General features: G+C 37.5%; 1 protein-coding gene across 9 annotated transcripts; it reads left to right on the forward strand.

Moving 5' to 3' along the window:
• The first annotated feature begins 6,582 nt into the window (after nucleotides 1-6,582).
• On the forward strand, nucleotides 6,583-56,168 carry U2SURP (U2 snRNP associated SURP domain containing). 9 transcript variants are annotated; one of them, XM_086384402.1, is made up of 28 exons: nucleotides 6,583-8,206; nucleotides 16,036-16,080; nucleotides 17,419-17,550; nucleotides 19,526-19,624; nucleotides 21,929-22,043; nucleotides 22,604-22,737; nucleotides 25,040-25,107; nucleotides 25,658-25,752; nucleotides 25,836-25,871; nucleotides 25,959-26,041; nucleotides 27,040-27,205; nucleotides 27,372-27,583; nucleotides 28,531-28,574; nucleotides 31,626-31,730; nucleotides 32,662-32,732; nucleotides 32,813-32,972; nucleotides 34,503-34,665; nucleotides 34,942-35,021; nucleotides 35,419-35,506; nucleotides 36,518-36,640; nucleotides 39,078-39,234; nucleotides 40,841-40,936; nucleotides 41,640-41,706; nucleotides 45,538-45,697; nucleotides 50,371-50,481; nucleotides 52,996-53,114; nucleotides 54,345-54,521; nucleotides 55,626-56,168. In XM_086384402.1, exons 3-28 carry the CDS (start codon nucleotides 17,419-17,421, stop codon nucleotides 55,762-55,764), a joined length of 3,000 nt encoding a protein of 999 aa, XP_086240528.1. In that variant the 5' UTR covers nucleotides 6,583-8,206; nucleotides 16,036-16,080; the 3' UTR covers nucleotides 55,765-56,168. The 9 variants fall into 9 exon arrangements, with proteins under 9 accessions (XP_086240528.1, XP_086240613.1, XP_086240358.1 ...); XM_086384487.1 differs by having other exon boundaries at nucleotides 25,836-25,868; XM_086384232.1 differs by having other exon boundaries at nucleotides 6,583-6,654.
• The last annotated feature ends 15,921 nt before the right edge of the window (nucleotides 56,169-72,089 follow it).

The raw sequence follows: 72,089 nt of genomic DNA on the forward strand, positions 1-72,089 counted from the left end.
CCCTAGGCACTGAGCCTTCTGTGTCTAATGGGTAAGCCAGTTCACCTCGGTGCTGGGGGACTGACTGTTTTTTTTTTTCCCTCTTCCTGAGGGTTAACCACAGAATATTATCTTTCTTTCCTCCTCTTTTCTGTATGTCCATTTTCTTTGAGTTGTTTTGTGTGTTTTAGCTGATTTTATTTAATTTTTAAAAACATTTATTTATTTTTGACTGTGCTGGGTCTTCACTGATGCTTGGGCTTTTCTCTAGTTGTCACGTGCGGGCTTCTCATTTCAGGGGCTTCTCTTGTTGCAGAGTACAGGTTCTAGGGCATGCAGGCTTCAGTAGTTGCGGCTCCTGGGTTCCAGAGCACAGGCTATGTAGTTGTGGCTCACATGGCATGTGAGATCTTTCTGGATCACAGATGGAACCCATGTCTCCTGTATTGGCAGGCAGATTTTTTTACCACTGAGCCCAGGAGAGCTCTGCTAAATGTTTTGATTATCACCTCTGCTGAGACTTGACACTGTATATGAGAAGTTAGAAAACACACAAGCCTACAAGCAGGCCTGTGTGGGGCATTTGTCCACCGAGTGTGGTGAAGGCCTGGTGACCCCAGAGTCCCATGTGGCTCCCTCCCACTGGATTGTTCCCAGACCTGCCTGATTTTCAAGAAAAACTGGGAATCTTGAGTAGAAAAAAGTCAAGTCTCCTAATTCAAAGAAAAAACCCTTCCTGCTTGTGCCAAACAAAACACCTCTGTGAACTGCATCTGGCACTACTTTGTAATCTCTGTCAAATGTAGCTGCAGGGAGAATCCTTAAAAACAGGTCTAAGAGTAGAGAACCAACACATCAGCAAGAATAGCATGGTTTTAGTATGACTGGGAAAATACTAATTGCAGCAAATTGTATAATTTTCTTACTATTTATGTGTAGTCACTTGGTAATAACTGTGAATCTAATTAACAATTTCAGGTTCTATAAACATGTTTGTATTTATATGCATGCTATCTCATCCTCCTTCATTTGTGATTTGAGTAAAGGGGCCATAAAGTGAAGACTTATATGTATGAAGGAAAACTCTGTTGTTAATCATGCTCTTGTGTTTTTAAGAGTGTACTTAATTAGGATTTAATGAAGGCTTATGTTTAATTTCTAGTCAGGTCACACGTTTGACTTCCTTTGGAGCTTTACTGTATGAGAAAGAGACAGAAGTCTCTGTTCCTTTATTTTTAAGTCTTTCAGTTCAGTTCAGTCACTCAGTCGTGTCCGACTCTTTGCGACCCCATGAATCGCAGCACGCCAGGCCTCCCTGTCCATCACCAACTCCCAGAGTTCAACCAGACTCACGTCCATCAAGTCAGTGATGCCATCCAGCCATCTCATCCTCTGGCGTCCCCTTCTCCTCCTGCCCCCAATCCCTCTCAGCATCAGAGTCTTTTCCAATGAGTCAACTCTTCGCATGAGGTGGCCAAAGGACTGGAGTTTCAGCTTTAGCATCATTCCTTCCAAAGAAATCCCAGGGTTGATCTCCTTCAGAATGGACTGGTTGGATCTCCTTGCAGTCCAAGGGACTCTCAAGAGTCTTCTCCAACACCACAGTTCAAAAGCATCAATTCTTCCACACTCAGCTTTCTTCACAGTCCAACTCTCACATCCATACATGACCACTGGAAAAACCATAGCCTTGACTAGATGGACCTTTGTTGGCAAAGTAATGCCTCTGCTTTTCAATATGCTATCTAGGTTGGTCATAACTTTCCTTCCAAGGAGTAAGCGTCTTTTAATTTCATGGCTGCAGTCACCATCTGCAGTGATTTTGGAGCCCAAAAAATAAAGTCTGACACTGTTTCCACTGTTTCCCCATCTATGTCCCATGAAGTGATGGGACCAGATGCCATGATCTTCATTTTCTGAATGTTGAGCTTTAAGCCAACTTTTTCACTCTCCTCTTTCACTTTCATCAAGAGGCTTTTTAGTTCCTCTTCACTTTCTGCCATAAGGGTGGTGTCATCTACATATCTGAGGTTATTGATATTTCTCCTGGCAATCTTGATTCCAGCTTGTGTTTCTTCCAGTCCAGCGTTTCTCATGATGTACTCTGCATGTAAGTTAAATAAGCAGGGTGACAATATAGAGCCTTGATGAACTCCTTTTCTTATTTGGAACCAGTCTGTTGTTCCATGTCCAGTTCTAACTGTTGCTTCCTGACCTGCATACAAATTTCTCAAGAGGCAGGTCAGGTGTTCTGGTATTCCCATCTCTTTCAGAATTTTCCACAGTTTATTATGATCCACACAGTCAAAGGCTTTGGCATAGTCAATAAAGCAGAAGTAGATGTTTTTTCTGGAACTCTTTTCCTTTTTCCATGATCCAGCAGATGTTGGCAGTTTGATCTCTGGTTCCTCTGCCTTTTCTAAAACCAGCTTGAACATCTGGAAGTTCACGGTTCACGTATTGCTGAAGCCTGGCTTGGAGAATTTTGAGCATTACTTTACTAGCGTATGAGATGAGTGCAATTGTGCGGTAGTTTGAGCATTCTTTGGCATTGCCTTTCTTTGGGATTGGAATGAAAACTGACCTTTTCCAGTTCTGTGGCCACTGCTGAGTTTTCCAAATGTGCTGGCATATTGAGTGCAGCACTTTCACAGCATCATCTTTCAGGATTTGAAATAGCTCCACTGGAATTCCATCACCTCCACTAGCTTTGTTCGTAGTGATGCTTTCTAAGGCCCTCTTGACTTCACATTCCAGGATGTCTGGCTCTAGGTGAGTGATCACATCATCATGATTATCTGGGTCATGAAGATCTTTTTTGTACAGTTCTTCTGTGTATTCTTGCCACCTCTTCTTAATATCTTCTGCTTCTGTTAGGTCCATACCATTTCTGTCCTTTATCGAGCCCATCTTTGCATGCAATGTTCCCTTGGAATCTCTAATTTTCTTGAAGAGATCTCTAGTCTTCCCCATTCTGTTGTTTTCCTCTCTTTCTTTGCACTGATCGCTGAAGAAGGCTTTCTTATCTCTTCTTGCTATTCTTTGGATCTCTGCATTCAGATGCTTATATCTTTCCTTTTCTCCTTTGCTTTTCACTTCTGTTCTTTTCACAGCTATTTGTAAGGCCTCCCCAGACAGCCATTTTGTTTTTTTGCATTTCTCTTCCATGGAGATGGTCTTGATCCCTGTCTCCTGTACCACGTCACGAACCTCATTCCATAGGCACTCTATCTATCAGATCTAGGCCCTTAAATCTATTTCTCACTTCCACTGTATAATCATAAGTCTTTAGGAGTAAACATTTAATAATGTAAGTGAAGTGAAAGTCACTCAGTTGTTCCCGACTCTTTGTGACGCTATGAACTATATAGTCCATGGAATTCTCCAGGCCAGAATATTGCAGTGGGTAGCTGTTTCCTTCTTCAGGGGATCTTTCCAACCCAGGGATCGAACCCAGGTCTCCTGCATTGCAGGTGAATTCTTTACCAGCTGAGCCACCAGGGAAGCCCCAACATTTAATAAGGGTGATTTTAATGTGAAATAGGACTTCAGGGATTTAAATAAAAAGCATTTATATATTTACTTCATAGCGACAAAGTTGGCCTTAAGTATCACCAGAACATGACTAGGCAGGGACAAGCCCACACTTCTCCCTTCATCTCAGCTGATGATTTCACTTTCTAATCCTAGATTGTAAACAGACAATTAAGGTCTAATGTGATAAGTATCTTGAGTGGGAAACAGGTTCCCATGGAAACAGAAGCAGAGTCACTTACTTAGGCTTGGTGGGGGAGGGAAGTCTGTTAAGTCTTCCTGGAGAAAGTATATCTCCCATAAGAGTATTAAAAAACTGATTAACCTTCAATTAGAGGACAGGATGAGGGTGGGGTAAGGGTGAGAAGTCTAGAATTAAAAATATCTGGGCTTGAAATTAAATTCAGTAGGACTGGAGGTTGCAAACCACCGTTCTACTTCAGTATTTTGCAGTGGAGCTTCCCCGGTGGCTCAGTGATGAAGTGTGCCTGCTGATGGAGGAGACAGCATCTGGCTCCCTGATCTGGGAAGATCTCACGTGCTACAACTACTGAGCCTGTGCTTGAGAACGCAGGAGCCGAAACTACTCAGCCCAGGTACCACAGCTACTGAAGCCTGATTGCCCTAGAGCCTGTGTTTTGCAACAGAAGCCACTGCAATGAGGAACCTGAGCACTGGAACTAGAGAAAGGCCCCTGCAGCAAGGAAGACCCAGCACAGCCAAAAAAAAAAAAAGATAAAGAAATAAAAACTATATATATATAGTCCATGATGGCCAAACTTAGAAAAAAGATATTTCACACTTGTTACTTTCTGACCATTTCTTTTTTTTTTTGCTTATTTATTTACTGTTCGTTCTACCCCCACCCGCTCACACAGAACAGGAGCCCTATCTAGCTTGCTGATTCCTCAGTGCCGGGCACAGGACTGTTAGCCTTTCCATGTATCAGATCACCACCAATCCAATCTCTCCTCTCTCTCCCCCAATACCATCCAACAAACAAAATTCTCCTTCTTCAGAGTTGACTTAAATGCTTCCTTCTCTCTGAAACCTCTGTCTCTTTACCCCATCCCCACCTTCAGAATTAATTCTTTCAGAGTTCCCACAGCTAGTGATCCTTCCTTGCAGTATCTGTTGAATTCTACAGTGTCAGTCAGCTCTTCCCTTCTCCCCTCTCAGTTCAGTTCAGTTCAGTTGCTCAGTCGTGTCCGACTCTCTGCGACCCCATGAATTGCAGCACACCAGGCCTCCCTGTCCATCACCATCTCCCAGAGTTCACTCAGACTCATGCCCATTGAGTTGGTGATGCCATCCAGCAATCTCACCCTCTGTCGTCCCCTTCTCCTCCTGCCCCCAATCCCTCCCAGCATCAGAGACTTTTCCAATGAGTCAACTCTTCGTATGAGGTGCCCAAAGTACTGGAGTTTCAGCTTTAGCATCATTCCTTCCAAAGAACACCCAGGGCTGACCTCCTTTAGAATGGACTGGTTGGATCTCCTTGCAGTCCAAGGGACTCTCAAGAGTCTTCTCCAATACCACAGGTCAAAAGCATCAATTCTTCAGCGCTCAGCTTCCTCATTAAATCTTAAATTATATGAAGATAATATTTTAGTCATCTGTGTAAGCCTCTGAACACTTTGTGCAGGCTTTACACACAATAAGTAGGTAAGTGTGTGTGAGTTGCTCAGTTGTGTTCGACATTTTGCGACCCCATGGACTGTAGCCTGCCAGGATCCTCTGTCCATGCAATTCTCCAGGCAAGAATACTGGAGTGGGTTGCCATTCCCTTCTCCAGGGGATCTTCCTGACCCAGGGATCCAACCTGGGTCGCCTACATTGCAGGCAGGTTCTTTACCATCTGAGCCACAACGGAATCTCTTTACACACAATACGGGGCTCAAAAATATTTTGAATAAATGAATTCAGGAAGTCATGAACCCTTCTTCCTCCCTTCCCCAAGTGCTCAGAACAATACTTTATAACTTAAAAAAAATCTGACCACATCACAGCCTTACTTAACTCTGCTGAAGGATGCTCTTCGTCCTTGGAATAGAATTCTAACTCCCTAAGCACGCTAGTTACTTCAGGGCTCACTAGCTCCCATCCACTTCTCCAACCGTGTCCATTCCCTAAACCAGGTCTAGTAAAACGTGACTGCACAACAGGGCTGTCCTGATTCATGCCACCAGACTTTTATTTCCACGACTCCCTCTGCCTGGACTGTCCCTCCGGTTTCCCTTGCCTGGTTTGGGTCAGGAATTACCTTCTCAAGCAAGCTTTCCTTCTTGGTCTATATATCCTATTGAGAACTTAAGTGCTCCCCTCCATTTGTGATTAGAAACGAAAACAAGATTAAACCGTAAAATGTAACTTTTAAAACGACAACTTACATGATGTTAGATTTAGAACACCGTCTATTTATAATTTTCCTTTCATTCATCCTCTCTCTGCAAGTCCGGTTTTGACCTGAATAGTCTATCCGAAAACTCCACTACCGGAGTCTCAGGTTGGGTCAAAAGCTCCCTTCCTCTGCTTCCGGACACCACTTTCTTTAAAAGTAACTTGAACAGACTGCAAGTTTGCCTTCCCCCAGCAGGGCGTGAACGCCAGAGGTAGCACGGATACCATCTTCATCCCAGGAGAGCATGACAAACCGCCGCCCCGCCCCGCCCCGCCCCCTCCACCTCCCAGTCGGCTCCAGATTTATTTTCTGAGTTGAAGTAAAAGCTCCTCCCCAGCTGATCATTCATTTCTTCTTTAAGAATTCTTTCCTTCCCCGCCCAGCACCTATCTAGGGTTGGGGCTGGAAAAACAGTGAAGTAACAACCGGCCCCGAAAGACAGTACAAAAAGATTCACTAAATTCTCCGGCCCAATAACAAAACCCGCCACAGAGACGCCCCCAAGTATTTTGTGGGCGGGCCCAGGAAATGCTCAACACCGGAAGTCACGTGGCGCCGCTCTCTTTGAATTCCTCAAGTCGGCAGTTGACTATTCAGCCTTGCAGGCGCCTCTGGCGGGCTCTGCTGTGATCCAGCCTTTCGGTGCTCGACTCGCCCGTGCTGCTGCCGCCGCCGAAGGAGGGGCAAAGCTCAAGATGGCGGACAAAACGCCAGGCGGCTCTCAGAAGGCCAGTTCAAAGGTAATTTCTTAGAGGACTTCTTAAGTCAGTGGCTCTATCACTGTTGTCTGGGGACTATAGACGCTTCTGGCCAGCGGGAGGAGATTGGGGTCGGGGTCCGTGTTCTGGTCGCGACGGTAGGCCGGGGCGCAGACGGACCGTGGTGCGCAGGTTGAGAGGCCTGGTGTCTCCCCTTAGTCCCAGCCTGGATTCGGCTCGAGACTGGGGGGCCCAGAGCGGGTGGCGTGAGTATTTTGGCCCGAGCTTAGCACTGGAGTGAAATCAGGGATTTAGATCGAGGTCTTAAATCCCGGAAAACGCGGCTGGGTATTTCAGCTTGTTGCGCTCTTCAGGCCGCCGGGCAGAGCCTAGGAGAGGCGGGAATCGCTTCCCTGAGCTTAAGTGTCTGCCTCCTTTTCCTTTGGTTTTGGATCTCACACGCTTCCGGCCTCCCCCCGTTTCCCTCACGTCCTCCGGGGGATAAATAATCTTTAGGGCCCTCGGTTGTGAGGGGAGGACCAATAGTGAAGGGACGCGGGGTGGGAAGTGCAGTTCCCCTTTGCGGCGATGCATCGCCAAGGTTAACGCTACGCTCTACACGTGTTTTACCTCACGTAAGAGGAAGTATATTTGGAGGGCTCATTTCCCAGGACTCCGGATCTTCCGCATCTTCTGGAAAGAGAACTTCCATAGATTCGGAAGCCACCTAAGATTACTAAATTGCTTTTGAGTTTACAGGGAACCGTGTGCATGTATTGTGGAAACTACTGGGCTGTGGAAGTAGTTTAGCGTTAGTTAGGTTGTGATTAGCATCAGGTTCTAAGTTGCCATCTTGGACGGGTCCTTTAATCGACTTTTTGCTTTGAATTTCTCATCTCCAACACGATATTAAAAGTAATAGGTCCTGCCTGAAGTAGTTGTTAAACGCTTTTTGATGCTGATCTGAGAAGTTGTGTAATACTTAAAGGTTCTAAGGACTGTTACATCTTACAGAGTGTGTATGATTGTTAGTAGGTTTTTAGGAAGTTAGGTTTACGGTAGACGGAGCATGTCTGGTATGTGCAGTTTGTTCTAGGAAACGCAACCTGTTGTATACTTGCTTCCTCAGTTTCTGTTAAATTGTAATCTTTATGCCGTTTGGTGAATGGTGTTTATAATTAGTTCGTTACCGGTAGTGGATTTTCCAGAAATACTTCAGTTGTGTAGAAACTATGGTAGAGGGCTAGTTTTGGCTACTTTACATGCGGGGTTTATTTCTTGTTTGTTTCTTCCTTCCCCAGTACCTTTTCCCTTGGTAAGGAGGGGAATAGTTGAGTACATGATTTCCCACTTCCTCAGCCGACTCTGACAAAACCAGCCCAGGCCTCCTTACTGTTAGGGAACTGTTAGGAAAGCTGTTTGCGTGCTGAGTCGCCTCAGACTCACTGCGATCCTATGGACCGTAGCCCTCCAGGCTCCTCTGTCCGTGGGATTCTCCAGGAAATAATACTGGAGTGGGTTGCCATTTTCTCCTCCAGGGGATCTTACCAACCCAGGGATCGAACCCGCCTCCCTTGTGTCTCCTACATTGCAGGTGGGTTCTTTACCACTAGCGCCACCTGGGCAGGAAAGCTAGTGTATCCATAAAATTCACTGCATAAGCTTCATTATTTTTGTTTACTTTGTTTTAAAATATTACTTTGTTTCAAAGTAATATTTTAAGTATTTCTATCTGAGGTTTTGGATATATTGAAAACATTTTAATGTGTATGTGCAGGCTTCCTTCTCTAATGGTACTTCTCATGGTTGTGTGTGGCTATTCCCTATAAGTAAATTGTTAGATTTTCCAGTAATAAACCTTTTCAGTTTATATTGCTTTTTAAAATTTTTTTTCTTTTTTTTTTTTAATGTGGACCATGTTAAAAGTCTTTATTGAATTGTTTACAATATTGTTTTTATTTTATATTTTGGTTTTTTGACTGCCAGGCATGTGGGATCTTAACTCCCTGACCAGGGATGGAACCCTCACCCCCTGCATTGTTGGAAGTGAAGTCTTAACCACTGGACTGCCAGGGAAGTCCCCTGTATTGCTTTAGATTATCATCAGTTGATGCTGTTAAGAGGTTTTCTACCGATGTCATTAAAATATCTCAGGACTTGACGTGATTTGCTCCATTAATATGGAGGGTGCACGTTGTAGTAGAGAGATTATAAATTTTGCTAACAAGATAATTGGATTCAAATCCTGACTTGATAATAAATCATTTGTGCTATCAAGGCAAATTGCTTAACTTTTTCAGCCTTAAATTTCCTTGTTTGTAATATGAATGTAATCTCATTTCTACAGGATGGATGTAAGAATTAAATAAGTGAATATCTATAACGTACATTAAAAACCTTAGTTCCTTTCCTCTCCCCTTTTGTTCTTAGAGGAAACAAAACGTACTTTTCAAAATGTCAGGATAAACTCTAAACCTGAGATTTAGAATCTGTCATCAGTTATCATGACAGCTCAGATTGTTGCTTTTTATTTCTAACCCAAGTCCAGAATTTATTGGAGAGAATATAAGATGATTTTGGTTTAATGCTGCAGTATTTGGGATTTCTAGTCTTTGATCTCTGGTTTGATTTCCCTTCCTCTGGGGAGTGCAGATGAGTGACCTGTTCTACCATACAGATGGAGTGAACAGATTTTTCAGTTTCATGTTCATTCTTTGGTCATAAATTCCTGTTGATACGGGCTTGTCAATCATATTCCTAGACTCTGAGAAAAACAGTAATTTAAAAATACATAAGAGGATGTAATGTACAGCATGGCGATTGTAGTTAACAATGTGTGTGAGCTCTCAGTTCTGTCTCACTCTTTTGAGACTCCATCGGCTGTAGCCCACCAGGCTCCTCTGTCTATGGGATTCTCCAGGCAAGAATACTGCAGAGGGTTGCCATGCCCTCCTCCGGGGGATCGTCCCCACCCGGGGATTGAATGAACCCTGATCTTTTGCATCTCCTGTATTGGCAGGCAGATTTTTACCACTGAACCACCGGGGTAGCCCATAGTTAACAGTTTTAAGTATTGCATAGTTAAAAGCTGCTGAGAGAGTAGATCTTAAAAGTTCTCATCACAGGAAGAAAAAAAAAATTCTCTTAACTGTGTTTGATAATGGCTATTAACTAGACTTACTGTGGTGATCTTTTTGCACTGTATACAAATACTGGGGCTTCCCTGGTGGCTCAATGGTAAAGAATCCACCTGCCAATGCAGGAGACTTGGGTTCAATCCCTGGGTCAGGAAGATCCCCTGGAGGAGGAAATGGCAACCCACTCCGGTATTCTTGCCTGGAAAATCTCATGGACAGAGGAGGTCAAAAAGTTGGACATGACTTATAGCAACTAAACAACAACATACAAATAATGAATCATATTGTATACCTGAAACTAATGCAGTGTTGTATGTCAGTTATACCTCCGTAAAATACATTTTAAAAATATAATGTATGACAGGAATTTTTGCTATTGACAATGGTGAAATTATTTGACCTGTCCTAAATACAAAATAAAGAGATTAAATAGATATTCTCTATAGTTTCTTTTGGACTTCCCAGGTGGTGCTGGTGGTAAAGAATCCTCCTGCCAATGCACAAGACACAAGAGATGCAGGTTTGAACCCTGGGAGATCCCCTGGAGGAGGAAATGGCAGTCCACTCCAGTATTCTTGCCTGGAGAATCTCACAGACTGAGGAGCCTGCATCCATAAGGTCGCGTGGTTGGCCGTGATTGAGCAACTGAGCAGGAGCAGCACAGTTTCTTTTAGCTTTAAAAATTACATTAAGGGTGTATGCTGCTGCTGCGTCGCTTCAGTTGTGTGACCCCATAGACAGCAGCCCACCAGCCTCCCCCATCCCTGAGATTCTCCAGGCAAGAACACTGGAGTGGGTTGCCATTTCCTTCTCCAGTGCATGAAAGGGAAAAGTGAAAGAAGTTGCTCAGTTGTGTCTGACTCTTAGTGACCCCATGGACTGCAGCCTACCAGGCTCCTCTGTCCATGGGATTTTCCAGGCAAGAGTACTGGAGTCGGGTGCCATTGCCTTCTCTATAAGGGTGTTTGGTCAAATGATTTAACCTTTGTGTGTAGTTGTCCTAATGAAGAAACCCCATGTCCTTTGTTTTCTGTGGAATTTTGCTCTGCTTACATTTTAAAGTCTGGCAAAGGTTTTAGGAATTAGCTAAGAATTTCCTGTGTATTTATTCCTGTATCACCAGACTAAAATAATGCTTTGGGGGAGAGGAGTCTTGGTGCCATGTTGTAGCCTTGATTTTGGGAGGAGAGGCAAAGCGTCTATAATTGTTTGCTTAGAAAAATATTAAGCATATTTCCTTAGAATTTAGTTTATAAAAATTAGTTCATAAAATTTTTGATTTTAAGAGTTGTTTGCTCAGCACAATCAGGATATGAAGAGAATGTGGTATCCTTGTTCCCTCTGCATCTCCTGTGCTGGTGATACTGCAAGTATAGTGGAATTGTGTGCCCTATGACTTTACTCTGACAGTGCATTATTTTTTTCCCATATTGTCAAAACTTGGGTTAGAGAGGTAAATGAGCAAAGTATAAAATGCTGTTGGCTTCCTTGGATGCTCAGTTCTAAATTGGTGTGGGAACTATCAGTATTTTGATGGACTGCTGATTAGTGAAAATATTTCTTTGATTTGCATGAAATAATGTATGATGAGGATCCATTCATAGCTTGTGATCCTTAGGTATGTATTATTGCCTGTGTACTTTTTTTTTGGTGGTACCTAAAGATATGTAGCAACATTCCGTGGTAGCTCAGAGGTTAAAGTGTCTGCCTGCAATGCGGGAGACCTGGGTTCAATCCCTGGGTTGGGAAGATCCCCTGGAGAAGGAAATGGCGATCCACTCCAGTATTCTTGCCTGGAGAATCCCATGGACGGAGGAGCTTGGTGGGCTGCAGTCCACGGGGTCACAAAGAGTCGGACACGACTGAGCAACTTCACTTTCACAAAGATATATAAGAAGTAAATATGACCAAAAACTTCAAACATGTACACAAACCTTGAGAAATTAGCCTGTTTGCCAGTTTTAAACTGAGTCTTCATTGTGATATGATTGAAACTGTAAGATATACACCTTATCTTAAAATATAAGCTGATCAGTTTTCTATGTGGAGGGCTGTTTTGAGGTGGAGAGAGGAATTAGGAGCTTGCTTTTGTTTTTTTGATTAGTGCCTTTTAGAAATTTGAATATTTGTAGCATTGGTTCTTGAATATGACTACTGATACGTGTTTTTAAAATATCTGTCTTATTGGATTGATTTTTTTAATTCCTGAAGCTTTGTTTTTACTGGAAAACAAATCGACAGAAACATTCATTTGCCATGCAAGTTGAAGACTTCTGCCTCTCTGTTCCTTTTTCACAAAGAGCATCATTTTTGGAGAAACAAGCAAAAAAGTTCCTATAGGATATTAAACTCAAAAATACTAATATTGCAAATAATTTGCATCTTATACTAAGTAGCTTTAACAGCTTATTGCATATCAGCCACTTGCTGGATATTTTGCGGAATTTTTTTTTTTTTTTAAAGGAAGATGCATTTGCCAAAAGCACTTGAGGCTGTTTGGTACTGTTAGATGTCTCTTCCTTGAGCAGTCAGTGTTTTTTCACTAGATTTTCCCTCATTTTAGATTAAATGCAGATCATTCAAAATGTACTTAAAATGTTTCGTGTATTTTGGATGTAATTTTAAGGATAGTTTCAGGCTTGTTATTTAACATTATTAAATAGTGCTTGTCTCAGTGAGTTTATGAAGTTTTTTGAGAGGTGGACTTTGGTTTGTCTTGGAGAGTGGTATTCAGCTAGGCAGTTGCTCCTTGTTGGTGAGTGGGCAGCTTAGTATATATTGATATTATGGAATATCATTTTGTTGGGTAGGTACTTGTTCCAGCCAGCTGAATCAGCAAGTGTATTGAGACTGTGTCACTTGCCAGATGTTGTGTTTAACTCTGAGAAATAAAACGTTGAATAAGATGACTTCAGTTTTGGGGAGCAAGCTGTCTAGTGGAAGAAGAGAGTCAACGTATAATAGTTCAAGGCAGAGCTATCCGAAGCATCTAAAAGTTTAGAGAAAGAAATGACAGCTGAATGGAGGCTGGGGTTGAGGGAGGCTTCAGGAATGGAGGCATTTGATTGAGTCTTGAGAACAATGGGCAGACTTTGAAGGGTAGACACAGGTATCAAAAGAGATGGGTGAAGTAAAGAAAATAAAAATCACTTGGAAATGGATTGCTAAATGGTCTGTTTTAGCCAATTTATAAGGCTCTGGAATAGGAAATAAAAGTTTCTGAGATGAAAAGGTTAGTTTGAGCTAAATTGTGGAGGCTTTGAAACCTATGGAATAAGATAGTCATAGAAAATTCAAGACAAGAAAGACCTTTAGGAAAACTATACTGGAGACAATTTAAGAAGAATTTGGGAGTGAGGAGAATAGTTTGAAGATTTTTGCAGTGCTGTTGATAAATATTAAAGATTGCTCCAAAAATCGCACCTCAAATACTCTCTGGGAAGCTTTGCTGACATTGTCTCCATTCCCGCTGAGATTTGCTTGTCCTCTGTGCTCTTGTAGTGTAGCCGCACTGTTTCACTTGTCTTTTTTATTAGCTCCTAAGGGCAAGAGCTATGTCTTATTTTACTTTATATCTCTAATGCATGACACAGTACCAGTAAGTGGTTGCCAGTAAATGGGTTGAATATAGGGAAGATCTGAACCATAGTAGTATCTTTAGAAAAAAGGGTCCTGGAGAAGAGTTTTAGTAGAGGTGGGATAAACAGAATGTGACTCAGTTGATTATGGGGGGTGAGGAAGGAGTCAAGGACGACCCTGGTATAATCCTGCTGGCTAACACTCATTGAACACTTTCATGGTCCTAGTGCTGTTCTTAGTGCTTCACCTGTCTTTGTCCTTCCAACACCACAGTCAGCTTTATAGATGAAAGAACTGAGGTTACAAAGCTGCTGGTAAGTGCTAAAAACAGGAAGTCTGATTCCAGATGTTACTACTTCCAGATTATGACTGAGAATTAGCATTCAGTGACAGAAATCAGGTCAACAGGAGAAGCTAGTTTGGGAGGAATTTTATACATGCTGAATTTGAGGAACTTGGAGACATTCAGGTGAAGCTGTCCAGGAAGTTTAAGAACAGATTGGAACCCAGGAGAAGCACCAAGGTTGAAAATAAGAAATTGGGGTTCACTTTGGTACAATAAAAGTGTTGATGTGCTTCCTTTGGGAGTGATTGTTAAGCTTTCAGAGATGTGAGTTGATGGTATAGAGGGTATGAGGAGGAAGGAGACAAATGGGATAGGAGAACTGATCAGGCAGAGTGGAAATACTGGAGCAGTGTTGCTGTGGGTAGCTTGGTAATTTGAAAAACTCAGATGTGGGGGTTTTTCAATTGAAGTAAAGGTAGGAGCAGTCAGAAAAAAGTTTTACTTTGAAGTTTAGTTGGCTTCATCTCTCTCCTCAGCAGCCGTCAGAATTATTAAAAAAAGTTTTTTTTTTGCTGTCCTTCCCCACATTTGTATTACATATTTGCTTCTCTATCTTGAGATAAATTTTTCTTGTGTCTGCTTCTTTATTGCCTCAAATCTCCCTTATTTTCCCCCTTTGTTTCTTGCTTTTGGGTCTTTTCACTTGGATGAGGAATTGTGCTGTGCACTGCAGAAGCTCATTAAACATCACTAATTTGGTGTTCTTCAGCAAAGACATAAAACCCAGACCCAAGACAAATAATATAGTACTGTTCCAGGTTAAGTAGAGGCAGAGACATGGCTTCAAAACTAGTGTTACATTTACTGTTTACCTGCACCATTAGCTCAAGAAATTAGTTATTCCTTTAAATTTTTTATTCACTACTCTTTCATCTCTTTAACTCTTCTCAAGCCTAAAAAAGTTTTATTCTGAATGCTCTGTAGCTGCAGCTGGTTATCACTGGAGAATGTTTGGTTTGCAGTAAATATTGTCCAGTGCCATCTTGGGTTAATCAGCTGATGCATCGTCTGTCCTACGCTATGCTGTTATTTTTAAATCCTAGAAATGATGATTTGGATGTGGTGGCATAAAGAAAAAATGTTAGCACTTTCACAGCTACTCTTTCATGTTTATTTTTCTGGGCAAACTTCAGAATTATTTTTGGCAATCCCCCTTGTCCCTTGCAAATACTTCTCTTTAGGATTTTGAGCTATGGAATGAAATTGCATTAAATACAAAAATAAATTTAGGTATAGTTGACTTTGTCTTAATAGTGAGTTATTTCTTTAGTTGATTTCTAGGTGTTTCATGTTTTTTCTTGCTATTATGACTAGGGTGTTATTTTTGTTACCTAGTAGCTTAACAAAGAGCAACAATGTTTTTTTCTGTTCAATTCAGTCTCTTGACTGAACTTTTCTTTTTTATGAGGAGTTATTTATTCTTGGATTTTTAAGTGTCTAGGCACATTTCAAACTGTGATTCAAAGTATGTTTCCCAGGGTTAAATTTAAATATAAAAAAAATTTCTCCCATATATCTTGCCTTTTAGGAAAGGTTAGCAGGGAGAAGGAAGTGAAATAGAGACAAAATAAAAGTTAGGGACAGAAAAAAGGTGGGTAGAAAGAGTGGAGATGGGAAGTGGCTCAGTGCTTGCTTGTCCTGGGCTGGTTGTGCCTCAGTCCAGTACAGTGGAGGAATAAATTAATTCAGTATGAAAATCTATCAGCTGTTCAGAGCCATATGTTTCTACAAGATATGTGTGTAAAAAAGTACTGTGTGGACCCTTAGGAATCTTGTTTGCTCTTTTCTGCATCATACAAATCTTCAGTTTTCTCTTAAAAATGTGCCTTGTTTTTGAAGTCTAGTACTCAGGTGAGATAATTGTGATCTCAAGTTTCTTGATTTCACTTTTAATACTTAAATATATGCAAAGTAAGTAAAATCTCACTACACAATACCTTGAAAAATAAAAATGACTGAGTGACAGTTAAATTCTGGGCCTCCAAGTAAGAATTTCAGAAAGATATCTCATATTAGTTATAGTTTGGCTTTTTCATCCTTAGATGCGTAGTGAAAAATCAAATTTGTTATATACTATATGTAATCTGAAATTATATATCAACTTAAAAGGTGAAATTTTAACAGTTGGCCTTACTAAAAAGCACCATTATTTGAAGACTGAACTTGACTGGCCCGTTTATTTTGGATCACAATTTTTTTTTTTCTGTAAGTCAGATTGCCTTTGTTTGATTTTATGAGTTGAGAAGAAATTGCTATTAATTTGGAAAGATTAAGTCTTTATAACATGAAAAATACTTATTTTGACAGCATGATACTTTTTCTCATTATTTAAAGGTTGATTTTTATTTTTAATACTTACAGACCAGATCATCAGATGTTCATTCATCTGGATCTTCAGATGCCCATGTGAGTATGAGGCAGTCTTTGTCTTTTTTCCTTAAAATTTACTTTAATTTACTTTAATTGTGTAGATCCCTACTTGATATTTCCCTTATGATTTTACTTGATAAATAAATATGATTGCATTGTATGTGCCTATTTTCTTTTAACCGTTTTTGCTAGATACTTTGAGTTCTTTTTTCTGTTCTATTATTCACATAAGTTGGCCCCTAAACCATGTTAGAAACGAAATACCTATATTTCCTTTTTTTATTGTGCTTGTAAAATTTTGTGCATATATACACGTGTGTGTTTATACATCTCTTAAGTTTTGCATTTATACACAATTCTTTTCACACTGCACAGTACACCTTTTGGAAATCCCTGCATGTCAACAGCTATAACTCTAATTTCGTCTTTCTAATGACATCTTAACATTCCATGCAGGAGGTATATTATTATTTATTAAGCTCGTTTCTTTGTTGGTAGGCTTAGATGTTTTGTTTAAAGCTTTTTGACATTTTTGAATAATGCAATAAACATTACTTTACATGTGTTATATAGCAGTGCTATAGAAATGTGGTCTTCAATGCTATAAAAGTATGGTCACTGAGAATTTTTCAGAGAGTCTGAGTTCAGAATTCTTTTGTAATGATACTAAGACATCATTTGCCTTCACTGTGTTGACATTTGCACTAATGGTATAAAAGCAGTTTATACCATTAGGGTAAGCTGTTGGCATCTCAGCACGAATCAAGGCAGTGTCACCAAAATGTGCAAGTAGTTGTCATACTCTTCTCCACTAGGCACAGTAAAAATAAACTAGTTTCACTTAAGAACTTTTCTTGATTAGACAGTAAAAATGATTAATATTAAATATTGTCCGTCTGTATGGGTTCTGAGTGATGAAATGGGAGGCACTTCTACCTGCCAAAATGTGGTATTTGTCTTAAGGAGAAGTGCTTGTGGGATTAAGTTGTGAAATAAAACTGGTTCCTTTTCTCATTAAGTGCTATTTTTACCTAAAGGTACAACTGATTGACAAGCTGGTTAATCAGACTTGGGTGTTTGGCAGACATTTTCTTTAAAGTGAAAGAAAGGTACCTGTTCCTTTGAAGAAGACAGCAATCTGTTTAATGATAAAATTTGAACTTTCAAGTCCAAATTAGAATTACTGAAAACTTTCTATATTTAAGAACCTTTCTGATGAAATCAGTGGTAGTATTAAGGGATGAGATTAAGGGGTCAGTAGTGATATATTTTGATAGTATATAATGAAGTTTGTCAGTATTGGAATGTTGGGGTTGTTTCTAGTTTCAGTACGACTTGTATGATTCTTAAGAACTTATTTTCCTTTTCTTTAAGATGGATGCATCTGGACCCTCAGATAGTGATATGCCAAGTCGGACTCGACCTAAGAGCCCAAGAAAACATAATTATAGGAATGAGAGTGCCCGTGAAAATGTTTCTGATTCTCCTCATCAGAATCTCTCAAGGGTAAGTATTGATAAAGATTAGAAAGGATAATTAATGATTTGGATGTGTCCTTAATTGAATTTGGTAGTCAAAGTGTCTTTGTTTTGTATTTGTTTCATTTTGTACTATTTGAAAATAGCATTCATTATTCGGTTTGGGTTAACAGTAAATAAACTCATCTAAGGGAATTTTTTTAAGTCAGATGTAAGATAATGTTTCATTTAAAAATTTTGTTTAAAAAAACCAAGGAGTGTTTGGATGTAAAAAGGCTAATTGGTTTATTGTTCGCCCCTTAGGCCAAACCTCTGCTGAACCAAGTGCCAGAGGCCAGTCACTGGAAATATACAAATGTTTAAAATACTTTTTCCTAATTGGCAACATCATGTGGCACGAAGGATCTTAGTTCCCTGGTTAGGGATCAAACCTCCACCCCCTGCAGTGGAAGCACAGTATCCTAACCACTGGACCTCCAGGGAATTCCCAAAACACACTTGTTCTCAGGGAGCTCATGTGTAATCTCACCCTGGGAAGCAAACAGGAGCAGGTGCTATTCACTCTGCTGGTCAGTGCAGGGCCCAGGGCCACCCAGGTACCCAGAGGAGTGTCTCTACTGCATGTATCTGCAAAATACTCTTGTATTCTGTTAGCTTTAAATTTCACATAATGTTTTCTTGTCATGGTTAAATTTGGAAAATATAATAAAGCAGTTATTACCAGCCAGTGTTGACATTGATAATACTTTTTCTTGGTTAGTATTTGTAAGCATAAATATATATTATTTCATTGAGGTCTATTTTATAGGAACACATTTTAAAAGACTCTCAGGTCTAATTTTTTTTAATTCTAGGAAGAATTCTATAAGCAAACTTTTTAATGAATCATTATATTTTTTGAGTAAATATTCCATGATTTCCTTAACCATTTCTCTTTTAGGTGTCTAAATTTAGCTCCTAAGATATAAATAAAATTGAGGACAAAAATTTTGTTGTGGAAAAATTTGTTTTTCATTGAATTTATGTGTAATTTTACCATTTGTTTAAACCAAAGAAGTTGAAACCAAAGGTGCTGAATGATGGCCAAACATTTTCCTTTCTATTTTGGAAAAAAATTCACTTTGAAATTTGTTCATAAAATCAGTAGTGACTTTTGAGTTATGAACTGCTTTTAACTTTTCAGAGGGATTTAAATGTCATTTTAAGGTATTAATGCAGTATTATCTTTCCATTCTGTCTCTCACCAAAAGCAGGCCTGTTTAATAACTGGGGGACTGATAGTCTTATAAGTCAGTCTCATTTTGGTAGGTGAGAGAGGAATATTCAGATTTCAATTGCAGGTTAATATTTAGGCTGTATTTAATAAACATTCCTCTCTTTTAAAACTTTATGAATCAAAATTAACATTCAAATGAATGATAGAACAATTAAGAGTCTACAGTTTATTCACACCATATTTCAGAAGGAAATTGCTTCTAATTTAACATAAATGAAGACTTCATTAAAATACTGTGTCTCATTCAAAATTAATTGGTAACTGTATACTTGCCTGAAACCTAGAACATAGTATGTGGTATTTTCCCAGCAATGAAAATGAAATTGTGTTCATAAATATCAGTCTTGTTGATGAAGAATGGAGTAATTTGCTGAATTATAAAAGGAAGTGATGTGATTTTTGCACCTGAATTGGGGGTTCTAGATGGTAATGATTCCTGCTATTCAACCATGGAAATATATGTTCTTCCTCCCTATTTGAATGTCTGTTTTCTATCACTGCTTCTTTTGCCCAGAAACATATATACTTGCCCTCCTCAAGTGCTTTTATTCTTTTTACCAACAAGTAGGTTGAATGTGTTATAAGCCTTAGTGTCTCTTTGTGTTTTATTTTTATTTAAAAATGACTTTTGTATGTTATTAACTCAATTAACTTGTTAATAACCTCAGGGTTATAGATAACATTGAGAATGTGTATGTAAAGGTGTGTGCTTTTTACCTTTTCACAGCCTCTTCTAGAAAACAAGCTTAAAGCATTCAGTATTGGAAAAATGAGTACAGCTAAGCGAACTTTGAGTAAGAAGGAGCAAGAAGAATTAAAGAAGAAGGTAATGCTTAGAATGTATTTTTAGTTATCTCTGTCAGTTAAATGTACCTAAGGAGGCTTTAAGTGTATGGACAGTAGAGAAATGTTTTTCAAAAATTCTTGATTTCCAGGGTATTCTCAGCTCCTACCCCAAGTTAAGTCTGTAACACAAGATGTATTCAGTGAAGGTCCAGCTTTATGCCTTCCCCCTTCATCATTTCCTCTCTTCTGTGTGACAGTTTTGGTTATTTTCTGGTCTATTCTTCTTGTGTAAGCAAGTGTGTATAAATGTATGTTGTGCCTGCTTTTTTTTAGATGAACAGTGTTTTACTTTATATAGTACCCTTTCCTTCACTCTGCTTTTTTCTTAACATTGTATCTCAGAGATTACTGCAAGTATATTGAAGCGTTGCTTGTTCTTTATTGAAGCTATATAGATATGGGATAGTTACTTACTAAAATCCTACATTCGCTGCAATCCCTATTGAGGGAATTAATGTTTTGGTCTTTTGTTGTTTCCAGTAGTGCAGTCAGGGATAGTGTTTTGCATTTGGGTTTACTCCTAGTATACTTTTAGGATATATTCCTGTAAGTGAGATTACTGCATTGAATGGTAAATGTATAATTATAGTTATGCTGCTGCTGCTGCTGCTGCTAAGTCGCTTCAGTCGTGTCCGACTCTGTGCGACCCCAGAGACGGCAGCCCACAAGGCTCCCCCGTCCCTGGGATTCTCCAGGCAAGAACACTGGAGTGGGTTGCCATTTCCTTCTCCAGTGCATGAAAGTGAAAAGTAAAAGTGAAGTCGCTCAGTCGTGTCCGACTCCTAGTGACCCCATGGACTGCAGGCTACCAGGCTCCTCCGTCCATGGGATTCTCCAGGCAAGAGTACTGGAGTGGGGTGCCATTGCCTTCTCCATAGTTATGCTAGATGGTGTTAAATTGCTCTCTATATGGGCGAGTCCATTTTGTATCCCTATAAACAATGTTTGAGAGATTGTTTCCCCATAGCTTTGCCAACAGGATATTTTTGAAGGAGTTTTGCCAATCTAGTAAGTGAAAAATGGAATCTCAAGGTAGTTTTAAATTTGCATTTCTCTTATAAGTAAGGTTGAACAACTTTTCTTGTGTTTACTGTCTGCTTATATCTAAACCAGTATTTCTCTTAGAAGGATATCTGTATTTAGAAATTCTTGTTTAAGTATGTTGTAACACTTGGGTGTGACACAAGGTACAGGGCTTTTTCCTCAGTTTATGGATTGCCTTTTTATTTTGATTCTGGTGTTTTTTTTCCATGCAGAAACAAGTCATGGGCAGATTTACTATCAGTCTTCTGATTTCTGGTTTTTCAGTTTTGTTTTTTTATTCCAAACTTATAAAGGAATTTCCTCATCTTTTTTTCTCATATCTACATTTTAAAAAATTAAATCTTATTCATTTGCAATTTCTCCTAGTGTGTGATGTGAAGAATTGGCTCATTTTTATTATTTCTTTTAAATAGCTATCAAGTTGTTGAATACTGAATTTCCACATGGGCTTCCCTGGATCCTCAGTGGTAAAGAATCCGTCTGCCATGCCTGAGATGCGGATTCAGTCCCTGGGTTGGGAAGATACCCTAAAGAAGGAAATGGCAACCCACTCCAGTGTTCTTAGCCTGGGAAATTGCATGGACAGAGGAGGGCTCTGGTGGGCTATAGTCTGTGTGGTCACAGGAGTTGGACATGACTTAGCGACTAAACAACAACAACACAAAATTTTCCAATTCTGTTGGATTTATTTCTATATTTTCTGTTCTGCTCTATTTGACCTTCAAGTCACATGTTTTAGGGACATTTAGAATAGTTAAATTGTCAGGGTTCTACTGAAGGTTTTTTCTTTAATGCAGACTCTCTGGAGATATTTAATGCAAACTGTTTGAAGCTTCTTTAGACTTCTAATTATTTATGTCTTTGGTGGTTTGTGACGGAAATGTTTATATTTACTGAATTAAATTGTTGTGCCTTATAATTGTCATAAACATTAATAGAATAATATAGTCTGTGTAGTCAGTTGTCATATAGTTGCACCCTTGAGTTGTCTCTAAACAAATTTATTTAGTGGATCCTTTTTTTTTGTTCCACAGATTACTGGTAGAGGAGCAAAGTCCTTCTTAATTTCAGTGTTAATTAGTATCTACTAAGGATTAGGTATTATTGCCTAATAGGAGTGCTTAATAACTGCTTTCCCCATTGGAGGGAGAGATTCTGTTTACATTATTCCTTGATGAGTTTCACCCTGTATACAATAATGTTTATATCAAATGATATTAATATTTTCATGTGTATTTAGGAGGATGAAAAGGCAGCTGCTGAGATTTATGAGGAATTTCTTGCTGCTTTTGAAGGAAGTGATGGTAATAAAGTGAAAACGTTTGTGCGCGGAGGTGTTGTTAATGCAGCAAAAGGTTAGTGTGAATGTTTCAGTCCTTGAGCAAACCTAAAAAGTCTTGGTTGAATGACTGTAGGTAATGATGAAAAAAGTTTGGTTGCTTTTCAGTTTCATTTTCCTTTCTATCAGCGCCCTCTGGTGGTGCTACTTATTAGTAAAATAAATAGCCAAATAAGGATTAATGAGAAACTGGAGCCAGGAAAGTTTTTAAAATACATAGTACCTTTCAAGTTTCAAGAGGGCAAAAATCTTTGTAAACATATGAAAAAATGTATTTTATAGTTCTACTTTATAGTCCGAGGAGTGGAATTTCTGGTCATTTGGTAACTATTTGTTTAACCTTTTGAGAAACTACCTGTACCATTTTACATATTTTATAGTTTTACTATAAAATGATTAAACTAGTATTTTTGAGAATAAGGTAATAGTATTTGAATTATCATATTTAGTCACAGGTCATCTGTCTTAGTACTAAAAAGCATTTACTAATTTTTGTTTATTTTCAATAAAAATAGTGGGTGAAGAAAATCCATGTAATGTGAAAGTAGTTTTGAAACTTAGTATTTTAAATTTCAGAAGAACATGAAACAGATGAAAAAAGAGGTAAAATCTATAAGCCATCTTCAAGATTTGCAGATCAAAAAAATCCCCCAAATCAGTCATCCAACGAAAGACCACCATCTCTTCTTGTGATAGAAACCAAAAAACCTGTAAGTCATACTTAAGTAAGTGACCCTTTAGGTTCAGGGATGGCACTGCCAATAATATTTTCTGTACTTCCACTGTAAGCAGGACTTTGGTTTCTTGTTTTTAATTCTTTTGGGAGTAGATACTGAGTTTTGATGCTTAATCTTACTATATGAGATAACAAATTGGGACACACAGATGACACTCTATACATTCATTGAGCAGTTAACCTTCGCTGTTACTCATAGTATGTTGCAAGTTAAAAGTTAACTATATTTTAGGTATAAATGTGAAATAATGGGATTGTCTTTTTAAGCAATCCTGAACTGGGTGTTTAAATACATCAGCATGCGTGATATCAATTATTTGGAAGACTGTGTACTCCAACAATGTGTCTGTTGCTTGGGACATGTTTGGTAATGTTCCAAGTAATCTGATAATTACTATCAGAACTAGTGACATTTTCCTTTATATATTCTTAGGGTTAGAAAATCTTTTATTTTTTGAGTGAAACTTTTCTTGGAGGATGGTAGGTAGATGTGGGTCTTATCATTAGGAGCCAGATTTGATGAGAAAATGTGGTTATACTGAATAGTAAAACTGGTTTTTCCTATCCGACTCTGAAAGCAATTAAAAAACAGTTTTATTTAATTCACATATCATAAAATTGACCCTTTAGAAGTATAAAGTGTTTTTAAAGTATATTGACAGTTGTACAACAATCACTAATCTCTAATTTCAAAACATTTTTATTATCCCTAAAGGAAACTTTATACTTTTAGTCATCCCCAGCCTTTGGCAGCCGCCATTAGTACATTTACTGATTTCAACTCTTTATGGTTGAATCATATTCCATTTTATGGATAATGCTGTGTATTGTTTATCCATCTTGACAGACATTTGGGTTGTTTCCACTTTTTGGCTATTATGAGTATACTTCTGAAAACATTCATGTATAGTCTTCTGTAGACATATATGTTTTTTCTCTTAATATATATTCCTAGTGAAATTGTATCACCACTTGCTAAAATTTATTTTAGTCATTTTAGTCGATGTGAAGTTGTACCTAATTACAGTTTGATTTGCACTTGTCTAGTGATGTTGAGTATCTTTTTATTTCTTATCCATTTGTAGTCTTCTTTAGAGAAATGTCTTTTCAGATCCTTGGCACATTTTTAATTGAGTTGTCTTTTTATTGTTTCCTGGTGGCTCAGACGGTAAGTGTCTGTCTACAATGTGAGAGACCTGGGTTCGATCCCTGGGTTGGGAAGATTCCCCGGAGAAGGAAATGGCAACCCACTCCATTACTTCTTGCCTTGAAAATCCCATGGACGGAGGAGCTTGGTGCAGGCTCCAGTCCATGGGGTCGCAGAGAGTCGGGCACGACTGAGTGACTTCACTTTCACTTTCTTTATTGTTGAGTTCTAAGAGATTTTTACAGCTTTTGGAATCAGGTCTCTTACCAACTATGTTGTTTTCTTCCTTTGGGTTTTTTTTTGTCCTTTTCTGATTGTGTCCTTTGAAGAACAAAATTTTATAATTTTGATGATGTTCAATACATCAATTGTCTTCTTTTGTTTCTCTTGGTGTCATATCTAAGAAACTGTTGCCTAGTTCAGGCTCATGATGATTCACTATGTTTTCCTAAGAGTTTTATAGTTTTGGTTGTTATATTGAGGTCTGTGAACCATTTAATTTTTGTATATGGAATGAGGTAAAGGTCCAATTTCATTCTTTTTTGTGTTTGGATATTCAGTTTACCTACCTCCTTTTGTTAAAAAGACTATTTTTCCTCATTGAATCAAGGATCCCAAAATAAGATAATAAGGATTTTAAATAAGGATCTTTTAAAATAAGGATCCCAAAAGCATTTTTGGAAGCAGTTTTAAGAGAGAAATTCCAGCAGTGTTGCTGTTTGTTTCAGTAGTTAATTTCCTCCAAGGTGATTGTTTTGAGAGTGCATATTTCTGGTAGTTGTTCGTGGCAGTTATTTACATGACATTTCAGTTACTTTATGGTTATTAGTTTTTCCTCCAGTGCTCCTCCGGCAGTATTCTGGCCTAACAATCATAGACTTTATTTAAGGGGAGGATAAAGTTGGTGTCTCCTTTACTTTAAGACTTCTGCTTGTTGTTTTAATAATTTGTTAAATTCTTAGTTTTAGAGAACAGGAAGGACAGACAATTCAGTGGTAACAGAAGCATTCTTTCTTTTTAATTTAAATAATTAGATCATAATTGGCACAAAAATAGAAGTATATTTAAAGTGATCTGATTGTCAAACCATTAGTTTTGTTTAAAGTATAACTTATCATATCCTTCATAGCCACTGAAGAAAGGGGAGAAAGAAAAGAAAAAAAGCAATTTGGAACTCTTCAAAGAAGAATTGAAACAGTAAGTTTTATAGTGTTGAGAATGGCTCTCATAGGTATTTTGAGCTGATTCTTACAGATGCAGGTGCGAAGAATGTAGTCTACCAGTTTGTTTTTACTAACTGGCTTACATAAAGCTGTTTTAGATATTTTGTGGGGTATACTTGACAGTAAATTAGCATTTTGTGCAGCATCTAGATTGCTTGCATTATATGGATTCAATTAAGTTGAATTTAACTAATGTCCGGAGTCCTGTTTGCAGTGGAAACAATATAGTCAGTGAGATAGGGGTGAGGAGTGGTCTATCTTAGCCAAGAAAGAACAAATTTAAGTGTTTTTCATGTTGAATTTCCTTTTCATCTTAAAAGTGGGCTTTGTATTCTTTTGCTTATACGATACATCAGAAATTTGCTCGTGATTTGTAGCTGAGGGACACTTCTAGTCTTGGTTGTCAGTGTGTCACACAAATATTTTGAAGTTATTTGAAGGTGACATCTGGATAAGTTCTGGATTATCAAATGTGAACAACCAAATTTTGGCTCATTATTAGTGATTATATATGTTTTCAACAGAATTCAAGAAGAGCGTGACGAGAGACATAAAACAAAAGGCAGGTTAAGTCGATTTGAACCTCCACAGTCAGATTCTGATGGTCAGCGTCGTTCTAGTAAGTGACATTTATTTTAATGTTTATATTTGTGATGAACTATTCTAAAAACTAAGAATTGTTCTCTTTTTCTTCTTTTAAAGTGGACGCGCCTTCAAGAAGAAATCGATCATCTGGTGGTAATATAGTTTCTTGCTTTTTTAATTCGTAGAAATTGTCCAAACTTTGTATTTTGCAGGTTATAATTTTTTTCCTCTTTGTCATAGTTCTTGATGATTATGCACCTGGCTCACATGATGTAGGCGATCCAAGCACTACTAATTTATACCTTGGAAACATTAATCCACAGGTAATACTAGGAAAGTAAGATGAATATTGGCTCGTATATTGTATGCTTTTGTTGGAAAACTGCTTTGTCAATCAACATTAAAAAAAAAGATGAAGTCAAGAATGTGAAATAAGCAGATTTGGTAGAACTAGGTAGGAACTGAAATTATCTTGTGAAATTGAGCCTTAGTGATGTGGGCCAAATTTTCTTGTTAAAATTCTTGAGGACTTGTCTCCTCTTTTTATAGCTGGACTGTACTCTGATTTTGAAATGTTTTCCTAAGTGCTGATTTTATTTATCAAATCAGGATATGACCAGTGGTGGACAGTATTCTTTTTAGACTGTCTCCTTCTGATATATAGCCTGCCTCCTTATGGATTTCCTTTTTTCATTTTTTGTCTCCATAATAGCAAAATAATATTTCTGCCGCCTTTTATATTTTAATTCTTTCCCCTGCTATGTTCTTAACTGAATCTAGTGGTGGTTGTGCATAGTATCTTTAATACATGTTTTGGACCTCATTGCGTATTTACCATTTTCCGTTTTGTCTTTTCTTGATTACACTGGTAGCTGGGTGCTGGAAAAGAAAAAAGTAACCGGCTCTTTTATTACTTTCATTGCCAACAAATATTTCCTCCTTGATTTAAGTATGATTATTATTGCTGCCTGAAAAATGTTGGTAAATGCTGAACAAATCACTGTTGTAAAACAAATCATTGCTGTAGCTTATTTTAGATGCAGACTCTCAAAAGGAGGAAGAGTGAAGGTAAAGGTGTGTTTTTGATTTCTCCAGCCTCTCAGTGTCTTTACCTGGCCACTTACGTAAAACAATGTTTCTGGTATGAAAAAATTTGTGAATGCCAATGAAGGCAGAATTTTTCCCTTGCAGAGGTCCTAGTACTTGGATGGAAAATTGTAGCATTGATAGTTTTCTTCTTATCTTGCAAAATTACTTTGCTTTCCATTGTATAGAATTATTTTCTCTTTGCATACAAAAAGTATCTTACGCCTTTTAATAGATGAATGAAGAAATGTTGTGCCAAGAATTTGGAAGATTTGGTCCATTAGCCAGTGTGAAAATTATGTGGCCTAGAACTGATGAAGAAAGGGCAAGAGAGAGAAATTGTGGCTTTGTGGCCTTTATGAACAGAAGAGATGCTGAAAGAGCTTTAAAAAATTTAAATGGTAAGGAAGTCCATCATAGAATTTAGACATTGTTTTGGATTTGAAAAGTATCAAAACTCTAGGGGGAAAATGAACCAGAAGTGTGAAGGTTAAATGTGGAAATTAATTCATATCACTAGAGATTTTTTGAGAGTTACCAATGTGACTTTTCTTTTCTTTCTTTTAGGAAAGATGATTATGTCTTTTGAAATGAAGTTAGGTTGGGGTAAAGCTGTGCCTATTCCTCCACATCCAATATACATTCCGCCTTCCATGATGGAACATACGCTTCCCCCACCTCCATCAGGACTGCCTTTTAATGCGCAGCCTAGAGAGCGGTTAAAAAACCCCAATGCTCCCATGTTACCACCACCTAAAAACAAGGAGGATTTTGAGAAGGTAATTTTAAAAATGTACATAGGGCCGCATCTAATTTGTAAATACTAAATCTGTGGTAGTATTTCTTTTCAACAATTTTATAGAAAATGTGTGTGTAATTCTGTTTGGCAACTGTTAAAGAAAAAGAAATAACTTAGATGTGTTCCCTGCCTTAGCCCATGGAAACCCTGTACTGGGATAATAGATCATATTTTTATTTGTGGCCACCATTCCTTTTTTGACCTCTTATTAAGTTTTTTTTGTTGTTGTTTTGTTTTCTTTGTCCTCTGTTGTATCCAGGTTTGCTTAAGTGTAGTATCTAAATTTATTTTGAGAAAGTGATACTTTGTATTGGTTAAGTGCCTTTTCAATTAGAAAGACTCTAGGAGTTAAATAGTTAAATTGTTTGGATGGCAACTAGCTAATAACTTCTCAAGATCTGAGGTATTAGAATATTTGAGAGCATATGTGATTTTTAAAAAGTTTACTCTATTAAAAGCAAAGGGTGAGTATTTTCTTTTTATTAATCATAAAACCAACTTAATTTCAAATTATAAGAATTTGTTGGTTCTGTTATGAATTAATTACACTTAAAAATGACAGGGCTGGTTTTAAAGGCTTGGGAACAAAGTAGCAAACTGTATGGCTAGAGGCAAACAGTTAATTATTTCACAAATTAAAATCTTTATCTGATAATTCGCAGTGTAGTACCTATTTCAGTGCATTGATGTGCATTCTGGCAGGAATGTTCTGATTCTTTGCATTTGGTGAACGTTTATTGTTCACTGAAAACATCCATCTGCATTTATGTAATTGCTTAGTGTATAATTACTTCAGATGCAGTGATTGCCTGCAAAACTTGTGATTAGTTGTGTAGTATTTTCAATGCATATGTATATTTTTGCTTGTTACTTGTTAACAATACTCACATATTCTATGTTTATTATCTGATGTGACTTCATATACAGACTCTGTCGCAAGCCATAGTCAAAGTGGTTATCCCAACAGAAAGGTACATGTTTTTCTTTATTATTACTGATCTAAATATAGACAATATCCCCTTCTGAATTTAAAAAAAAAATAGTGTTGAGGAAAAGGTAGTATCTTGACTGAGCAATGGTTCCTTCCCAGTACTTTTTGGGGGGATATGTGAAGCTTAATCAACTTTAGTACACTTTGCAATTTTATGTCATTATCTTTTTTTGTTTTTATTGTTACCAATGTAGGAAATTTTATAGCTTTAGCAGATAGAATGTGTTTAATAGATTTAATCTGGAGTTGCTGGTCTAATAACACTAGACTACTGTGATGGGAAAATAGGTGTTTTAAATATATCTTAAATTTTAGGTAATGTTACATTTTGACCCGATCTGTTATTTTTTCTTGGTTCTGAATTGTCTGTGTTTAATGTACAACCTTAGTTTGAGTTTTCTTTACTGAAAGCGTAGCTGTATTTTTTTCCTAAATGATTTTAAGAAGGAATTTCTTTTGTTTTTATGAACACTGGACATAACTAGAATTTTTTTTTAATAACAAAAGTTTTTGGAATTCTTTTATTTTCCTTTCTTCCTTTTTTTCTTTTTCAACATAATGTTAAAGCAGAAGAATTCATGCTCTAGGTATGCTCTTGCTCAGTCAAGCTAAGCCTTTTCCCAAACACAGGAACACAACACTGGTTGAATAATAAATGAACACAAAAGAATACCAAATTCTCTTTGACATTGGCCTTGGTGAGCAACACCAGCTGAACTGTCTGCGGCAGCGGGGGACCAGGAAAACATCATGGGATGGATTGGGAAAGTATACAGTTTTTGACCAGACATTGGTACGATCGACTCCAGTAAATGTGGTTTTATTATAACTGAGAGACAATTTTTGTTTTTTTGTTGTTGTTGCCCAGAATAAGATAATTACCATTTTAAAATAAAATAATGCACTTATATCATCTTTTTGTACTACACTGTTTCATTCTGATAGAAAAGTCACCCTTTTAAAAATAAGCACATAATCCTTAAGGATAAGTGATTACAATTCTTTAAGAATCTTGAATTTAAGTTAGCAACAACTAATTGTCAGATTTTGATTTTAAATAATCATGAAGCACTTTAGAACTTCTTTTAAACTTTATACTTTCTAAGAATAGATTTATCAGTTACAAGCCTGTTTAAAACTATAGTGGGTTTTTTCCCCCACTGGTAAAGAACTCACAGAGAAGTGTATTTGCAGCACTCAGAAAGTATATATCCAGTATTAGTTTTACATGTGGCTCAGCTTATTTCTAAATAAGATTTTGAGTATACCTTTTGCTGTAAAGTCTTGACTCACCATTACAATGAATCCTTTGTTTTAAACTTGCTAAACCATTTTTCATCTATCTTTAATATGCAAGTTGCTTTTGACAATTCATAGAAGTTTCCGGATGTGTAGTATTTGCCCACCTAGTCATATGATACACAAAATTCAGTTTAATTTGATGCATACCAGTGGGAGCTTTGGGACTGAATCAGTACTTTACATTGCATTACCTCCATTCCTTTAAAACACTCATTAGCTGTATGGATGCTGAGAATACATTCTCATTTGGATGTCAAGAAATGCATATTTGCAGAGCAGGTAGTAGCATTTGTGAAAGAAATAAATTTTAGATTTAAAATTAAGTGATGCTTGTGGGGTTTTAACAATATGAGGTTGAATTAATAGTTTTAATATATAGTTCCCCCTGTGTTAAACACTTATTAAGCCTCCATGTGATTTTTTTGACCTTTTTTAAGAGGTCAAAAAAATTCATTTTTTTCATTACATAGAGATTTTAATGTCCACTTAAGTAGGTTTGCCTGAGAAAATAAGTATAATTACTATGAGATAAATTATTTTATTGTTCATGTACTCTGAAGCAGGGCTTTACAGAGCAAAAAATGCCTTATTCTATAACTATATATTTAATTTATATTCTGGCAGTTATATGAACTTTTAATTTGAGCTGAGAATGCTAAAGGTGTAATTTAGTGTGTGCCTTGTACCAAGAGCCAATATCCTTTTGCTTTTCCCAATTGCTATTTGCCGACTTTATATGGTGGCAACTAATAAAATGAGAAATCAGAAGTAGCTGTAATAAACTGAATTATTTTTGCCTGGAATTGTAATCAATGTCTGAAATTGTGTTTGGAGTCTCATAAAGTATCAGATTCTTAAAATAAAGACTTTCTATAAACCCAGTCAACAAAACGACAACTAAAAAGTTACATATATTTATTTTTGGCTTAAATATTGGGAAGTAATTGTTACGAAAAATGGGAAGGGAATATCATCATGTCCCGTATTTTGAAATATTTTGGAAAGAGGACTCCATTTGTTTAAGGCTTTGGCAATATAATTGCTTTATTGATTCATAACACACAGACAGAATTATACATGTCATAAACTGTGAACTAGTTTGAAGTGTGATACAAAGGGATGTTGCCTCATTAAAGGTCAGATTCAATAAAAACTCCATCTGCTATATGTGTACCAGAAAAACACAGGATTTGGATGGATTTTTTTCTTTAAATCAGGCCTTAAACTTGTTAGTTTTGCATTTTTACAAACTATAGTCATGTCTATAACATTTCAATATCACCAGAAAAGTGCTTGGCTTAGGAATGTTTTCTTTTAAAACTGAGATAGTGTGTAAGTTTTTAGATGGTTATGATAACATATAAGCTCTGAGTTACTGATTTTATATATTTGCAGCTTTCCAGTTAGTTGTGGTTCATAATTTAATGTTTTGCATTTGAAAAATAAAGTTGAGTGGCATTTAGAAATTGAAATCTTTATTGCTTTGAAGCTGTGTTGTGGTCTCCCACCCCCCCCCTCCCCTTATCTCCCACTCCCTTATCCCCATTACCCTGCTCCCTCTTAATGCACAAGGTATATTAACATATGCTCCAGGTTACTTTCTTGGTATAAATTCTGTACTAGTCAGCAGGACAATCTTTTTCTGCACAATTATAGTAACTTAGGTCAAGTGTAGTTTTATATAGTGGTAGGTCTGAATCCATTTTCTTTAACTGTGTTGTTGTTGTAGGAATTTGCTCGCCCTGATACATCGAATGATAGAGTTTGTTGTACGTGAAGGGCCAATGTTTGAAGCTATGATTATGAACAGAGAGATCAACAATCCTATGTTCAGGTGTGCATTTTTTTTTAATTGTGGTAAAATTTGCATGTAGTATACCCATGTAATTTACTGTTTCTACGTGTACAGTTCAGTGGCAGTCTTTCATACCTGAAACTCTGTACCCCTTAAACAGTAACTCCATTCCTTTGGTCCCTCAGCCTCTGGCAACCATGTTTCTACTTTCTATCTCTTTGAATACTCTAGGTACTTCTTCTGAGTGGGATCATACCTTGTTTGTACTTTTGAAACTGACTTAATTTCACTTAGCATATGTCTTCAGGGTTCATCTTTGGATGAACATACACACACACACACACCACATTCTGTTTATCCTCAGATGTACTTTTTTAAAATACTTCAAAAATATTCCAAGAATAAAGTCCTGAAAGTATGAGGTTATTTTTGTAATGGGGTGAGAGGGTAGTTTTAACACATTATTGACCAGAGTTGTATTATGGCCACAGGTGTTAGTTAGCATTGTTTTTAGCATTTTCTTGGAGGAAAATACTTTTCATTTTGTTTTTCACTGGAAGAGTCATAAGCAAGATATGGTAGAATAAATGAGGTTTATAGAAAACTACTTACCTTCTGGATAGTTATGATATCTAACACATTCATTCACAGTTAAGTAATTTAAAAACTGCTGCTTTTGAAATTACATCTTGGGAAGACTTCTCCATTGCCAGACACAGTCCCTGACTTAGGGGTGTTCAATAAAACTAATCGTAAGACTCAGCATGATGCGTATATACCTTCTGAGTGTTAATGTCAGTCAAAAGACAGTTTGGAGTGAGGGTGAGGATTTCTTTTCAGGGATCTTTGCTTTTGATTTTATTTAGAACTAAATAGGCAAATAAAATTTCTCATTTGTTTTTATTTACTTGAAGGCACTTCTGCATTAAAAAAAAGTGATGTTTAATTTTTTTGTTTGTTTTTGTTTTAGATTCTTATTTGAAAACCAGACACCAGCCCATGTTTACTATAGGTGGAAGCTTTATTCTATTCTCCAGGCATGTATATAATCAGTTACCTTGTTAATTTTGAATCTGAGGTATTGGACCTCTCTAATAGCATTCTTGGCACTTATTAGGGAGATTCACCAACTAAGTGGCGGACAGAAGATTTTCGTATGTTCAAAAATGGATCTTTTTGGAGGCCACCACCATTAAATCCATATCTGCATGGGATGTCAGAAGAGCAGGAAACAGAAGCTTTTGTAGAGGAGCCAAGTAAAAAGGGAGCACTTAAGGAAGAGTAAGATTTTTTTTTCCTTGTTTTATTTTCAGAAAAGATGATTTAATGGTCACTTTAATTAATGGAGTAGGATGTGTTAACCTTAAAATGGTCTTTAAAATTTTGTGACTGTTTTAAATAGTGCATGTCTTAACATATGCATTTTCTTTTTAAACATCTTGAAGTGAAGTCGCTCAGTTGTATCCAACTCTTTGTGACCCTATGGACTGTAGCCTACCAGGTTCCTCCCTTCATGGGATTCTCCAGCCAAGAGCACTGGAGTGGGTTGCCGTTTCCTTCTCCAGGGGATCTTCCCTACCCAGAGATCGAACCTGGGTCTCCCGCATTCCAGGCAGACGCTTTAACCTCTGAGCCACCAGGGAAGCCCTTTAAACATCTTGGCAAGTGTAAATGTGTGTCTTGCTGAACTTGACCTCTTCTTACTGATAAAAATTGATGATGATCTCTTAAGTGATGGCACTTTAGCAGTGGAATACTTTATATTCATACAGAAGTTATCTCAGGGCCCTTAGAATTGTTGCTTCTCTTGAGTGCAGCATAAAGAGGGAAAATTATTGTATGACTTAGTGAAGTGAGATGGATGACTATGCAAAAAGCTGCTCTAAGAAGTGCAGTGTGCGGCCACCATGGAAACATGTTATTTTTAGTTTTCAGCACTGCTACAGTGCAGTTACCTTGGTTTAAGAAGCAGAAACAAATTTAACTATTGAAATGTTCAAAGGAAATTCTGTATCCCTGATTTGGGGGAAAAAAAGGCTAAAATGATACTTAGCTTGTTTAACTATATGCTTCATTGTGTTAGCCTATAAGTCTTAAAGCTATTAATAGTTGCATTGGTGCATTGTTCATAAGAGCATTGATAATAGAGAACTGTAGTATTTGAGAGTATATTTGGTTCTAAAGATGTATGTTCACCATCACTTTTGCCCAGGGATCTGCATATACTTAAGCCCATAGATAGGCTAAATCTGGATGCCTCCTGTTTTATTTAAACACAGCCATATCCGTTCTTTTACTTGTAGTCTGTGGTTCCTCTGGTGTTAGAGCAGCAGAGTTGAGTGACTGTATGGCCTTCAAAGCCTCAATATTTACTGTCTGATCCTGTACAGGAAAAGTTTGTTAACCCTCGCTTTAGCCTGTCCTAATCCTATGCAGACATGCTAAAGTAACAGACTTCAAAGGAAAGTGAAGAGCATGAAGGTTCTTTTTCAGTGTAATAGGGTAATAGAACTGTGATGTTCTCAAGAACTTTTGAAAAAAAATGACTGTAATTTTAATTTACTTAATTTGTAAACTGAAAGTCACTGAAGTAAGTAATTTATTTGTTCCTGGAAAAGTGTTCTTCCCCATATAAGTTCTTAAAAAAATGTAACACATTTGGAGTATGTAACGCAAATCAGACTTAACACAGTTTAGCCTTCAGAATTTTACCTGAGTGGGTTTTAAAGAAATTAGTTTGTGAGCAGAAATGGTAATGGTATTTAAAATTTGTCTATAAATACTTACAAGCTAAAAAAAATTTGTATTCAGACAGAGAGACAAATTAGAAGAAATTCTGCGGGGGTTAACTCCAAGGAAAAATGATATTGGAGATGCAATGGTTTTCTGTCTTAATAATGCTGAAGCTGCTGAAGAAATCGTGGATTGCATTACTGAGTCCTTGTCCATCTTAAAGACACCCCTTCCCAAAAAGGTACAGGAATGATTTTTCTTTATGGAACATTTAATTAAGAAAAAGAGGTAATAACTGACTTCTGCTTTGATTGAAATTGGTTTCATTTTTGAATCAAGAACTTAACTGAAGAAATCTTTCCCATGTAGTTTTGTTTTCCTTCTGCCTGGGAAATGTAGGTTAATTGACACAAATTATCAACAGGTTGAAATGTAAACGAATTACAACTTTTATTCCTGCTAAAGTCATGGTTGTGGTGATACAGAATTTCTTAAAATTCTTCTTTTGGTATTCTAGATTGCCAGATTATATTTGGTTTCTGATGTTTTATACAACTCTTCAGCCAAAGTTGCCAATGCTTCCTATTATAGAAAATTGTAAGTATAGTGATGTAAGGTGATATGCCTAAAATAAAATATTTAAGGGTAAGATGCTCAGAAAAGAGTATAGTAAAACTCTTGCTCAGTTCCCAACATTTCCTTTTTGGTGTTTATTTTATGAATCAGGGAAGCTTTGAAGAACTGGCTCTGAAGGGAAATTTGGAGATATCAGCCCTAATCTTGGCTCTGCTATTCCTTTTTCTGCCTTGAACAAGTTGCTTAACTTTTCTGTTCCCTATTTTATGGAACAAAGAGGTTGGACTAGATGGCCCAAAGTAACCGAGATGTAAAATTCCTTGTTAATCAAGGGAACTAGTTCTTAAGACTCTTTGGGGGCTTTTGCAGAAGAAAAATTCAGAATAATAGTTAAAGTAATGTATTATTTGAATTTCAGTTTTGAAACAAAGTTGTGTCAGATATTTTCAGACCTCAATGCTACCTATCGTACAATTCAAGGCCATTTACAGTCTGAAAACTTTAAGGTACGTTTATTGTTTGGTTAATTTTGCCCTAGTGTTTTAAATGGGACATGGGGGCTGGGAACCACATTGGAGAGCTAAGAGTATGTACTGTAAGACGTAACTTAGGTGTTTCAGAAATTATTGGTTTAAAATTTACCACCATTTTACCTTCAGTATTGGAAAAAGTCTGAAATTTTAAAATATGTGTAGTTTTTTGGGTATCTGGTTTATTTTTAAACATTTTAATAAAATATTAGTCTTTTCACAAAAAACACTCAGAAGATCACTTGTTTTGTAGTAGTATATATAATTTGGCTGGATTAGAAATATACATTTTAGTTATGTTTAGAAAGTATATTCAGCAATTAATTTTTTTTTATAAGCTCTGAAGTTATAGACCAACGTTAAGAAAAGCCAAACAAAATACCTTACTTATAGTTAAAAAAATAGATATACTTCCATGGGCAGAACACTCATTAAGGAAATTTTTAGCTTGGGAAGATTCCCAATGACTCCACCATTTAGGGGATTCAAACAAACAACTCCATTAAAATTTTTTTATCTTAAATTTTGACCATAAGACAGAGATTATAGAAAAGTTTGAGGATGGGCCAGAGAGAGGTATTAATCGGACTCAGGAAGTATTTCATCAGACCATAAAGGAATTCAGATCAGAACTTGGCTACACTTGTATCCAGCTTTCATTAGTTTCTAGGCTAGTGTTTCCCAGAATGTGTACCATTCTGGGAGGGAACTTGAGCTTAGGTGACCAAGAGCAAGCAGTTATGATTTTTTTTATTATATTTATTCTTAGTATCTTTCCTCTTTTAATTGAGAGGTAACTGATTAAAAAAATAATTGTAATGATAAAAAAATATTGTAATGATAGTTATTTTCCTTAAGTTTTAAAAAGAATTTTTGCTTTAAAGGAAAATTGTGATGGAAATTCAGCAAATTGTGATGGTCATTATCATGAGATGATGTTTGATACATATTGTCCTGAATAATAATTCATTGTCTTTTTCCTGTTAGCAACGGGTAATGACCTGCTTTAGAGCATGGGAAGATTGGGCAATTTATCCAGAACCATTTTTGATCAAACTACAAAATATTTTCTTAGGACTTGTAAATATTATTGAAGAAAAGGAAGCAGAGGTAGGTATTCACTGTATTTGTCTGATTATCTTAAAATTTATTTCTGGGGATGCTTTGGAGGTACAGATATGATTAACATTTCTTTGTGGAAAATATGTACTGTTTACCACAAAATAGTGGATATTTGTTGCTGGAATTGTTGGAGCCCAGGAGTTGAAATTATATATAACAGGAATTCTCTGTTTTGTATCCTTATGTAAAAATTGATGACTGATGTTTTATTTGATGACATGGAAACATTTATTGTATATTAGTAGAAGAAAGAAAAAAAAAGCAAGTAATAGAGCGAAATATGCAGCACAGTTTCATTTTGTTAAACTGAAGATACCTATGTAAGTAAATACATACCTGAAAAGATGTGTACCACAGTGGTAGCAGATTCTGTTCATCACTGTTCTGGTTTGTTTATTGTTTAAGCCTCCTCAATAGTTCTTGAATCCTTCATCTTCATTTTCACCATCCTGATCCATCTATCATGTTTTCGCTTTCACTTCTACAAGATACTCCTGATTTGCTTCCCCACTTAAACCGCATGGTCCTGTTTCAGTTTGTTAATATCAATGTTTTCTCCTACCGTAGACCTTTATACATGTTCTTTCCCCTTTTTGGAACATCTCTTGTCTCAGACCCTTTAGATCTCAGTTTGAGCATAAGTTCATTGAGCCTTCTCTGACCTCTTTAGGTAGAACCTACTTACTATACATTCTAATAATACAGTGCACCTCTTTGTTGTATAAGTCATCCTACACTGTTGTGATTATCTGATTGACTGGCTCCTTCTCCACTCCCCTGCCCTCTCCGCCCCTCAAGTTCTCCTGAGCTCTGTGACAGGAGGGACTAAGGGACCAAAGCTCATTTTCACTCATTATTGTATCCTTAGACTTTAGCACGCAAAAGAACATATTACAGTCATCCTCTGTCGTCCCCTTCTTCTGCCCCCAATCCCTCCCAGCATCAGGGTCTTTTCCAATGAGTCAACTCTTCGCATGAGGTAGCCAAAGTATTGGAGTTTCAGCTTTAGCATCAGTCCTTCCAATGAATACCCAGGACTGATCTCCTTTAGAATGGACTGGTTGGATCTCCTTGCAGTCCAAGGGACTCTCAAGAGTCTTCTCCAGCACCACAGTTCAAAAGCATCAATTCTTCAGCGCTCAGCTTTCTTCACAGTCCAACTCTCACATCCATACATGACCTTGACTAGATGGACCTTTGTTGGCAAAGTAATGTCTCTGCTTTTGAATATGCTATCTAGGTTGGTCATAACTTTCCTTCCAAGGAGTAAGCATCTTTTAATTTCATGGCTGCATTCACCATCTGCAGTGATTTTGGAGCCCAAAAAAATAAAGTCTGACAACTGTTTCCACTGTTTTCCCATCTATTTCCCGTGAAGTGATGGGACCAGATGCCATGATCTTCGTTTTCTGAATGTTGAGCTTTAAGCCAACCTTTTCTCTGTCCTCTTTCACTTTCATCAAGAGGCTTTTTAGTTCCTCTTCACTTTCTGCCTTAAGGGTGGTGTCATCTGCATATCTGAGGTTATTGATATTTCTCCCAGCAATCCTTATTCCAGCTTGTGCTGCTTCCAGTCCAGCGTTTCTCATGATGTACTCTGCATATAAGTTAAATAAGTAGGGTGACAGTATACAGCCTTGCCGTACTCCTTTTCCTATTTGGAACCAGTCTGTTGTTCCATGTCCAGTTCTAACTGTTGCTTCCTGACCTGCATGCAGGTTTCTCAAGAGGCAGGTCAGGTGTTCTGGTATTCCCATCTCTTTCAGAGTTTTCCATAGTTTATTGTGATCCACACAGTCAAAGGCTTTGGCATAGTCAGTAAAGCAGAAGTAGATGTTTTTTCTGGAACTCTTTTCCTTTTTCCATGATCCAGCGGATGTTGGCAGTTTGATCTCTGGTTCCTCTGCCTTTTCTAAAACCAGCTTGAACATCTGGAAGTTCATGGTTCACGTATTGCTGAAGCCTGGCTTGGAGAATTTTGAGCATTACTTTACTAGCGTGTGAGATGAGTGCAATTGTGCAGTAGTTTGAGCATTCCTTGGTATTGCCTTTCTTTGGGATTGGAATGAAAACTGACCTTTTCCAGTCCTGTGGCCACTGCTGAGTTTTCCAAATTTGCTGGCATACTGAGTGCAGCACTTTCACAGCATCATCTCTCAGGATTTGAAATAGCTCAACTGGAATTCCATCACCTCCGCTAGCTTTGTTCGCAGTGATGCTTTCTAAGGCCCACTTGACTTCACATTCCAGGATGTCTGGCTCTAGGTGAGTGATCATACCATCGTGATTATCTTGGTCGTGAAGCTCTTTTTTGTACAATTCTGTGTATTCTTGCCACCTCTTCTTAATATCTTCTGCTTCTGTTAGGTCCATATCATTTCTGTCCTTTATCGAGCCCATATTACAATAGTACATGTTTTTATAGGATGTACCAGATGACCTTGATGGTGCCCCCATTGAGGAAGAGCTGGATGGTGCCCCTCTAGAAGATGTGGATGGAATTCCTATTGATGCTACTCCTATTGATGACCTTGATGGAGTCCCTATAAAGAGCCTTGATGATGATCTTGATGGAGTGCCTTGTAAGTTCAGACTTCAAAGTCATTAAATCTAGCTAGTAAGTTTGTTTCCAAATCTCTTCATTTCTGCACATGCTGATGTTTAAGAAGGTTATAATTTCTGAGTAAGATGTCAATTAACTTTTTTCTTTCTTTTTTGACTTTTCAGAATTCACATACCCAGCAATACATTTAAGTATGCCAAGAAAAGCGTATTCTTTCTGGTCATACTTGTTTTTTTTTTTTTTGGGCGAGATAGCCTCTTAAAATACTAGCAAGTTTTTCCTGTCTTAATTGTTGGGAAACTAGAGGCACAACCTTATGTTCAGTTGTATGCATAATCCCAAGTACTTTGTTTTAACAATTCTGTTTTTTTTTTTTTTTTTTAATATAAATCTATCTATTTTAATTCTAGGCTAATTACTTCACAATATTGTATTGGTTTTGCCATACATTGACATGAATCCGCCATGGGTGTACATGTGTTCCCCATCCTGAACCCCCCTCCCACTTTCCTCCCTATGCCCTCCCTCTGGGTCATCCCAGTGCACCAGCCCCGAGCACCCTGTATCATGCATCGAACCTGGACTGGTGATTCATTTCACATATGATAATATACATGTTTCAATGCCCTTCTCCCAAATCATCCCACCCTCTCCCTCTCCCACAGAGTCCAAAAGACTGTTCTGTATATCTGTGTCTCTTTTGCTGTCTCTTATACAGAGTTATCGTTATCATCTTTCTAAATTCCTTATATATGCGTTATTATACTGTATTGGTGTTTTTCTTTCTGGCTTATTTCACTGTGTATGATAGGCTCCAGCTTCATCCACCTCGTTAGAACTGATTCAAATGTATTCTTTTTAATGATTGAGTAATACTCCATGATGTATATGTACCACAGCTTTCTTATTCATTTGTCTGTTGATGGACATCTAGGTTGCTTCCATGTCCTGGCTATTATAAACAGTGCTGTGATGAACATTGGGGTACACGTGTCTCTTTCAATTCTGGTTTCCTTGGTGTGTATGCCCAGCGGTGGGATTGCTGGTTCATATGGCAGTTCTATTTCCAGTTTTTTAAGGAATCTCCACACTGTTCTCCATAGTGGCTGTACTAGTTTGCATTCCCACCAACAGTGTAAGAGGGTTCCCTTTTCTCCAATTCTGTTTTTATTATTCGTTTTCCTAACTTATACTTTGTTTTTCTGGCTATCTGAAATCATTTATTGAATTAAGTATACCTAATGTACCTCTTCAGTACATTTGAATTGTATGTTAAAATACTGAATAATATGAATTTTATACTTAAAAAAATAATTAGATAAAGGTACTGAAGGGTTTTTTTTTTACTTCCTCAACTTCTCCCTTTGCTTGAAGTAACCACCTGTATGTTCTGGGTGTGTGTTTTATATATACACATATATATTATTTTTACTTACATTGATATTTAAAAATTAGCCTTCAGATGCAGAGAGTTGGATTAGTCATAATCGTTATTCTTGACACTAGCATTATTAGTCCGTGTGTGACCTTATTTAGTTTTGCTTTTTAATAATATGGCGAATACTCATGAGCTCTTTAAGTCATCCTCTAGTAGTCAGAGTTGATGGCTCATTTTTCTTCCTTAGTGGATGCAACTGAAGATTCAAAGAAGAATGAGCCTATATTTAAAGTTGCCCCATCAAAATGGGAAGCTGTAGATGAATCTGAATTGGAAGCACAGGGTAAGTTAAAGTACAGTAAATGCAAATCTTTAGAAAATTCAGTACTTAAAATTTTACTGAACATTGGTGTGTGTGTGTGTAGGTGTAGTTTTCCTTTTGTGTTTTATAACATGTTGAAACATGTTATAACCTTAAGACCCAGTATTACCCTATTTTATATTTCTAGTGGCTAAGTTTTCAGTGTAGTTGCTGTTACAGTTTTCTTAGGTGCTTCAGTTTGGATGCTTGGAGTAATCAGAAATCATTGAAAACCTTTCAGGTTGAGCCAATCAGTAGAAAATGTAGGTGGGATGCCTATTTGGAAATTTAGAGGTCAGTTTCAGAAAATCGAAATCACTGTGTCTCTTATAGTGATTGATTTATTAGATGCAGTTTAGACCTGCCTTTCATACTTGCTTGGACATGTATCCTAGTGTAATTGTTAATTTAGTGTTTTGTAGGTTCTAATGAAACAAATCTTAGCATCTAACACAGAAACAAGGAGGACAGTGCTATTTGTTACTTCCTGAATTGGAATAAAATTATAGTGTAGGTGTGAGGAAGGAAATAGATTTAGTACATGGAAATGGCTATTCAAAGAAAAGATAAATGTAGATAACTTCTATAATATAAGCTTTCAGTTCTAAAGCTAGGCTTCTACTGTGCTGCTGCAAAAATGCTAATTTACCTTATGGAATTACATCCTGTTTTTCCTTCTATTTAGCTGTAACAACTTCTAAATGGGAGTTATTTGACCAGCATGAAGAATCAGAAGAAGAAGAAAATCAAAAGTAAGAATCTAGGTTTAGAATATATTCAGTTTCTTATTGCATATACACTCTCTTTTTCATTAAGAGATGTACTTGAATAATAGGGAAGAGGAAAACTTAACTCTTAAAAAACTTGTTTTAAGAGGATCATTTTTAGTTCTTCATTGTTTTTCTAGTGAGTAAAGAGCTTTTACTTTCTGGTTTTGATGCATCTGGTTTCACTTTGCTTTTGAGTTTATTTTTCTGTGCTAGGTTATACATTCTCACATTGTAGTTACTAAATGGTCAACTGCGTTTGTTTTAAATCTTTATTCTTTCGGCTCCACAAAATGGTGATTTTTAAAATGTGAATGGGGAGGTTATGCTCATTGCTAAGAAAAATAATGCATTCTGACCATTCTTTTTGTTATTTAAATGTACACACTCCAGAAGAACTAAGAAAAGATAAAAGAAAAAACCACTTACCTTCGTCATATAGAAAATTTATTATAATTTTCAGTTTTGCTGGTTAGCACTGAATGCAATAGGAATTCCTGCTCCCAAATTCTGCAAGTTTATGTTGGTAGTTTTTTTGGTAACACTGGGCACCTTTTAAAATCAATGCAAAGGAAGTTAATTATTTTTTTAATAGGGAAAGAGAAGGCATCAAGAACACAAAGCAGAGGTTTATGGGGTTTTGTTTGTTTGTTTGTTTTCAAATGGAAGAGTAAACAAAAGGAAAAGTCCCTTTGTGTCCCAGCACAATTTGAGCATTTGTATGGATCTAATAAATGTGTATTATTAGCATTTAAATTTAAGGAAATATGATAAGCATTTGTGGAAACAGTTTGATATGATGAAGAAAACTTGTCTGCAGTGGTGTCTTCGCAGAAACAGTGTGATCAGAACATGTCAGCAATGATTATGACAACATATTTGTAAAATATAGATGCTGTTGGCTGTCAGAAATACCTGACTGAGTCTGTTTAGAAGTAGAGGAATTGAAAACAGTACAACTTGTTTTCATCTTTACGTCTGCAATCCCATGATTAGTTAACATCTCTCACTGTGATAGGATCACTGCTTTTTAAAATGAATACCTGTTCTTATAAAATAATTAATTTAAGGAAAATAAAGGGTAGAAAAGCCTTTGCAGAACTCAAGTATTGTTCAAGTGGTATTGTTTCTAAGCATACTAATTTTTTGCAGTGAGTTTGTTATTTATGTTAATGTTTGAAATGCGTATGCATTTGTATTGATGGTAATCATACATTCATACAGGGAAGCACGGATCACTACGAGTATAATATATATTTTTTACTTTTCCTAAGAGTTCCAAATAAGTCTTAATAACAAAAGTAACTTTATGAAAGTGAAAAATAGGGAAAAAATACTTAAAATTCTGTTTTCCGTTTCTTGAAATTTTCTTGCGCCTCACTACTGCTCTCTAGTGGCTGAGTCCAAAAATACCTTTTTACCAAGAAGCTGCTCTTGACAAGTAATTATTGTATTTGTGGCAGAAGACTGGTTTAAATATATGTATGTATATATCACTAGTAGTTTGCAGAAAAGTTCAAAATAGTAATTTAATTTCATTTGTAATGAATTCTTTATGGGTTTAGAGTCTTGAATTTCCATTTCTTTAAAAGTAAAAGACAAGTTGGGTGTGAGACCTGAACCTAGAACTGGTAAATAAGAGCTAAAGTCAAAGCCATTTAGAACAGATTGCTCAAGCCTTAGAAAATTTAAATGATAACTGTAAAGTGTGTATATTTTTTAAATCATCATCTGTAGTGTAGTTCATTTTAAAAGTCTTAAGTAATATGATTAGTATTTAGTTTCTAGTTCCCTAGATTCTTCCTCTGTATAAAAATATGCATAAATTTAAAGCATAAATTATATAATGTTTTACATACTATTCTGTGACCCACATTGTTTTTTTTTTATTGAACTATCATGGGTGTTGTTATTTCATGTCAGTCCCTATGTTTATCTGCTTGTATTCATCTTGGTTGAAAGCAGGTATTCAGATAAGTGTGCAAGGAAGTTTATCAAGGAATATTTAGAATTGCAAAAAAATTTGTTTTGAATTTTTTTGAGTTTGTCAATAACAGACAATTGGTTAAGCACTCTTCACTTCATACGTCACACAATTTCATTAACTGTTTTGCATCTTTACTGACTGGCTCTTTCCAGAATAATCCTTCAGTAAACATCTGTTTTTACACACACACACACACACACACAGTTTAACCACTTAAAAGCATGTGAGGCACTTGTAGAACTATTTTGTACCATAAGACAAGAAATTCTTGTGTTCTGAAAAATTAGCTAAGAACTGTGTTTAAAAGTGAGTGAAGTTGCTCAGTCGTGTCCAACTCTGTGACCCCATGGACTGTAGCCTATCAGGCTCCTCCATCCATGGGATTTTCCAGGCAAGAGTGCTGGAGTGGATTGCCATTTCCTTCTCCCAAGTTTCTGACAAATTAAGAAGAAATATTATGTAAATTTTAGTTCAGAAAAGTTTTTTTTTTTTTTTTAAATCTTGGATTTTGACTTTTTTCTGTTTTTCTTCCTCACCTAAGTATTGTATTGAGTTATGCCTATATGTGCTACTAATGATTTGTGGCGCTCTGAGAGTATAAAGTTTGAAAGTATTTTATTAGTATTCTGCAGATGAGAAATTAAAAGGCAAACAGTATATTCTCTCTTTATTGTTATCTACTTTGCTTAAAATTTTCTCAGTGTGTGTCTTATCAGGTTCTAAAATAATTAAAATTTTATTTGGGATAAATATGGTTATAATTGTTTTTATATTGTTACAAATAGTTGTAAATATATACTAAAAGACTCCTTATTCATGGTAGAGTGTTAGTATCCAAATACCAACATATAAGGGCTTATTGGGTTCAAATACTAAAGAGAAAATAACATTTTCTAGGGTATGCTGGTAATCATGTTCATATCACCATATTTTTTTATGAGGAATTTTGTTTCAGTATACATAAACATTTCTGAATTAGTTTGTACATGGAACACTTGTTTTGCTCAAATTTAAAATTTAACACTCACAAAGCCTAGTCTTGGAGCATACGACTTTTTTCTTTTTTTTAAAGTCACTTCATTTTTTGTATTTGAAGAACATTGAAGAAGACTTGTTAATCCTATTCTGGCCATGATGAGTAGCTTGTCATAGTTGCTTGTCTGTTTCCACTAGATTGCTTCTGGAAGACAGGAGAATTTTTCTTCCTTGTATCCCTTAGCTGTGGTAGTTAGTTTTTCATTTTCTTTTAATTTTACATACCAATCCAACTTTCATAATCAACTATGACATGAAGTAATATGTGCTAATATTTAAAATTAATATATTGTTTTATTCTTAGGGTTATATGTTAATTATTAATAGATAAGGCCTTTGCTGCTGTGTTGATTATTTCATAGAAACTGACTGAAACTCTTGTATTTTCTAGTTTATAGACTCTGCTGAAGGAAGGGTAAACATCTGGCTTTTTAAACGTTAACCATCATAAAATTACTGAACTACAAAGAATACGAAATCATTGATTGATTATTCATTTCATTTAACTGCTGCATCAAAGGTTTCTGGCAGAAAAAAAGCATAAAAATAACATAAGCTATTTTTAAAAGCGTGATTATGTTGAAGCACAAATTTTTTCTGTGGAGGAAACATAAGAGTTTTATAAAATTGTCTATTATTTTGTACAGAATGTTTTAATGATGATTGTCCTCTTAGTTTTGTTAACATTACTTAAGCTCTAAGGCAATGAAAAATCAAAAAGGCCAAGACTCTAAAATGTAACTTTTATTTTCCTTGTTGCCTTGACATACAATGTATTCTGTTTACTTCCAAAGTCAAGAAGAAGAAAGTGAAGATGAAGAAGATACTCAGAGTTCCAAATCTGAAGAACATCATTTGTACTCTAATCCAATCAAAGAAGAAATGACTGAGTCCAAGTTCTCTAAGTACTCTGAAATGAGTGAGGAAAAACGAGCTAAACTCCGTGAAATCGAGGTTAGTATTGCATTGAAGTTTAAACTACACTGTACCTTCTTCCACCTTCTCCACCAAACTGTGCTTCTCTCAGCATCACACCTTGGTCCATACTGTTCCCTCTCTGTCTGGAACCTTCATACCTGCTATCTTCCTTCAGGCCTCTTAGTTCAAGCACCTCTTCTGTCTTGGTACCCTTTTCTTAACCTTCTGGCTTTGCTTACTTCTCCATATTAGTCTGTTATGATTTTACATGTATTGTGTTGTGTATATTTATGTTTTTTTCCCTTGCTTGCTTGTTTAATGTCTGTATTCCCCTCTAGGCTGTGATTTCTGTGAGGATAAGGGACCCTTCACATGTCTGTCGTCTGTTGACGATCATATCTTCAGTGCCTAGCACATAGGAGACCATCTGCAGATACTGATGTAATAGATTATATCTCACCTTATGAGACCCATCATATTAGAGCATACATAGTATGTAATAAACGTGAAATCTTTTCTGGCACATTCAAGTTATGTATACATCACTCAAAATTTTTAAGTGTCTGCACAAGTGATGGGGAGAGAGTAGACATTGGGGCTTAACCATAAGAAGGAAGAGTCCAAACTCTCAAGACTTCTCTGTCTCCATGCCCTTCCATTTTGTGATGTCTTTTAAAAATTTCCAAAGGTATTCAGACATGTCAGTGAGGGGAGGGTTTTGTAATGGGAGCCTTTCTTATTTCTTGCCCCCAGATGATGAAACATTCCCAGTAGATGTTAGCAATAGTGTAGCAGTCAGTCCTTAATCTCAAAAGTGTACATGAGAGTGAATTGTAACACTTTGTCCATTCATTTAACAGTATTTTATATACTTACTGTGTATCTGTGCTTTTCCTTTATTAACTTGTAATACCTTCCATGTTGTAATTTTATTTTTATTTATTTATGTATTTTTCGTTGCGCTGGGTCTTTGTTGCTGCATGGACTTTGTCCAGTGGTGGTGCACGGGCTTCTCCTTGCCGTGGCCTCTCTTTTTGAGAAGCAGCACAGGCTGTCAGCGTGCAGGCTTCAGTAGTTGCAGCACATGCATTCAGAGTACAGGCTCAATAGTTGTGGTGCACAGGCTTAGTTGCTCCTGCATTGAACCTATGTCTCCTGCATTGGTGGGTGGATTCTTTACCACTGAGCCACTAGGGAAGACCATACCTTACCATATTAATTACCAGTTTGCATTTCTCCGCCACCTGCTATTGGGCTGGTACAAGTTCTTGCCCACCTCTTTCTCAGATATCTATTACCAAGCCGAAAACTAGAGAAAGCATTCATTTTGTTTCAGCCTTACACAGAATCAGTATGATGTCAGTTACAAGTAGGATTTTCAGAATTAGTAAGTTGATTTATTTTTCCTGAGATATATACATTCTTTATAAAATTTTCAGGAAAATAAGATGTGTTATCTCAGTGAATGCACTCACCTGTGGACCTTTTTCAAGCTGCTCATGACCCTTCTTAACTTTCAGAACTCCTCCCAGTCTTACTGAACTCTGCCTCACTGACCTGATAGAAGTACTGGAGTAGAAACAAAGACTGAGGTCAATTAAAAAAAAATGTATTTTCTTGATAATTGAACTGTCTTCTTACAAATACCAAAATAGACTAATTCTTAGTGTTCTGTTTTTCTCTTGATTTGAAAGAGAGCCATGTGATTTTAACTTTTTGGTTAATTTGGATGATTCTACACTGTATATGTATGTATATGTACTGTACATGCATGTACATACACCAACACACCTGTATATGTATATATATATATTTTTTTCTTTCCCCCTATTTTATATGCTCTTTGATAATCTGGCTTCTCTTTGCTACTCAGTGATTGTCTTTCTTGTTCTTATAGTGGCCACCCTCTCACAATTTACTTAACTCTTTGGGGATTTGGATGGTGAGCCAAAAATCTGATTTTAAAATGTAGCTCTTGGCTTTGTTTTAAAATTATCTATTCTTTTCCTTTATTTACTCTGAGATTTAGTCATGTGGAGTAAGGGTCCACAACTGGTGGCCAGTTTGAGCTAGAACTCAGGGCTCATGAGCTTTATTCATGTACTGTCCCTTCTCTGCCCCTAAATTCGAATGTCAGTTTCTGAATTTAGAATTCAGTGAATACCTTTTTATTGGTGCTCCCTTAAATGAAGAATAAAATTCTAGTTAGTTTTATTATATACTACAATATATATAGTATGTGTATAAGAAAGTGAAAAAGTGGAAGTGTTAGTTGCTCAGGCACGTCCAACTCTTTGCCACCCTATGGACTGTAGCCTGCCAGGCTCCTCTGTCCATGGAATTCTCCAGGCAGGAGTATTGGAGTGGGTAGCCTCCAGGGGATCTTCCCTACCCAAGGATTGAACCCACATCTCCTGCTTGGCAGGCAGACTCTTTACCACCTTAGCAGTTTTTCTTTTTAAAAGCCTTTCTCGTCCCTAAATGTATTGTAACAAAGATGTCTATAGCTGAACCTTTTTTATCATGGAATTAATAAAAACCAAAGATTTATGTTATAAAATATTGACGTTTTCTGCAGAGCACTTAGAAAATACGCAGTCATGTGATCTTACAGTGTTTACTGGAAGCAAGTTTGTAATCTTTCAGATTTCTGCTTAGAACAGTGCCTGGGCTGGAGTTATTGGAAGAGAGGAGCACTAGGTGGGGAGCCAGGTGAAGGGTCTTCTTTGTTACTGAAGTAGAAAATCCCTTTTCTGCCCTGACCCCTGAGGAAGGAGTGAATAGTTGAAGGGAAAGGTGATATACTTGAGATGGCCAGCAAACCATTGCACGGGCTATTCTCTTTTGAGTTGGGAACCTTTGTGGCATGTTTTCTTGGGCACCCTGGACTTGTGCTCGTGCCTGAGTTAGGCCACATCAGCAGGATCTGTAACTAGGGATTTTATAGTGATTTTTCAAAAGGTACTGTAGGGATCCCTTTCACGTGAGTAACATTCAGGTTGTTTGACTCTTGCTTGCTTAACTTTTAAACTGATTTGCCACAAATACATTCTCTGGAACAGCCGTTTTAGTTATGGGAGGCTTCACACAGTGATGAACTTGAAAACTTGCCCCCCTCCCCAAGCCCCCACCCTCTTTTACCTTACATCTTACTATCTTTTTAAATGTAGTTGTTAACACACACACACACAAAATGCAAGTACTTTTTAATAGTTTTAAGGAAAGAGAAGAGAACCTCAAAGCTCTGATTATAAATGATCCTGATAATAGAAGTAGAATTAGGTAGAAAAGGGGCAAAAATCTGGAAACTTAATGTTCATGAAGTAAAACATGATGAAAATACCACTTTGAGTGGAAGTTATGGCTTGTTTCCAGTCTGCTGGAAAGTCTCATTTGTAGTGAAGGAAAAAACTAAAACAAGTGAGGTCTTGTTTTTTTAAATACAAGTAAAATAGTAGCATTTAGTCCATTTACAGGGCATAACTGTGAAATAGGTAAAGAAGTTTGCATCTGTAATAATTGCGTCAGATAAGTGTGTTCCCTCTCACTGCCTAAAGTGAAACAAGATTTTACAGGTTTGGGACTGCAGTCCTGTGGTACCATCCAGGATCATCTAAATCCTCATGCCTAACTGTATATTTGACTTCCCTTAGTTCACTCACAGTCACAGTGCACACACACACACACACGTAAAATCAGCTAGCAATCTCTTGATAAACTGGAGGTGGTCTACATTCCTTTGCAAATAATGCTGTAGTGAATACTTTTGTACAAAAAACTTTGTTCATATATGAATAAATTACAGGAAATGGGAATTTTTCTGTTTTCTTTTAAATCACTGTATACTTAGTGTCTTTAAAAGTACGTTTTGAATATGGTTTAACCTTTTCTGGATGTCTTGATGCTGAGTGATTAGACTCTCCTGTAAACAGAGTGAAATTTCACTTCAAGCTATAGCTTTATGAGCTATAACCAGAATGCTGCTCTCTTTGATTGTTTTAATAGTTGTTTATCCCCTGTGTTCTGCTGACTGTCTTACCTTGCTGGAAGTTACGCTTACCTTTAACCTTTCTAATTTGGGGTCAGTTCAGTTTAGTCGCTCAGTCGTGTCTGACTCTTTGTGACACTATGAATCGCAGCACGCCAGGCCTCCCTGTCCATCACCAACTGCCGGAGTTTACCCAGACTCATGTCCATCCAGTCGGTGATGCCATCCAGCTATCTCATCCTCTGTCATCCCCTTCTCCTCCTGTCCCCAGTCCCTCCCAGCAGCAGGGTCTTTTCCAGTGAGTCAACTCTTCGCACGAGGTGGCCAAAGTATTGGAGTAAGTTGGGGTACCAGATACCAAATTCATTCTCATTATGTCAAAGAATAGGTACATTCTCAAGGGCATGAGGCACAGGTCTTGGTTTTCAAGTCATCTTGTGGGGCTGTGCAGAGAGCACATGGGCCTGTGCCTGATCACTTGAATTCTGCAGTTGGGCTTATCTCACAAGTGGTCTTCAGATTAGGGAGTTATATACACTGATGTTATGTTTTGACTGAATCCTAATAAGTTACTGTATGTTTTTATGTTTTATGTTGCTATTTTTGTTTTCCCTTCTTATACATGTTTCAAAGAAGAAAATATTTTTTTAAAGGAGCAAAGTACTGCTTGAGAAGCTATAATGATTAAAAAGATTTATTTTAAAAATGTCTTATTTCACAGCTCAAAGTTATGAAGTTTCAAGATGAATTGGAATCTGGAAAAAGACCTAAAAAAGCAGGCCAGAGCTTTCAGGAACAAGTAGAACACTACAGAGATAAACTTCTTCAGCGAGTAAGGAATAAGTATACGCAATTATGCATTTTTCAGTTATTTGTTTGACTGCCTATAATATTGATATATTGGTGTATTTAAGGAAGAGAATATTTCAAATTATATCCTTTATATAAATGCTGAATACTGATAAATAGGAACTTTTGGAATTTGATGTTTTATAGTTAGTTCAGCTTGGAAAACAGTTTCAGAACAACACCATGCTCTTTTATTCTGGATCCTTGTGGAGCATAACATCCTGTTAAGGACGTACTTTCAGAACTGGAAGGTACTATAGAAAGAGTCACATTTGTGACCAACAACCCTAAGTAGTGGCACAGAGACAGAGATGGAGTTAGGACTACTCTTACATTTTGTCCAAGGAGGAACAGCAAGGGGTAGAATACCTCATCTGTGAATTCTAAGCTTTTGAGGGACCTTGTATTCTTATACATCAAAAGATATGTAGGGATATACAGGGAATTTTAACACAAGAAGCCCACAGGATAGTTGTTGAAAGAACCTAGGAATTTTATTGATTGGTACTGTTATTAATTTTTACCTACATCTTGACTGTCATTACAAAAAAGGATGATTGAGAGAAATAGCAACAAGTAGAAGGGAGCTTAGAGTCATCCAAAGCTCTTCACGTTGATGGGAGCAGTGGTGTGGTAAAGCAGCTGTGGTGCCGCACAGCGTGTGGACTCCTGCTGCTGCTCTGCTCTGCATGCCTGGGCACATCACTGAAACCTGCTTTTACTCAGTGAAGCTGGGTTAATGGTCCAGTTTTTGCAGGATTGTGAATTAGATAATTGTGTATGTATGTGTTAAGTTACTTCAGCTGTGTCTGACTCTGTGATCCCATGGAGTATAGCCCAACCAGGCTCCTCTGTCCATGGGGATTCTCCAGGCAAAAATACTGGAGTGGGTTGCCATGCCTTACTCAGGGGGATCTTCTTGACCCAGGGTTTGAACCTGCATCTTTTGTGTCCTGCATTGGCAGGCAGATTTTTTACCGTTAGCACCACACACGCAAAGAATTAAATAATAGTTAACATTAATTTTTTATTATTAAAGTGTTTAAAATATCATAAGTAAACTGTAGTCTGATTCCTGTGAAGTATCAATCAGAAAAATGTAACCTGCAGATCACCAGAGGAAGTTGGTCTCTTCAACATCACTTTGTAAATTTGTCCTCAGTAGTTGTATTTGGAAAAAAGATACATGAGATTAAAAAAAAAAAAGATGTTATATATCTGAACCCTGTTGAGTCCCTTTGGGGATGGTGGCAAGTGTTTGATTTGCATGGAAGACTGCACCTTGAGGTGCCACATTATTACCATTTTAGTCTCCTTGCCCTCCATGGTTATAATTGGAAGAAAGAACGTGTTTTTTTGAAGGCATAGGCCAGGGGTCAGCAGACTATAACCATCACTTCATTTTTGTTAATAAACTTACTAGAACACAGCCATCCCCCTTCAGTTATTATATATGTATTATCTGTAGTAGCTTTTGGACTACGGTTATAAAGTTGACAGACTGTAGCCCACAAAGCAGAAAATATTTACTACTTGGCCCTTTACAGAAAACATTTGCCAACATCTGGTATGGGCTTTGTATCAGGTATTGGTTACCTTTCTTGATGCATACAAATCATAGAGAAATTTAATTGTTTTGTTTTTTAATTCTTGTTTTTGAAGAGCTCAGTTGGCTTTGTGGGTTCATTGTTGGTAGCCACTCCCTTAATTATCAATAGCAGTCATAATTTTAAGTGAGAAGTGGCAGTTGTAGCAGTTGGGGATAAGCAAATAAGTAATTTTTCTGGTTTATGCAATTATGTAGTCAATTTGTACTTTTATATTAGGACTTATAATTTGTACTTTTATAAATTTCCAATATGATTGATACTTGTTTCCCACTATTAATACTAAGACTTTTTGCTAGACATTTATTGTGAATAAATCTTTCTCCTTTTTAGTATATTACTTTAATAAGTGCTTTCCTTTGATTAAGTCAACTTGCTGTGCAATTAGAATCACTATTGACAGTTTTATTGTAGTCTTAGATGGAAAGGTCATCATATTGTTTTTCCAATTTGTTTAAGTGAAGGGACAGCACTCTTTAAGAGCCCTGACTCTAGAGCTTTGGCTCAGATCCTGACTTCATTCCTGTTTGACCTTAGGCATGGCACTGAGCCTTTATAAGGCTCATTTTTCATGTTTTGAATAAGGATAATACTATTCATAGGCATGTTTTGAAGAATTACATGCAGTGGTATATGGAAAGTTGTTCATTAATTGCTTGGCCTATGGTAGGCATTCAGAAAATACTCAGCCACTGTTGCTGGTATCATTATTAATCCAGTATAAGTAGAGAAGTAGAAGAAATGACTGGCTTTCCGGAAGAGTAGGTATACTTTGAGTAGTAATTTTATAAATAGTTAACTAGAAGGGAAAATATTACTACATAAATGAGATTAACCAGATTGGTGTTTTTTAATGACTAAATATTTCTTTGAAAAAAAAAAAAAAACAGGAGAAAGAGAAGGAATTAGAAAGAGAGCGAGAAAGAGATAAGAAGGATAAAGAAAAACTGGAATCTCGATCCAAAGACAAGAAGGAGAAAGATGAATGTACTCCAACAAGGAAAGAAAGGTATAACATTTCTCATTTAATGCCTATGCTGGCTCTAGGATTTGGAATCGTGTTTCATTTTGTAATATTTTCATCACTGGAACCAACAGATTGGAAAAGGTTTTTTTGTGTGTATGATAAACGTGTTTGGGTTCTGCCTGCAGAAGGCAGAATTAGCTGAGCAAAGGGGCATTTGGCACTTGGCTTAGTTACCTGGGACATACATCCCTTGACATGGTTTATAAGGTACCTTAGCCTTAGTTCAGGGCAAGAATTCAGTTACAGTATTAGGTATCGAACCTAAGGCTTAAATAACTAAGCAGCTTGCTAGATCTTACCTCCAATATAAGCTTTTCTTTTGTGCTGAGGCTGCTACCTGTAAACTTGAGTCTCCCAGTCCTGTTTGTTAAGGGAAATTGTGTACTTAGGCTGTAGGGACTTGGTCCTCACTTTTAAGTCTTCATTCTAATCAAAATCATTTCTCTTGTAGTTTTTATTTCTTACTTTCACAGTTCCTAAATCTCTGATTAGTAGAGAAAGTTGCTTTAGAATTGAGATTTTCCTAATAAAAACCAAGCAAATGCAAATTAAAAAATTTTGACTTAGTCACTCTTCATATAGTTACAAGATCACATGGTTATACTAATTGGTAAAGTAGTAAATCTATCACTTTTTTGTCATTTATTATTATCTTGATATAAGAGTTCTAGAAAAGTTACAAGAATGCTATAAAGAATTTCCAGATACCTTTCACCTTCATTCCCGCAGTGTTAAAAGTATTTCTCCTTTTGCTTTATTTTCTTCTTCCTCTTCCTTTCTCCCTTTAACCCCAATCATTTAAGAATAACTTGCTTACATGATGCCCCATTTACATACTTAACCACAGTAAAAGTTTCCAGATTGAACAAAAAGAAAAAATTTTCAAGAGCAAGAAATTAACATTAAAAAAACCACTATTATCTAATCAGAGACCTTGATGGAATTTTGTCCATTGTTCCAATAATCTCTCTTAGAGCAGAGAAAAATCCAGTTTAGTTGAATTCAGTTTTTGTGTCGATCAGCCTATCTTTAAGACTTTTTTGTTCTAAGTATAAAAAGGCTTTGAATGTTGTTAGAAAATAACATTAGTAAGGTTAGTGAAAATAAAGATAGTGTAAACTGATAGGAATTAAAAGCTAATTTAGTAGAAGGAAAATGATATACCTGATCCTTTGCTCACTTACGGGATGTTTTGGGGGCTTTGTTCCATAGGAAAAGGCGACACAGTACGTCCCCTAGCCCATCTCGCAGTAGCAGTGGTAGACGAGTGAAATCCCCATCACCAAAATCGGAGCGATCAGAGCGTTCAGAAAGATCTCATAAAGAGAGCTCACGGTCCAGGTCATCTCACAAAGATTCTCCTAGAGATGTTAGCAAAAAGGCCAAAAGGTAAACACAAGTCATTTTTTTGTAATATTTCAAATGCCAGTTTCCTTGTCATTCCACCAGCTTTTGAAAATAATTTGTTTGGCAGCCATTTTTGAAAGGATTTTAGAAAACCAAACAGATATACTTTCATTTTAGATTCTTCCTTTCCATCTCCCCACCCCAGTCTACTCATGACTAAAGCACAAGAAAGCTTCCAACACGTAAAGACCAGCCAGGAATTTTAAGCATCAGTTTTCTGTGGAGTAGGAGTAGCTGCTTTTCTTTCCTTTCTGTTCTTTAGTTTCTATGGAATAGTCTTTGGTTTTTGTCAAGGCTGAAAGAAAAATACATGTTCCCTCCCCACCCAGCAGTAATCTTATTAGCAAGTTCTTGGGTAGACTTGTGGACATAAATACCATGGACTATTTCTTCAGCATTTAATTTAGTGTGTTCTATACCTTTTTCCTCCAAGTTCCAGAAAGGTGATTTAGAAGTGTTTTGTTTATAGAGTTTTCCTGAGAGCTGAAACTGCTTTTTATCCTAAAATGTTTTTATTGTAGCCATTTTTTAGTAAAATTTTTCTATAACAGATAACTCTTTTTTCTGAATGGTACTTGTGCATATATTATATATATATATACATTCATGAAAATTATATAATTATTTGTTTTGGTAATTTTAATGCATAGCACTTACAGAGTGCTGTCTTTCCCTTGAAATTGCAGTAGTTGGTGCTTTTCCTGAAGATAGGCTGCAAAGCCACTGTGTTCAAAAGTTTTGTGAATGATGTTGGATGCCATTTTGAACTTTGGCTTATATAATCTGGGGAGCTGTTAAAATGCAGATTTCGACAGTTTGAGTCAGTAGAGCAGTGGTAGGGCTCGGGAGTCTGTCTTGCCATGCCTGCTACCGGTGATCACTGATGTGGTGCATAGGAAGTACAAAATGTGTGTGTGTGAGAGTGTGTGCATACAGTAGGCACAGTATAAATCTGGAAAGTTTACAGCCTTTTTTATTTCAGTGACTTTCATTGTGCCCTGTTAAAGATCATTTTAGATAATTTAAGTATAATTTGTTTTGATCACGTGAGTACTTTGGTTAAATTGTTTTTGTTTGTTTCCTCAGATCTCCATCTGGTTCAAGGACACCTAAAAGATCTAGGCGATCACGGTCTAGATCCCCTAAAAAATCAGGGAAGAAATCCAGATCCCAGTCCCGATCTCCACACAGGTCTCATAAAAAGTCAAAGAAAAACAAACACTGACATAAATTTTTAAGATGCTGTCACTTATTGGAAATGCGATTTTGTTTTGTGCCTGAATGGTCTGTTTTTTTAAAAAAACGAAAAACAAAAAATCTAATGAAAGAGCATTCCTGGGGTTTTTATTTGTTTGTGAATGCATGTGTAAACTCATAAGTAACTGCATCTGTAGACCTGTTGTTGTTTTATATTGTATAAATTACTTTTGTTGTGGCTGTTTCTCAAGATGAAATTTTTATTGTGCTAATGAATTTCATCAGAAATGTGTATAATGGATCTGCTGGCAGTAGTAGTATTTTGTTTTAGGATGTTGTGACTTAGAAAAAATAATACAGATGTCTTCCCCCCTTTTGTAGCTTTGACAATTTGAATTAGATTTCAAATAAAATCTGAACAGAAAACTTAAATGTTGTTTTTTTGCCCTGTTGATGACATCAAGTCCCTTAAAATCCTGCTAAGTGAGTTTAGCACTTCCGTTGTGTTTCTTACACCTAATGCACTTTACAAGCTTCACTCTTCAAGTAGCTAAAGTTTTGTATTTGCTAAGATGACTGTCAAAATTGAGGGACCCAAGACTCATATTTGGTAGGCTTGCCAACCAATTTCTTGGGTAATGTTCCCTTAGGTAATACTAGTACCCAGAGATCAAGAGACTAGGCAGATATGCGTGGTCTTTTGTTAATGGTATGCCTGGCTAAAATCTCTTTTTTCAAAGAAGCAATATGATTTCAGTACACTTAACCCATGTCCTGAACAACTACTTATTGGGGAAAAATTAAACTTCCATCTTTTGATTTAATTTTCTATCATTAGAAAAATGTATTTAAAAGAATTTAACAGTAATTGGCCATAGAATTTTTTTTATGAAGGTTGCCCTTTTATAGCCCTCCTTAGTCTCTCTTTCAAACACTGGTATCAGAATATTTCTACAAGGTTCTGTTTAAAGCACCTTCATTGGTTTTTTGTTTTTAAAGGGTTTAGTTTTAGGTTTAGCTTTTAAGTAGAATTTTAAAATGATATAAATTTTTATGAAACATAACACCCAATGGTTTGTAAATTAAAGATGCAAAAAGTTGATTTAAACCATTTTCAGAGTTGAAATCTGTTGTACAGTGGGGATAAATTGCAGTGTGAGGAAGACATAAGAAAACTTATGTAATGTTGAACATAATATCGCTACAATGTAATAAAGGGTCATGTAGACTTGAACTGATGCTACTGTTTGTGAACCTTGCTTTCAGTTTTTCATTTAGACACTTTTTACAGTGATTTGATGGTTTTTTCCCTTCTTAATAGAGTAATGGTTCTAATAACAGATTGTTCTGAGTTAGCTTGTTTTTTAAAAGTATCTTTTCAAGTTGTACTTGGTCTTGCCTAGTCACAAAATTAAAAACCTGTACTCATGATTTGAAGGGTAGGAATATTACTGAGCATTGAGGCATGTTATTTCCAAACTGGGCAGACCTACAAAAGCTGTAGAAATGTGTCAAATTATTTTACTTAGTGGTTCTTAACAACATGCACTATTGCTTGAAAGTTATTTCCTTATCATTCACTCTTTTGTTTGTCCATATTGATAGGCATTTAGTTAATTACTAAATGTTGCTTAGAATAATTAAACATGAACATTTGGTGCTGGTTTCTAAAAACCTACAAATACAGCCATTTTTAAAGAACCTGTTTTTCTCCCTTGTTCACTGCCTGGGAGAATGGAATTTTATATAATTACTGTTGCAGAAATAATAATAAGGTTGAGTTGCTGGTGATTGTGGGCATTCCATCATCATTGGTATCTAGTATAGGCTTAGAAATGATTAGTCAGGAAGTGATTTTGCCAAATTGCAAGTTATGCTTATTTTTCTGTCTCTTAAAAAAGTAGCCTGGAGAAGCAGGAGTGAGTAGACATTGTTAGGTCGGTTTTGAGTGCTTATTTGTATTTTTTTCTCTACTGCAGTAGAATTTAGCAATTCTTTTAATCTGCATCTAGATATGTAACAAACATCTTTATTTTATGCAGTGGGTAAGACTGACTTCCTTTTGGGTGATGGATGGGGATTCTGTAGGCTTGATAGAATATGTATTCTGTGAAGCTTGCTAGTGTTCATATTAGATTGTACTGAATTTTTTTTTTTTTCCTGGAATTGCAAGTGGTATTGTTAGATAATTTCCAGCTTTACTTAATGAGAAAATATCCAGAGTAAGTGTGTTTAATTCTCTATGGATTCAGTGAAAGCTTAATGGTCAGAAATTGGTGAATGGGACGGGGGGAGATATTCCACCATATTTTTATAAAAGCATAGTATTCATTGCTTCTTGTATAAAGAACACTTAATTAGCAGAATTTCTGCAGGTTCATGAAAATGTTTGTAGGCATGGCTGTTCAGTTATAGGAAGTATCCTGTTCCAGTTCTATGACATGTCTATCCTCCCCAACAGCTACATGTAGGAGGAAATCCTCTGTTATCTACTCTTTATAAAGGGCGTGGCTTAAACTCTTCCGCTCCAACATAAACAGGTATTCCTTACTAGGTTAATACCATTTAATCGCTCTCTTTAATAGGTGAGAGAGAAAAAATAGTCCTTCATTTCTTATCAAAGAGAGGCCTAAGGTTGAAAAGAATCATGTCTATGAATCTTTTCTTTGATTTTGTATTTTCTTATTACTGTTAGTAGGTGTATAGGCACTTCTGAACTGTGACATGTTGAGAAGTTAGAGATGAAAGAACTAAAACAAAAAGCCCTGACCCAAAGGAATGCTTAGATTTGGCTCAAAGTGTTCTTGCCATTTCTGCTAAAGTGTGCAGAAATTACTGTACACTGACCTAATTTTTCTTTATTACAGACCATTCCTGTGGGCTTACCGTGAGACTTTCATCCCAATTAAAGAATCTAAGAGGGAGGAAATGCTTACGACTTTTGCATTTTTCCCCCAAACTTTAATATTCTTGAGTACTTGAATATATTTTTAACAGTTATAATCATGATCTAATATAGGTTATTAGAAATATTCTGTACATATTTGTCTCCATTATGTTCATAAGTTCTGAAAAATTATATGACCATGGTAATAGTTTATGATTATTAAAAATAAAATAAGTCTGTATTGTCAAAGTAGTTAACCCATTTTGATAATCACAACAGTGTGATTTCTTTAGCAGAGAAGGTTGTTTTTTAAAATAAATAGTACCACTTTTTTTCTAAGAAAATAAGAGCTTTTTTTCTTTGTTGTTTTCCTCTTCTATTATATGTTAATGGAAAAGCTACAGAAAATTCAGTGCAGGTACTAATGAAGACACTAATGTAAGTTTAAAGGAACATGACTGTAAAAACTCACGAAATGCTTGGTTTGTTCATATTTCACAGGCATGTTTTAGAATAGATTTTAGATGATATTTCGTTCATTTTCCTTTCGGCATTTTTCTTTATTTGTTATCAACTTCCCAGGACTTAGATAAGACACAAATACAAATCCCAGGGGAAGTGTTGTGATGCTGGACTAGAAGGTGGGAATGCGCTGCTGACCAGAGTGAGCCATGTTCCAGTGTTGAAAATTCTATGCCTCAAGTGTTTATTCAGTACCACCTCATGGAGCTTCAGTGTACACAGATCATATGTGTAATTGGTTATTTATACAGTTTTGTAGATGTGTAGATAAAAAGCCCTCATTCATTTTTATATGTAATTGTGCTTGGAGTATGTGTTTTGTTCTTTTGACTTCAGCAGGCTCTTGTATGTTGTATCTTTGGTGATTTGAAATATCAGGAAAGACAACTTTTCAGAATTGAGAATAATACAGTTGAAATCAGCTCAGCTGAAATACTCTATGGCAAAACTAAATTTCTTTTGGGTGAACTGATTCCATCATTTTAGTTACTCTTGATGTAAGGATTCAGTTTATTGTGGAGCTGCTTTCCAGACTGTCACTTTATAGTTTTTCTACATAAAGATTATATAGTTGCAAAGGTTGTGGAATTTCCCTTTTGTTGTTGTTTTTTGACTTTGAATTACTTTAATAAAATACATTGTTTTCATAGCAAACTTTAGACTGTTCATGTAATTTTCTCCATACAGCTTTTCTAACGTAAGCCCAGCAAACCATATCTGGTTTTCAGCAGCTTTCTCCCAAGTGAAGTAAATGATGTGTCTTATTTATCAGTTGTAGCTAAAATGTTCTACGTTTTTACATATTTAAACCATAATAAAATATTTTCATGATAGATAATTTTTTTGATCAGGAAATTTCATTTTCTTTTTGGTTCCATTTTTTAAAAGTTCTGTTTGATTGAGGATGTTTTCAAACATACATGAAAGTGGAATAATAGGATGAGCTTCCCTGGTGCCCATCAGTCTACAGATGATCCACTTACTAGTCTCTAAATGACATAAGACATAACTGTAGTATCATCACATTAAAAATAACTCACTGGTTCCTTTAAATTTTTTAAATTGTGATAAAATACTCATAACAAAAATCACAAGAAACAAAAAAAATCCTAACCATTTTTGTGTAGTAGTGTTTGTATATTCACATTGTTATATAACCTGTCTTCAGAACTTTTCATCTTACAAACTTAAAGCTCTATGTATTAAACAACTTAATTCCCTTCTCCCCACACTGGGCAACCACCATTTTGCTTTCTGTTTCTGTGAGTTTGACGACTCCAGATACTGCAAATAAGTAGACTCATACAGAGCTTGTCATTTTGTGACTGGCGTATTTCTCTTGGCATAGTGTTCCTTCAGGTTCATCCATGTGGTAGCATGTGAGTTGGTTCTTTTTTCAAGCCTACTTTTTCTTGAAAGTTTCTGTATTTGCTTTTAAAATTAGAAAAGTTTTTTCCCAAATGGCACATTAGCATTTTCTATTTCGAGTAAAAACTGTAAAAAAGAAAACAAAGTAATACCAAGTAGATATGCCAACTACCACTTTTTTAGACATTTTTTGTGCTATGTTTTCTTTACATGATTGATTATGTGTGATATGATTTCACTTCATAATTTGGGGTACAAAATACACTTTCAAAGCATATGTGAGTTTTGAGGGACTTCTGGTGGTCCACTGGTTAAGAATCCACACTTCCATTGGAGGGGGCACAGGTTCACTCCCTGGTGCGGGAACTTAAGTTCTATATGCTGTGCAGTGTGGCCAAAACATAAATAAAAACAAACTTTAGCATTTTAAAATGTGTGATTTTGAAGCTGTTAATATAAATGACTATTCGAATGCTTTTTTAGTTTCATTGCCTGGTGAAAAGGAAACTAAAATGTTGCCATTTAGTATACTCAGTGTTTAGATTAGGTGTTAATTTTGCCACAGAGGAGGGGAAAAGCATTTGTTTTATTTATATATTTTTATAGTTTTTTCCCTATCCTTAGAAAACACAGAGCATGAAACTTTAAAGATTTATTTTCTGACTTTTGAATGAGATGTGGCATAGCGTAATGGAGAAAGAGGAAGAAGCTGGGCTGTGGCTTCATACTTGAATACCAGCTCTTTCCTACTACTAGCTTTGTGATCCTTTGGAATCTATTTTCATCTATAAAATGGCAGTAACCTTGCCTGGTTATTGTAAGGATGAAATAACATGTAAGTCACTGGTGTGTAGTTATCATGCAGTGGTAGTTAAACTTTTAGTGTTCTGAAAACTAATGATGGGAACATCTTTTAACTAAAAATAAACAGCAAAACTACAGTTCTATAGTGCTGGTACCTTTATAAGACACAATTCTGTACTTGATTTGCATTTGTGCTGTTCCTAGTCACTCAGTCCTGTCTGACTCTGCAACTCCACAGACTATAGCCCGCCAGGCTTCTCTGTCCATGTAATTTCCCAGGCGAGAATACTGGAGTGGGTTGCTATTTCCTTCTTCAGGGGAAGCTTCCCCACCCAGGGATTGAACCCGTATCCTACATTGGCAGGCGGATTCTTTACTACTTACAGTTGACATTTAATTCTTAATCTTTGAGAAAGACATTTTCATTAAGTAGATTTTTAAAAATACTTTTAAACTGTCGTTTATTATAGAATTCCATTAACCAAGATTTCTGAAAGGAAGCTCATAATGGAAAATCCAAATGTAAACAGTTGAAATAGGGTATATGTGAAAAGAGCCTGCGAAATAGTATAAAATAGGATGAGGCGCTGGATTCTTTGCCCAAATGCAAAGTAAAAAAAAAAAAAAGTTATACAAATTACCAGAGCTGAGCAGCAGTGTGCAGTATTCACAGAAGGAGTGGCCAGGGAATAGGATGAGGGAAGACTGCCAAGGTTAGTAATGTGAGGGTAATTGGACTCCTGTATTTTGTGTATGTTTGCAAGTTACAGTTTGTATTTTCAGATTATGCCAAAACAAGAAATGTATCCTAAAGCTCCTTTTAGAATGGCGAGCTCAAACTATATAGAATTTGAAAAGGAAATTATACTTTAAATTTTACTCAGGATGGTACATCCTTTAATCAAATGCACCACCTCAATTCCTGTGCACACTGGAGGGAAAATGAGTGCAGTGGATGTGGGAAAGCTTTCACGGCCAGCTCCGGCCTTCAGTATCTTCAGAGATTCACAGTGGAGAAAGACTTTATGAGTAGAGTGAATGCAGGAAATCTTTTCTTGATAAATCCAGTCTCTGATCATCGGAGAGTTCACATTGGAGAAAGCGCCTTATGAGTGCAGTGAATGAGTTTGGCAGAGCTTGGGGTGGTAACTGGGAGGACACAAGTGCAGTTATCAGGCAGCAAATAGACTATTTCTAGGAGGAATCTGAGGCACAGAGAGGGTGTGTCTTGTAACTAATATCTTCCAGCAATGGACAGGTATTTGGGATTCAATGTCGGGTTGCCTGTTTCAGGACTGGGGGAGTCTGGTCTCTGTAATCCTCTTTCCCTTGCATCACAGCTTCGGAAACTCCTAGTCCACCCTCTGTCCCTACCCTGACTCCTTAAGAGCCCTACTCATACACTGCGCTCCATGCTCAATGATCACGACTATCCACTGGGAAGAAATGCTGATGGCTTTCCTGTGAATGATCCCATTATCTACCTGGTAATGCTCCATTCCCACCACCTCTCTGCCACAGCATTGCACTGGATTTAGGGCAGCCAAGAGTGGAGGAGACTTGTATGATGCTGTATGATATCACTTATGTGCAATTTAAAAACAATACAAATGAATGCACATGCAAAATAGAAAACAAACTCATAGATTTAGGGGCTTCACTGGTGGCTCACTGATGGAAGAACCTGCCTGCCGATGCAGGAGATGCGGGTTCAATCCCTGTGTCAGGATGATGATCTGGAGGAGGAAATGGCAACCCACTCTAATAGTCTTGCCTGGAGAATCTCATGGACAGGGAAGCCTGGCAGGTTACAGTCCATGGGATCGCAAAGAGTCGGATACAACTTAGCAACTACACAGTAATATGTCTTCAGAACATTGGTAACGATCTTTGGAGTTCTCAGCAGCTGCGCTAACAAGAGTCTAGAAGAGCAAAACTTTGATTAAAAACACTATTTGGTCCTCCATATCACTGAAACATTGGAATCAAAAAGAGTACCTCACTATCCATTGGCTACTTTGGCATCTAAATAGTTCTATTACATGAAGGGCTATTAGATTGTTTTTCTTCTTTCATCATATTTTGTTTTATTGCTGCAATAGCTATTGGGAGTGAGCAGATTGTTAAGAACATTAAGGAAGATGCTTTTCAGTTGGTTAGCCATGCTAAGGTTTTAATGGCTCAAGGGTTAAGAATCTGCCTGCCAATGCAGGTGACTCAGGTTTGATCCCTGAGTTAGGAAGATCCCCTGGAGAAGGAAATGGCAACCTCCTCCAGTATTCTTGCCTGGGAAATCCCACCAACAGAGGAACCCGTTGGGCTACAGTCCATGAGGTCGAAAAAGAGTCGGATAGGATTTAGCAACTGCTGCTAAGTTGCTTCAGTCGTGTCCGACTCTGTGCGACCCCATAGATGGAAGCCCACCAGTCTCCCCCATCCCTGGGATTCTCCAGGTAAGAACACTGGAGTGGGTTGCCATTTCCTTCTCCAATGCGTGAAAGTGAAGTCGCTCAGTCATATCCGACTCTGCGACCCCATGGACTGCAGCCTACCAGGCTCCTCCGTCCATGGGATTTTCCAGGCAAGAGTACTGGAGTGGTTTACCATTGCCTTCTCCGACTTAGCAACTGAAGAACAACAAAACATTTTAATATAGGCTCTGTCAAACTCTTCACTCACTCCTGGGAAGCTTAGGTATCTGGGCCTATTATAGGCCTCCCTCACAGGGTGCAGTGCTGTGTCAAAAAACAAAAGGTGTTCTAAGGTTTTTTTAAATCTTTATAGTCTCCAATCACTATAATATTTTGCTGATGTGACTTTCAACTCTAAATTCCAAGATTACATATGTACCTTATGTATTTCATAGGGTGCTTATCCTCAACTTCCCCTGATACATCCTTCTTATTTTAAGAATGTATGCTCTCCAGAAAAATCTGCAGCCTGTCCAGGTCTGTGCCAAATACTATATATGTGTGCTACAAAGCAGAAATACCACTCGAGTACTTCTCAAGAGGTTTCAACGTATAAAAATACTGGTTGAATTCTGACTTGATTGCCCTAAAGCATGCTTGCTAACATGCTGAGTGGCTTGTTAAGTGTTAAGTGGCTTTCAAACTGAAGCCACTTAACCTCAGTATCTGATTCTTCGAGACCCCATGGACTCTGGCCCACCAGGCTCCTCTGTCCATGGGAATTCCCAGGCAAGAATACCAGAGTGGGTTGCTGTGCCCTCCTCCAGGGTATCTTCCTGACCCAGGGATCGAACCCATGTCTCTTATATCTCCTGCATTGGCAGGCAGTTTCTTTACTACTAGCGCCACTTGGGAAGCCCAAATACTAGGCGTTTGTTAGACAAAGTCTTTAAGCCAGGAATGATCTTTTTACCTGTTTGCTGTCTTGATTGGAACTTGTCGAAACCTCAGAATATTCTTTACTTCATGTATTATGAGGTCTAATGTATTCTTTTTCTAGTGCATAATAGAACCATGACTAACAATGTATGAAGAATGAGAAAGTTTTGGTGCTAAGATAAAGCATTATTCTGCCTGCTTGTGTTTTAGAACTTATAATACCATTCACAAGTTGCATAATTCTAGATCTGTTGCTATTTCTAGAACAGCTTCTCTTGTAATAGTCTTCATGATTAACATCATTAACAATCATAGCACTTACACTGATAGTGTCCTTCCGAGTGAAGAGTAGGACCTTTGCTGACAAAGGTCTGTATAGTCAAAGCTATGGTTTTTCAAGTAATCATGTCCGTGGATATGAGAGTTGGACCATAAAGAAGGCTGAGTGCCAAAAAATTGATGCCTTCGAACTGTGGTACTGGAAAAGACTCTTGAGAGTCCCTTGGACTGCAAGGAGATCAAACCAGTCAATCCTAAAGGAAATCAGTCCTGAATATTCATTGGAAGGACTGATGCTGAAGATCAAGCTCCAGTACTTTGGCCACCTGATGTGAAGAGCTGACTCATTGGAAAAGACCCTGATTGGGAAGACCCTCATCGGAAAAGACCCTGACTCATTGGAAAAGACCCTGCTGGGAAGGATTGAGGGCAAGAGGAGAAGAAGGTAGCAGAGGATGAGATGGTTGGGTGGCATCACTGACTCAATGGACATGAGTTTGAGCAAACTCCAGGAGACAGTGAAGGACAGGGAAGCCTGGTGTGCTGCGGCCCATGGGGGTCACAAAGAGTCAGACATGACTTAGCAACTGAGCCACAACAAGTGTGAAGAGTCAAGATGATTCTCTTAGGTACCATAGCTTATCACAAAGTTCAAAATTCTCAGCTACTCAGATTACCACAAGTGTGGCTTTCCTTGTACTTCATATATCCTTATAAAACTTGGATTATATGGAAAAAGCCTTCAAGTTATTTTTAGTGCCTGAGTACACTAATACCTACCCACCTGTCTTTGTCCTAGATTTCAGCCTTTTGTTAGTTTATCTTGATGTCCTACATGCACCCACTGAGAATCCAAAAGCCCTTGAAGACCTTGCAAAGCTCCTTATATCTATGTGGGAGACAGTGTACCTCTTGCAACAGACCCTTCTGTTGAATATAGAGGAGGATATAATGTGCTTTTGGAGAAAATAGAGGACTTGCCTGCTGCCTTCCCTCTTCTGATTGCCTTCTAGGACTTTTATTTCTCCCCACTTTGTCTGAAGCTTTCAGTTCTTTCCTTGCAGAATGTGTTGAAGACAACAAGGTAAATATGTTAAAATATCTGATCTTGCCTAAAATGATATTTCTCTCTGATTAATTTGTACAGATACTTACCTCTGACCCAAATACTGCCCAGAGCAATAAACAAGACTGGATGGGGCAAAGGCACAAAGTGTTAGATATAATCACTTCCATCACCTCATGTCTGAATGAGTCTAGTTGTCAGACACCTCAAGACCTTAGAGCTCTTTGGTTATTTTGGGTGGAATGTGATTTCTAAAGATGGATTTCTGACCTTGAGCATCTTCCACGAGGGCTTGATAGAAACTTCACAAAAGCCGAGTACCTCCTTGAGAACCCAGCTCTTTGTATTTTGTAGCCCAGCAGGATTTGGCCAAACCATACAACATAATCCCTGGACTGCAAAGACTTCTTTCAGCTTTGTCCTGTAGCAAACAGTGGCTTCCAGTCACTTTCCGGCTGTGTGGTTATGGTCACGATTTCATTATCAGCATGAGCACACCATCCACTTTACTGGGTTCATCAACAAATTGAGTATTTACTCTGCATCTGGCACTGTTCTAGGCACAGGGGGTGTAGGGTGATGTTAGAATAAGGTCTTTTTTATGGAATTTATATGCTAATAGGAATAGCCAGAGAGTAAATCAAATAAGACCATTTCCAATGGTAAAAGGTACTGAAAAAAAGCAGGGGGGCGAGACAGAAAGTGGGTGAGGGGTGCTTCTTTTAGATGCATGGAAAGTAGCCAAAAGTGGCTCCGTGGTAAAGAATCCGCCTGCCAAGCAGGAGACATGGATTCCATCCCTGGGTCAGGGAGGAAATGGCTACCCACTTCGGTGTTCTTGCCTGTCAAATTCCATGAACAGAGGAGCCTGGTGGGCTACAGTCCATGGGGTTGCAAAGAGTCGGACAGCAGCAGCAGTCAAAGAGGGCTTTGCAGAGCTGGTAAATTTTGCTCTGAGACCTGAGTAAGAAGGTAGCGCTGGCTAAGTGAAAATAGGGCACCAGGTGTTCCAGGCTGAGGAAGCTGCAGGAACAACTGTGTTAAGGAGGAAGCAGTATTGATCTGGGCAGGAAGGGAAAGCTGTCAACGTGGCTCCAGTTGAGGAAAGGAAGGCATGACAGGAGGTGAGGCTAGGAAGAACTTGACAGTTTTAAGCAAGGGAGTGGTGTAGCTACAGAAGATCACTGGCCACTGTGCACAGCAGCAAGAGAAGAAACAGGTAACCTAGTTAGGAAGCTCTTGGCTGTGAAGATTAAATGATATCGTGTAAGTGAAGTGTCTAGCATTGCCCTGAGGACATAGCAGTTCTCTGATAAATAATTCAACCTCTCGTCTTATCATTTTCTTGGATCTTGTGATTCCTTTCTTCCCCACAGAGGCTAAGCATTCACTTTAAGGTTAACTTCACTTGACCTCTCTTAGACAAATTGAGCCAGATCCGGATATAGCACCCCTGTTGCTTTCAGGCTGGTACATGTTGTTCAGTCGCTAGGTTGTGTCTGATTCTTTGCAACCCCATGGACTGCAGCAGGCCAGGCTCCTTTGTCTTCCACTGCCTCCTGGAGTTTGCTCAAATTCATGCATTTGAGTATTGGTGATACTATCTAACCATCTCATCCTCTGCCAACCCCTTCTCGTTTTGTCTTCGATCTTTCCCAGCATCGGGGTCTTTTCCAATGAGTTGGCTCTTCAAATCAGGTGGCCAAAGTAATGGAGCTTCAGCATCAGTCCTTCTGCTGAATATTCAGGGTTGATTTCCTTAAGAATTGACTGGTTTGATCTCCTTGCGATTCAAGGAACTCAAAAGTCTTCTCCAGCACCACAGCTCAAAAGCATCAGTTCTTTGGTGCTCAGCCTTTTTTGTGACCCAGCTCTCACAAATATACATGACTATTAGAAAAACCGTAGCTTTGACTATACAGACTTTGCTGGCAAAGTGATATCTCTGCTTTTTCATACTCTTTCTAGGTTTGTCATAGCTTTCCTTCCAAGGAGCAAGGGTCTTTTAATTTCATGGCTGCAGTCACTGTCTGCAGTGATTTTGGAGGCCCAGAAAATAAAATTTGTCTGTCTGGTATTTGAGGAAATTACAAGTTGAGTAGACTGCATCAGCATTCCTTCGTATCTACAGTTCACTCCCCACTGCAGCTACTACTGCCTGCTGCACTTTTGGGTGTTAATGGATGCTACCTGGAGAAAGGAGTGGTGTGGTCAAAGCAGTTGAGAAACATCGGGCTACATAGGCTTCTTTACAGCAGTCCTTCTCAGAACCTTGACTATGGACTATATCCCCAGACAGGAGACTTGATGTCCTATTTCCCAAACTTATCTGATCTCCAAGGGCTAAAATTCCACTGAACAGACTTTGGAAAACACTTTCAAACTGATTGGGCAACTAAATGTTTTGGGATCTGATGATCTGATTGATGGGTTGCATCAGAGTCCTTGGGCACAAATCATAGAGACCATCTCTTGCTAAATTAAGCCAAAAGGGATTCAGTGGAAGGCTGTGTAGACTCAGAGAGCTGACAGGGCCAGGTGGAAAGCTGGATGTGGGAGTCAGGAGGCCGAGGAGGGCAGCAGGTGAGAGAGCTGGAATCACAGTGGTGGGCAGTCTGGCCAGGCCCCCTCAGGAAGGATCACAGCTCTAGCCTTGATCAGCCTCTGGGTTCTTCTACCTGAAGTTTGGATTCCAGGAAGGGGGCATTTGGTGGACCTAGCTTTCCAGTCATCAGTGTTTAGAAAACAAATAACTTGAATGGCTACAAACAATCATTTAGTGTAGTTTACCAAGACTCTATTATGAGAAACTTGGGTTATTTCCACTTTTTTCTAAATAATACTGTGATGAACATCACCATGCATAACATTTTTGTTTTCATTCTTTAAAAAGAACTTTTGGATTCTTCCCAGATATGAAATAATTGGGTCAAAGAATATAAGTATTTTAAAGCTCATGTGATGTCTATTGTCAACTTTCTTTCCAAAAATGTACTGTTTTAGACTTTCTATAATGTTGAGCAGTGGATATTTCACCACGTCTTTGCCAGCACTGGGAATTTGTGACATACTATTAAAAAAAAATAATTCAAATTGGAAGAAATTACTTGCTCCCAGCTGGGAGATTTCTGGAATCTATAAAACAGAGGGTGATTTTGGCAAGCTGCATAGATGAGTGAGCTAACTGGTCCAGTCATCTGGAAAAGTGTGTAGGTCTAAAGCAATTCCACTTGCAGGAGCCATACTGAGTGGCAGCATATTACTAGAGCTGCACTAATTTTCTCTGACATCTGAGGCAAAAGGCCAAAGACGCCCCATATGAATCTCTTGTAACTCAATTTTTTAAAAATCACTATTTTACATTATTTTTAGAAGAGAGAAATTATATAATAAGTGTAAGTCTTTGGCTTCAGCTGCTTTCAATTTTTTTTCAGTTTTGGCAAGTGAGTTTTCCATGTATGTATGTGTCTGAGTAGAGTTGTTATAGAAGATGGATCAGGGGAGATAGAAAGGAAGAAATCTTTGGTAGGTACATGAGAAAAATCAAGCTAAGCAATGCTGTGTGTCCTGTTTTCCAGACCAGGGGCCACTTAGGCAGGTTTCCATTTTTCTACTGTATCCTGAAGAGTGTTAGGAGGAAATTTGCCCTCCTCCCAGATGACTTGTTGTGAAATACTGCAAGATCCTCCTGCACTTTGTTGCTAAGTCGTGTCCGACTGTTTTTTGACCCCATAGACCAGCACACCAGGCTTCCCCGTCCTTCACTGTCTCCCGGAGTTTGCTCAAATTCATGTCCATTGAGTCAGTGATGCCATCCAACCATCTCATCCTCTGCCACCCGCTTCTCCTCTTGCCCTCAATCTTTCCCAGCATCAGGGTCTTTTCCAGTGAGTCAGCTCTTCGCATCAGGTGGCCAAAGTATTGGAGCTTGATCTTTAGCATCAGTCCTTCCAATGAATATTCAGGACTGATTTCCTTTAGGATTGACTGGTTTGATCTCCTTGCAGTCCAAGGGATTCTCAAGAGTCTTCTACAGCACCACAGTTCAAAAGTATCAATTTTCCGGTGTTCAGCCGCCTTTATGGTCCAACTCTCACATTCATACCTGACTGAAAGTGAAAGTAAAGTCACTCAGTCTCCATCCATGGGATTTTTCAGGCAGGAGTACTGGAATGGGTTGCCATTTCCTTCTCCAGGGGATCTTCCTGACGCAGAGATTGAACCCAGGTCTCCCACTTTACAGGCAGACGCTTTACCATCTGAGCCACACTCATACATGACTACTAGAATAAAAAATTGAACTTTAAGGTTCTTATCTTCCTAATCTTGTGTTTGAGTAATCTAAAGAGAAGCAATATTGAACATCAAGCATGGTACGTAGCAAGGTAGAAGGGTGAACCACACCTCTGAAGCTTCCTACCCTGGTTGCCACTAGCGATAATACATCCCCAGCTTCTGGGCCAGGGAGGGGCCAGTGCTTGTGGTGTGGGTTTGTCTCTTTAACAACAGGGGTCACATAGCAGTGAACCCTGCTTTAGCCTCTACCCTCTTTACCAAAGGTCCAGAAGAAGTCCTCACATCTCCGGTAATCAGGAGAAAACCACACAGGCCCCCCTCTCTCTCTTCACAGCTTTTCACAACCAATTTGACCATTATTATCATTATTATTTTTATTAAAATTTTTTATTTTTGCTCGCACTGAGTCTTCATAGCTGCATGCAGTCTTCCTCTGGCTGCACAAACAAGGGCTACTCTTCATTGTAGTGCACGGGCTTCTTATTGCGTTGGCTTTTCTCTTGTTGCAGAGCATAGGCTCCAGGAGCTCAGGCTCCGGTAGCTGTAGCCTGTGGGCTCAGAAGTTGTGGCTCCCAGGCTCTCGAGTGCAGGCTCAGTAGTTCTGGTGCAGGGGCTTAGTTGCCTCAAAGCATGTGGGATCTTCCTGGACCAGGGATAGCATCTGTGTCCCCTGCGTTGGTTTCTCGCCCACTGTACCACCAGGGAAGTCCTTGACCGTTATTATTATTATTATTTTCATCCACCAAGACTGAATTTACCCAATTCTTTAGCTCAGCTTATGTTCAGTTACCATGAAGTCCCCCAGATTCCCGTGTTGTCCTTTACCTCCAACCTTCTAATTCATCTCGTGATGAATATTCCCTGTTCTGTTCAGGATTCTCAGGCCAACAGAAACAAAATCCTCTACGTCCTGTTGCCTTTTGGTTTTCATTCAGAGATGTTGCAGACACAGGAAATGTTGCTACTGTTAGACTGTGAATGCAGGAAGACAACTGGGGAAGTTCTGAAATGTGAGTTCCTGTGCAAAATGTGGCTCAAAAGTCCCTCTCCTTTTTCATAAAGACACAGAGGTCCTTGTGGATCAGGTAGCTCCTTGAGATGATTACAAAGTGCTGAAAAGTCTTAGACAACTCCTGGGGTGCCTTCTGACCACATGCATTTGAACTGGGTCAAAGCATCCTGCTGCCTAAGAGGGGAAGACATTGAGGAGCGAGGGCATTTGCATTCAAGAGGCTGCCTATTATTCTGAAAAGGATCCTGGACCGGAGTCAGGCATCTTGGGTTCTCCGATGAACTGGGTGTGTGAGCTTAGGCAAGAAATGTCCTGTCAAACCACTGTTTTCCAAACACCAGTCCACAGACTAGCCCATCAGAATCACTGGGGAGCTCTCAGAATTCAGATTCCAGGTCCCAGCACTGAGACACTGGTTCGGCAGGTCTGGGGTCTTTTCTTTTAATGTGGAAAATTAAAATATACGCAAAAGTCAAGAAAATAGTATAATGAATCCCCTCGACTACATCACTTGGTGTCAACAAATATCATTTCACAGCCTCTTTAATCTGTATAAATCCCAGACGTCATTTCAATCATACATATTTTAGTATGTTTTTCTAAAAGATACAGACTTTAAAAATACCCACAGTGCCATTATACACCAGAGAAAAATAAACAGTAATCCCTTAATATCGTAAAAAATCCTGTCAGTGTTCACAAATCCATAATTGTCTTATTAAAAAAAGTTTCCCCCCCGTTTGTTTGAATTGAAATCCGAGAAAACGTC

This window comes from Bos grunniens, chromosome 1 (genome assembly GCF_055505025.1).
Source record: "Bos grunniens cultivar Pamir isolate PY7600 chromosome 1, Bosgru_T2T1.0, whole genome shotgun sequence".
Classification (NCBI taxonomy): Eukaryota; Metazoa; Chordata; class Mammalia; order Artiodactyla; family Bovidae; genus Bos; species Bos grunniens.

Coding starts and splice junctions, on each gene's coding strand:
- U2SURP (XM_086384232.1), top strand. CDS start 6,610: ATGGCGGACAAAACGCCAGGCGGCTCTCAGAAGGCCAGTTCAAAG. Junction 19,625..21,928: donor AAGAAGAATTAAAGAAGAAG/GTAATGCTTAGA, acceptor ATGTGTATTTAG/GAGGATGAAAAGGCAGCTGC. Junction 25,108..25,657: donor TTCAAAGAAGAATTGAAACA/GTAAGTTTTATA, acceptor TGTTTTCAACAG/AATTCAAGAAGAGCGTGACG.